At 43.7% G+C, this 72,089-nt stretch overlaps 1 protein-coding gene across 1 annotated transcript; it reads left to right on the top strand.

Annotated features, from left to right (window-relative positions):
- The first annotated feature begins 31,816 nt into the window (after positions 1 to 31,816).
- Positions 31,817 to 58,688, top strand: LOC142840145 (glycine receptor subunit alpha-4). Its single transcript, XM_075956633.1, has 9 exons — positions 31,817 to 32,405; positions 36,101 to 36,231; positions 36,513 to 36,580; positions 37,294 to 37,517; positions 37,703 to 37,785; positions 39,276 to 39,416; positions 43,016 to 43,230; positions 47,758 to 47,907; positions 54,896 to 58,688. Exons 1-9 carry the CDS (start codon positions 32,338 to 32,340, stop codon positions 55,184 to 55,186), a joined length of 1,371 nt encoding a protein of 456 aa, XP_075812748.1. The 5' UTR covers positions 31,817 to 32,337; the 3' UTR covers positions 55,187 to 58,688.
- Positions 58,689 to 72,089: the final 13,401 nt, after the last annotated feature.

Here is a 72,089-nt window from a genome sequence, read left to right as displayed (position 1 = left end):
TTTCCTTTTCATGCCCACTACACGAGCTGTGAATCTCATGGTAGGAATAGTACAACCCACAGGAATGGTTACTTCTGACCCCTAGTAAAAGTCATAAATAACATTCTACTCTGAAAGCACAGCAAACTATTCTAAATTCAGAATCTATGGTTTGTATGAGCAGTCATATTGTCCTCACTTAACATCTTAACTAGTCAAGGGAATTATATGTCGTAACAAATCATTCTTGCCATTCCTAGATGCTAAGAGATAAACAAAACAATTGAAAGTTTTGAAAACTTACGCAGGGATGAACTAACATATTCTGTCCACTTTCAAATGCTGTTGTATACCCACTGTTTTATGAAGGGGCTCAACACCTCATCGTGCAACATAAGGAACAGAAGAGACTAAGGTCATTCTAACTACAGACTATGTTCTGGAAACAAGATCTCAGTGGTGTTGAGGCTTGTCTATCACTAATTCTGGTCCTGCAGACTGCCTATGTTTACCCTAGGCCATAAGTGAGGAACTAGGACAGAAAAGCAGCAGCCCCTAACGCTAGAACTTCCCTAGCCATACCAGTTAGCCTTCGCTGTCCCCTGCTAAACAGAGTCACAGAATGTCAACATCAAATAAGGCCATTCAGTGTGTATAAAAGATCAAGACTATGGTGTAACTAGTTCTGAACACAGACAAATAGGAGCAACATTTAAAGCACAGACATGACTGAACTAACTGCTAACTTTGCTAATAGGAACGAGTGCTCCTTTATCTTGGCTTTCATATTTCTCCTCATAGCAGAACATTACCAAGATGTCTTATAGTGGAAATGCTTGCTTCCTGAGTAGAGACGGGGGATTCCTTCAGCTCATCAGCCTGCCAGCCTAACCGAATCAATAAGCTCCAGGTTCACTGAGAAACCCTGTCTCAAAAACTAAAGTCTGGGGAGTTGGCTCAGTAGGTAAAGTGCTTCTGTGCAAACGCAAAGAACACTGTTTGGATCCTCAGCACCCAAGGAAAAGTTGGGCATGGTAAGACATGCATGTAACCCCAGCACTAGGGAACAGACAGGCTTACTAACCAGCCACCCTAGACAAAATGGTCAGCTGCAGGTTCAGTGAGAGAACCTGTCCCAAAGATTAAGGTGTGAAAGCAATTGAAGAAGATATCCTGACATCAGCTGCTGGCCTCCATACACACACGAGTGAGCACACCCAATGCACATGCATATACAACATATATGCACATGCATGCATTGTGGAAACATAGACACACATATAGAGGCATACACAAATGCACAGATAAAGTGGGTTGCGATCTGTATACCCGGGTATGCATACACATGTGCATCCATGCATACATAGACAAACATAAAGTGCACACATTCACAGGGGGATGGGAGAAGAAGGGAGGGAGGTGAAAGAGAATAGACATGCTTTGAGACTCTGCTTCCTGAAAGCACTCAACCTAGAGAAAAGTCCTGTTCCTGCCCAGAGGCCCTCCTCACCATTATATTAAGATAAACCCAAATCCTATATGACATCCCTAATGCTATCTCATTAGGGTATAACCTAATTTTCCCTTGCTGCAATGAGTAACACATCTATTACTTCACTTTTACTGCTTCTCATTTTACAGATAATAAACACAAGACCCTAAATTTAAATTTCTTCTTCAAATTATTAAGCAAATAAATAAAGAAACCCATGCAAAAACTCAGGATTTGCTCTTTGCACTAGGTTACATAGCCCTTAGAAGACTGTATAAATAGAAGTTCTATTATGTTCCTGGCAGCTCCTCAAAAGACAGTTTCACCTTCTGACAAGTTACATCGCAAGCTTCTACTATACCTTCAATGAATGGCCTTACCAGGGGCTGGAAAAGATGTCTTTGTGATTAAGAGTGCATACTGCTCTTCCAGAGGACTCAAGCTCAATCCTCAGCACTTACATCAGATGGCTCCCAACTTCCTGTAACTCTACTGTAGAGAATCTGCCACATTCTTTTGTCGTCTGTGAGTACCTGCTCTGTTCCCATATGCACCGCCACCTATTTTTTTAATTAAATAAGAAAAAAAATCTTTATAAAAGATTGTCCTCAGCAATTTAAAAGCTCAAATTAGCCTTGATCATAATAGTGGGTCATAGTAGTGAGATATATGTATATAGCCATATGCAGAAAATGTGGTACATAAACACAATGAAATTTTATTCAGCAGTGAATAAAAATGAAATTATGACATAGGAAGGAAAATGTAGGGAACTGGAGAACATAGTAAATGAAACAAACAGGATGTAAAAAGACAAATGCTGCACGTCTTCTCCATATGTAGAATTAAGGTTTAAATCTATATTACGGACACAGTCTGTACTTTTTAAAAAGGCACCTCCTTCCAGCCCCTCCAAACATGTGTGCTTAGGACATGGAAACTGAAAGGGAACTATGAGAGGGGAGAAAGAAAACTAAATGGAGGAAGAGGAAGACAAGAGGAGGCAATGGAATGAATGGAACATTAAAGCGCAAGGGGAGGACCTTGTGAGAGGAAGGGACCAGCAAAGGGGTAGACAGGTAGGAAGGGCAAAGGGGGCAAGTAAGAAAAAACACAGGCCGGGTGGTGGTGGCGCACGCCTTTAATCCCAGCACTGGGGGATGGGGGGGCAGAGGCAGGCGGATCTCTCTGAGTTCAAGGCCAGCCTGGTCTACAGAACTAGTTCCAGGACAGGCTCCAAAGCTACAGAGAAACCCTATCTCAGAAAACCAAAAAGAAAAAGAAAAAAAAAACCACAGTAACATTTATCAGGAAAATGTTACAATAAACCTGGTGTTTTTTGCTAATCAAAAAACTGGAAAGTGGCTTGTGTGTATACATATATGCATGTGTGTGTGCATACACGCATTCATGTTCTGTGTGTTATGGTCTGAGATTCATACTGATGTGTTGCCTGATTTCTTTGGGAATTTCATCTGGCTAACAGAATTACTGTGAGCATGTCTGCACAGTACATAAACAGGAAAAGCTCTTTTCTTCAGGTCTCTTCGGGGCTGGTGCTGAGAGAGGTTAGGAGCTCTGCAGGCCGTGGTAAGGCTGCTGCTAGCTCAGCACAGGACTTTCCAGGGAGAAGGAAGGGAGGGGCCAGAGCTACCACTGCAGAAGGTCTATTTGGTGCTGATGGAGGAGAATTACAGCTAGGCTTGCAACAAGGACTGAGTGAATCCTCTGCTGGCAGGCTGCTGGTCACTTTGTGATAGACACGGGCATGGGGGGGAGGGGGGAGTTAGGAAGAAGTGTAAGACATGACTTCTGCTCTGTGCAGCTTACCTTAGACTCCTGCCTGCCCCAGGGAAAAGACTTTCTCGTCTCTCCTCCCCAACTGGGAAGAGTATTGAAATGCTGAAAGAAGCTCTCCTGGTAAGAGGGAGGGAAGGTGTACGGGCTGACTAGGCATGAAGCCCAGGCATGGGGTTCCTACTTAGGTGTCAGGATTCAGTGACCTAGGGTAACTGACGTGCACAAAAGTTTCCACAGTCAGGGAGGAATCCGGGGAGAGGAACAGTCTATTCAGCAAGCCTCAGGGACAGTAATCTGAAATGTGCATTAGGAGAAGGAGGGCAGGCTGCCTAGAGGCTGCTTTTATCTCCATCTCCCTTATTTGGAAATTTGGTTTGGTTTGGCTTGGTAAGCAGGTGGTCACTTACACTAGGGTAGAACTGATGCCCCCAGCCGCCCATGCTTTCAGGTGTTACGAGGGAGCCATTGGGGACCGAATTATTTCAGATACAGTCTTGAGACTCAGGTGGGAGAGTGGTTGTTGTGGACTCCCTAAGACCATACTCAAGACCTTCCCATAAAGGCACTGTGGTCGCAGGGCCAGGGGCTGGGCTAGGCCAATCGCACATGCAGAGGCTCTAATAGGAGATCCTCTCCTCTTAAGGTCATAGGCTAGTACGTTCCTTGGCATGGCTCTTTTATTAAAGAATCGGAGAGCACCACAGATAATGAGAGGCATGGGATAGCTAGGATGACCCATGTGTTCCAGAGATTTCACCCTCCGGACTTCAGTCACAAAGTTTGGAGGGCTGACTTTGTCCATCTGGACTAGTAGTCTATTGTTTATCTCTGAGCCACCACATGCAGCTACTAATGTGGATTCTGCTCCTACCGGTGGAAAGCTCCAACCTCAACAAAGACACAATTCTTCATTGTCCTTCTCCAGCAGCCCAGCCTATGCAGTTTGCATTTATTTTTCAATGTTTTGATATTCACATATGTATATAATGTGTTTTGATCCATCCATCTCCAATTCCATTCCCTTTAATTCCTATCCTATCCCTTCTACCACTTTTCCCTTCCGACCTCAGATGCTTTTTTTTTAAAATAAAACTTAATACCCATTGAATTCATGTAGTGCTGCCTATATGTCTATGAGTCTGCGGTCATCTACTGGAGAACAGTAACTTCAAGGTTCACATTGCCAAAGAAAGGTGACTCTCCCCTTCAGCAACCATTCATTTATCAATAGCTTCTCAGCTAGGCCTGGGGACTCATGAGACCCTCCCCCATCCATACTGGATTTGGCTGGCTTGCTCTTATGAAGATAGTCTGCATTTTAAAAGGAACCTAGGTAGGGCATATTGGGACAGGCCTTTAATCCCAATCCTGGGGAGGCAAAGAAAGGTGGATCTCTGTAAGTTCAAGGCCAGCTTGGCCCAGTATGACCAGAGTTACACAATGAGACCCTGTTTTAAAAAAATGAAAAAAAAATTGTCAATAAACCCCAGTGAGAATATTCCCAAAACATTGATAAGTTTTATCAGAGCTCCTCACTGGAGGGAGAAGAATTCCCAAAGTCTGTTTCAGAGAACAGACATTTCCACAGAATGGGGAAAAGGTGAGACCCCCTTGTTAAGGAGATGGCTGGCTTATCTTCAGAATCTGAGTAGACTTCTTTCAGTCCTGTCCAGCCCAAGGAAATAAAGAGTGCATGCCTATCTTGGTTACCTTTAACTGTTAACTTGACACAGCCTTGAGTCACACCCTAGAAGATACTCTCAACTGACGTATTTCCCAGATCATCTGACTTGTGGGCCTGGTGTGGGGGGCTGTCTTGATCGGTAATTGCTCTAGGAGGGCCCAGCCCACTGTGGGACAATGGAGCAAGGGCTGCAAGAGAAAGCCAGCTAAGGTGGGTATGTGAACGAGCCATCAAGTGGCAGTCCTCCATGATCTGTGCTGTGCTTCCTTGACTCTGCATTCCCCATTAGAGGTAGGTGGTGATATATGGAATAGCAAGAAGGCCTGCCTTCAGGTTAATGCTGGACTCCTGTTTTGATTTCCCCCAATGACAAGACTGTGACTGAAAACTAAGCCAAAAAAAAATCCTTTCCACTCCTAAGTTGCTTTTTAGTAGTGGTGTTTGTCACAGCCACAGAGTTGAAACTAGAACAGTATGCCTCCTCTGAATTCTTTCTCATCAGCTGTGAGAATTTAGAGTACACAGCAAAGAACCCCAAAGATATAAAATGTAGCCAAGCAATACTATGGGAAGACCTTGGTCCCAGAATTATGTGAAGATTAAGGCCTACCATGTCGCCCATCTCTTCCCTTTCTAGGCAGCACTGGATTGCGACTAGACGATAAAGTCACTACTGATATCTTATTCACCTATGACCAATACAATCAGGACACTATATTTTTTTTCCCTGTGGCTTCCCTAGGAAAAAGCTTTTTGAAGTGTTTATCCTCCCTGAGGAATGGCAGTGTAGTACAATGAGTACCAAATATAAGTCAGACAGAATTGTATTCAAATCCCAATGCACCCAGCTGTGCAGGCAATCGACTGTGTTTGTGTTGTTCGATTTAAGAGTGAAGGTGTTAATGACCAGCTCAGTGAGCTGGTGGAAAGACTGAATGAGACTGTGTGCAGAAAGTGCCTGGCACTCAGCAGCTGCTCACTGGAGAGTAACGATTATCATTTCTAGGAAGCCCTGACATGCTAAGTGATGCCTAATAAAAATAATAGTTCTGTAGTTCCTTCCAAAATCCTGATAACAAAGTGATTAGACTTGGCATGCACTTGCCTCAATTACCGCCTTTCCAGATCCCTCCTGGGGTAGTGTCTTTAAAGCAGCATCTTCCTTTACCTCATCCTTAGGAACTAGTTGATGCTCAATGTTCCATCCTCTTCTTGTTCCAGACCAATACAAAAACCCAAGTGAAGCTACACTCTACTGAGTACCTGCCTCCTCAGAAGGCCTGGCAGGGTTAATTGTGGCTCTTCTAGACACAGGCTGTTGGCTTCCCTGGCATGCTCTCAGCTGACTCCTACGGCTGGAATAGGCCAGGCTCTGTTGCTCCCCTTCCACTCTCAGTGTTCAGTCTCACGTTAGCATCACTGCTCGGGGATCAGCTGTGGACCGAGTGTCAGCCAACACAACGCCACTGAGTGGAGCAGAAAGAGACAACTTACATGACTACTGCAGTCAGAGAGCCCGAAGGAGACTGGTTACTGCAAAACAGTTCTGGTAACGAGGGGAGCACTGATCAGGGGTGACAGCGACATGACAGCTGTGTACAGTGCTTAAGAAAAAAAGGTTGAATTCACACTCATCTACCTTTTCCTAGAGAAAGCACAATGAATGTTTATTTTCTTGTCTTGTAAGGATTTTTCAAGTTTTATGTTTTAAAAGACAAGCTATTAAATTTATTCCTATCCCCCCATTCTCTCCCCCTCCAAATCCTCCTGATCCCCCTACCATTCTTCTCTCTCTTTTTAAAAACCCCACTCCGTTCACTTAGTGTTGCCAGTATGTGGATAACTGGCCATCTACAGGAGCATGACATTTGTTATGGTGACAGAGATCAACTCTAAGGTGCCTTACATATTAGGCAAATGCTGTACCACTGCACTACAGCTACAACCTGAAAAAGTTCTGTCACTGTCTAGCTTTAGTCCCCAATGCTTTCCTCTTCCTAATCTCTCTCTCTCTCTCTCTCTCTCCTTCCCTCCCCCCCCCCTCTCTCTCTCTCTCTCTCTCTCACACACACACACACACACACACACACACACACACACACACACAGAGCTCAGCTATTTTAAATTCTGTTTCTCAAAGTTGGCCTGGATCTCTCATCTTTTCCTCTTCCCTCTATCCTGGAGTTAGCCTTGATTAGAGGCTCTGGCATTCCCTTAGGCCCCAGGCTGTGTAAACCTCCCGAGGTAACCACTTCCTGTGAACTCCATTGGTAGGTGGTGCTGCAGAGCTTGCTCTTACTGGGGAAATAGACAACCTCTCCTCAGCTCCTACAGTCAAGGGCCACCTCCCCACCCTGCCCCCTGCTGCTGCTGACTATAAGGCTTACAGACCCTTCCATAATTGAGACTATTCTGTGCTGTGTGTCCCTCAGACAATGACAGCAGTGGAATCGGCCCAGGAAGTACTTCTTACAGATCCCCAGAGCTTCAATGCTGCTTACACTGGGTTGCAGCTAGCATCTGATCCTTAGACAGAAACCTTTAGAAGTTGTCATGGCTCTTCACCTAGGCAGGAATGTGTCTAATGAGAGCTCCTGGAGCTTGCAAGTTGGGAATATATTCTCCTGAATCTTGCCCCTAGAAGGCAGACCCAACCTATTTAAATTCACTGAAAGCTGTATAAGGAAGATACAGTTTAAAGGCAGAGATAATTGAGGCTGTATAAGGTTACACAGCCAGGAGGACATAAAACATTTTTTCTTAAACAATCTACCTCTAAATCCTACATCCCTACTAGGCACATCACCGGACTAGAATGTCCTTTTCATGCCCTGTACCTCCTGAGTTAGTCTTAGTCTTCTTTACTCAGGATCTTTTCCCATTTCCTGGAAGCATCATCCATTTCAGAGAAAGTCCTAGAGTTTACCCTGGTAAGGTTCTGAGACAGTGTGCCCTTAGGGGTTCAGGGAACCCCTATCAAGAACATGAGGAGGACCAGGAAATGAAAGAATGGAAAGGAGCAAAATCAAATATCTAGAGAAGGAAGCAGCTTGCGAGGTAACTGGAAAGTAGGAAGAAGCCTCACGTCACCGCAGGCAGGCAGCTGCTGAGCCCACTTTGCCCACACACGAGGACATGCACATCGCATGCACAAGCTGCTCTGCTGCACTCCTCCAGCATAAGACCTACCAGAGAAGAGACTTGGCACATGCGCCCTCCAGCCATGTTTTTGAAAAAGGCCTGGGTGTTGGGGGCTGGGTGACCTGCAGAACTCCTGAGGCTGAGAGGACACCTCCTGTGAGGAGATGCTGAGGAAACCATCGGCTGCTCAGCATGACTGGTTCATTTAAGACACTGGGAGCAGAAGTTTGTAGAAAGCCTGGTGCATTCCTATTGTCCCCTAAGTCAGGCTCAATGGATAGTTCCAGAAGTGCCAGTCCTTCTGCACTCTGCTCATCCTGCTCAATCCCCATCAGTTCTCCAAGCTTTCATTCCTTGTGTGTGTGCTCACACACAGTGTGTGAGCGATCCCCCAGTTCCAGAAGAGTAAGATAGCTTAACAGTAAAATGTCACCATGTCTCTCTTTCAGCAGAGCACCATTTTGGGTCTGGAATCTGTGGATCATATACTATTAAACCTCTTTGCAACTGACACTTTTTGAAGCTCCCCTCTTACTTTCATAGGCAAACAGTTCCATGTGGATTATACTTAAGGTTTGGTTTCCTCATCTGAGAAAAGAAGATGACACTCTTCTATTTCCAAAAAAGGTTTTGAGAAGGAGATGAAGAGGAATTCTGAAGGGCCTGGTCGCAGGGTGCTACACTGTGCTAAGAGACTCACTTGTTTCACCCCAGCTAGCAAGCTTCTCATGTTGTAATAGGAGCAGCGGGGCTGCGTCCCGCCACCCGGCTAGCTTTACCCAAAATAATTACACGGAAACTGTATTCTTTTAAACACCGCTTGGCCCATTACATCTAGTCTTTTCTCGGCTAACTCTCACACCTGGACTAGCCCATTTCTTATCATCTGTGTAGCTCACGAGCTGGCTTACCAGGAATGATCTTAACTTGCGTCTGCCTGGAGTGGGAGAATCATGGCGACTCCCTGACTCAGCTTCTTTCTCCCAGCCTTCTGTTCTGTTTTCTCCACCCACCTATGTTTTAACCTATGAGGGCCAAGCAGTTTCTTTATTGCTTAACCAATGAAATCAACAGATTGATATACGACACTCCCACATCACTTCCCCTTTTTCTGTTTAAACAAAAAAAGGAAGGCTTTAACTTTAACATAGCAAAATTACATATAACAAAACAGTTATCAAGCAAGAATTACAGTTACAATATTTATATCTATTTTATCTTTTATCATAACAATGGAAAACTATAACTACCTATCCATTCAAACGAGACTTTAGGTGATTGCCCAGGTAGTCAGTTGTCTCTGTCATTTGTTGCACATTTTGGATATCTCTCATTTGTTAAGTAATATTTATTCCCTTCTCAGATCTTTGATGGCGTTGAAAATTATTTAATTGTAGTTACTCTCTACATTATTTAGACTCCTTGAGATAGAATGTCTAGCAAAACTTTTGTTCTCAATATTGTTTGTTATATTTATCATTTGTTATTATTGTTTATAGTTATATTTGGTTTAGTTCTGTCTTATTTAGACAAAAGGGGGAGATGTAGGGTTAAGCCAGCCCCTTTAGGGGGCGGGTTTGCCTCGGGCGAATGTGTACTGATAAATTGGGCGCACGGGAGGCGGCTCGTCCCTTTTTCCTGCCTCCTGTGAAACGGCTACGTGGGAACCTCGGTTCTGTAAGTTTATTTAAACATTAAAGCTGTATATATTCTTTAATATCTGCCTTGCATTTATTTACGCCGATACATTCTCACCTGTCTGGTGATTCCCTTCTTACTGCCAAATACTGAGTACTCTGTACAGAGTAGATCTGCCACAGAACCATGTTGCATGACATAAAGATTTTACTGGGACTGTACAGGACTGTCAAGCCTCTATTTTACAACCCAAGCCTTGGACTAGGTCTTTCCCATCTCCCTAAGATCACTATCGGATGACACAGAATGAAGACAATGACACTCATTCTAATATAGGGAGTAGAGACAAATGGAATGGTACTAAATTATAAAATTGAGCGAAGGCACAGTTTTTCTCCCTGGTTAATAACAAGGAGGTGAGAGGATGAGTAATTCTAAAGATCAAGACTGATAGGCGAGGGTAATAAGAGGGACAATAGCAAATATAGGGCATGTTTAGTCTTTCCTGTTCATTCTAAACCATTTGAGGCTCGGTCATTACAAGCATACCAAAGAAAGAGGCTGATCAAAATAAGGGAAATGGCCGGGCGGTGGTGGCGCATGCCTTTAATTCCAGCACTAAGGAGGCAGAGGCAGGTGGATCTCTGTGAGTTCGAGGCCAGCCTGGTCTACAAAAGCTAGTTCCAGGACAGGAACCAAAAGCTATAGAGAAACCCTGTCTCGAAAAATCCAAAAAAAAAAAAAATAACACAAAAACCAAACCAAAAAAAAAAATAAGGGAAATGATCAGAAAGCCACAGAACTGGACGGTACATTCAATGTCCCTTTCTTGACTTTATGCTGAGGCCCAGAAACCTGTGGTGACTCATCAAACAACACAGAAACAGTGAAGGGCAATGCCATCACTAAAATTCAGGCAGCTAGATCAGATCTAGGACCAGTGTTCACTTTCCTCCCTCATTCCCACCCTAAGGAATTACTATTATTCCATATTCACTAGCTAAAACTGACCCCAAGTTTGGGAAGGCAAAGGTTGTTTTTCCTACTTTATGCAGAAGAAACTGAGGCCCAGGAAGACTGTTCCATTACTAGCCATTGGGACATGGCCACAAGCATAAGTTAATGCTCCTAATGTGGCAACTCTGTGATTAAAAGCTATGTAGCTAAAGTCAGCTAGGTTTGAATCGCAGCTCCACATGAAACCCGGAGGAGGTAGCTTATTCTCTATGAGGCTTAGCTTTAACAGATATAAAGTTCCTATCATAGTTATAGAAACATTGTAGTTACTCTACACAATAGGCATTTTTCTCTCTGCACTCTCCTATCCTTGGTGCCTCCCTCCAGGAGGAATCCAATGGGAGGAGGAGGACGAGGAGAAGTTGATAACAAAAGCTGAGGAAGAGGAACTTTGCAACTCACAACTGGTAGGTTTCCCTTATCATCTGGTGCTAGCCCCCTTCCCTCCTCCCTTAATCTGCCAAGGACACTGGGCAAGAGTTTACAAAGTGGACAGGTACTCCCTGTGCCATTTGTGTTCCTGGGCAGGCAGCCTACAAAATATTTACAAATTTTTAAAAATCAGCAAATCCCAATTGTTTGACCTTGGAGGCAAAGAGAGACAGAAAGACAACAGATGTAGAGCCAGGAGGACTGAGGGCCCCCAGCTTGGGAGTGGGGGAGGAGCTGGAGAGAAAAGTGACGGCAAGGAGATAGGCGCACACAAATGTGGGGGCTTATCACATGATGGCGTCTGCTTTCCTGCAGAAAGACATATGACTGGCTTTGCGGGCCAGGACTCCCATTTCTCTTAGTACCACTAAAATCAAGGTCAATGTTCAGTCCATGCATTGGTTCAGTGGGAATCCTAACCAGACGACTTGACTCAGAAGAAATGAAAAGAACAGCAATTGCTCTTTCCAGAAGCTTCCCTTTTTATGTCGCTATGTACACTTACCTGCTCCTTTTCTGTCGACACTGTTTTCCTAGTTTGTACAAGACTGGCTTAGTTCTGTTGGACAGATAGCACTATAGGCTAGGCTCCTTGACTCAAGTTCTCAGACTGAAAATGGAGACTGGAACCTGAAAAGCCAAAACTCACTTTCTAATGGGACACAGAGAGGATTTGAAGCATCCTGAAAGGTCTCTAACTGAGGCATCTTCCTTATTTCACTTAGGGACCCTTGAGCAGAGACACTTCCACAGGAAGACCAAATGGATCCAAGGACATGTCCATATACCCAGGTTCTTTAGCCCGACTCTGCCCTCCTCAAACACATGTGTTAGAAACTTAGGTGCCTAAGAAACAATGTTTGGAGGTGGTGTTCATGTGTGGATAAATACCACTATATATACATATAAATATTGCTGGGGCGAATTCATCATTTCTTGCCCTTCTTCTTTCTTCTATATGAGGAAGGAAGTAAAAGTTATCTTTTATGGAGGAAGCAACAGCAAGGAGACACCTGGGGAGCTGAAGACTGAACCATCTGCACCACCGTAACTTGAATTTCCTACTCTTGAAAACAGTGAGAAATTTCTGGGTTTTTGTTTTGTTTTACTTTTCCAGTCTGTGGTATCCTGTTAGAGCAGCAGAAAATATACTAAGCCACCAGGTGTTTGGCATCATGGCCCTTAGAGTTCCCTGTTCACTAACGCTTCCTGCTGTAGGAAGAAAGAAATGCAGGAGAAGAAAGGAAACACTTGTTGAGCAAATGCCTGGAGGCAGATACTGTTTTGAATACTTTTCGAGACTAAAGCTTATCTTTTCCTTCCTTCCTCCTTTCTCTCCTGCCTTTTTTCAGGACTGGGGTTGTTGCTCAGGGGCAAAGGGTTGCAATGTTACTGAAATTCTGGTAGAGTCACTATTACTATTAGCTCACTGATGGTCCATTTCATCGAATTTGATTTCTAGTTAGTTTTCAATTAAGTTTATTTCATTTATTTCTCTCTTTATCATCAGTCCTAGCCACACTGACTTTATGGTAAGTACTCTTATCTATCTGGATTACATACATAGTATTATTCTGTATATCTTTTGCTATTCATGTAATATAATCACTACTGAACTAATTGTACTGTTTGCTAAGGATTTAATGTGTTTGTTTGAATTGCTGCACAGCATACCATGCTTTGTACATGTTTTATACATTTTATTCTCATCCATTCTCATGTGTGGATATTTAGGTGATGTGGGAGGTCCTTCCGTCTATGTGTTGCTTTTATTGGTTAATGAGTAAAGAAACTGCTTTGGGTCTATAGCAGAGCTATAGGGGAACAGAGCTAGGTGGGGGAAAGTAAACTGAATGCTGGGAGAAGGAAGGCAGAGTCAGAGAGAAGCCATGTAGCCCTGCTGGAGACAGATGGAACTTTAGCCAGTAAGCCACAGCTGCATGGCAATACACAGATTAATAGAAATGGGTTAAATTAAGATGCAAGAGTTAGCCAATAAGAGCTAGAGCTAATGGGACAAGCAGTGATTTCAATAATACAGTTTCCGTGTGATTATTTCAGGGCTAAGTAGCCGGGAACAAACAAGCAGCCTCCTCCTACATGTAGGTAGATTCCAAACTACCTCATTACAACACTTTAAGAAATATTTTCATGCAAATCACTTAGTGTAATCTGAGTGTAATTCTTGGTGTGTACAGCTAGAAATAGATTTGGTTTGTCACAGGTTAGATAAAAACTCAAATCCTTCCTCCCAAGTTTCCAAGTTCCACTCCAAAATGGTTGTGCTTCTTTGCATAATCCTTAAGGGAATATGAGTATCCCGATCCCCCTATTTTGTTGCCAACCTTTACTACATTATTCTTTTTAACTATTTCACCAGTCTGATGTGTACAAAATAACACCTTATAGCTATACTGATTTGTCTCTCCCTGATTATGAAACTGACTGACTTCTTACCTGAACTTCCCTTTTCTGTTATCTGTCTGTACATATGTTGTTTTCTCTATCTGGTTTCCTTTATCTTGCCCGTTTATTTCCTCGGTGGAACAAAGATCTTCACTTTTAATGGGCTACAGTCAAAACCCATCTACTTTTCCTTTATGGGTTGTGCTTTCTACACTTTAAGAAAACCTCTGAACTTGAACATAGTAAAGAAATCCCCCTCCATTTTCTACTAATAATTGCACAATTCTACCTTTCATGCTAAAGTCTTCAATATTTTGAGATGATTTTATATCGAGCAAGTAACAAGAATTTAATCTCATTTTATGCATGTAACAAATCAATTTTCCCAGTACCATACATTACATGTAGCACAAACCTTCCCTGTGACTCTCAGATCATAAGCAGAAAGTTAACATCCATTCCATGAGTTCCTACGGCATGTACATCTCTTAAGAGCATTTCTGGTGGATTTTATGGTACAGAACCTGCCTCCAGGAAACAGGCCATCTATTGGGAAAAATAATCACGGATGCGAGAAAAGGATTCGAGAATATATAGTTATCAATTCACAACTATATAAGGATAAAAAAAGAGCTTGGAAACTGAGAATACATATTTGGAGAGACAAAAAGAAACACCATTACTCCTAGGCTGGGATGGTTAAAAGGGCTGGACTAAGGGTATGAGGCTAATGCTTGAAACTTTTACTCTGCTACACGCATCCATTTCAGGTAGCATTATGCAATTAGCAGAAAGTGCAAGAGAGAGCAAACACTGAAACTCCTACATATGCCATGATCTGCCTTTGCTGGTGTGCTCAGGGTTTCCTTCCCTTCAGATTGCTCCTCCTTCAGCCCCAGGGTACCAATTAAATAGGAAGCGAGGTCAGTTTTCACTGCAGTCCAGTTCACAAAATCTTCCTGAGTCAGCTGTCTCCCTTTTTTTCAGATGCATGGATGGAACTGAAGGGAATTATTTATAAAATAATAATAATAGGGATAACAATAATTATTACATAATATGCACATGGTCCTTGCAGAACCCACACCTTCTCTACAGATATGTTCTACCCAGGTCAGCAGTGGGAGAGAATATAACTAATTGGGGAAAATTGTGAGGACTGGATGCCTGAACCTGTCAAAACCAAACCAAACCCCAAATCCCTCGGGGTATGAAGACACGGGCCAAAAGTTCCAGGACTAAGCTGTCTCCCTTTCTCCATAGGTGTCCTTACTTATCTCAGGATGCTGCACCATGCCACAAAGGTATAACAACTTGTATTCCAAACCTGGCCCTCCCGGGAGTCTGCATTGTCAAACACACCCCAATTATCCTCAGCAGGGCAGCCTGTATTTAGTATAACTTGCATTGGGACCTGCTTTTACTCCTAGTAAGCACCTACTGCTTTAGTGATTTGAGACTCTGGAGGAGTAGGCAGAAGGGGAGCAGAAGAGAAGGAGATGTGTGTGTGGGGGGGGAGACAAAGCAAGCAGAACTCATCAAAATCAACAAACAGGAAAGCTCAAGCTTCCAGCTTCTTAACACTCTCAGGGCCTACTCTTCGCCATGGCAACCAGTATGTTGACTTCAACCCAGCCAATAGTGAAGAAGAGAGGCTGACTGCTTTGCCTTGCCTGGGATGATTTCAATAGCTGGTAAATGAAGCCAGTTCTGGGGCTATATGAAAACTGAAAGGGGAAACCCCAGAGAACAAAGGGAAGAGTGGGGTTAGGAACTGCAGGTTTTTACTAGACAGCACCCCCAAGGAATTCTCTTTGGAGGATGGTGAGGGTCTCCAATGCCAACTTGTGTAAAAATTCAGTACTCTTGGTAAAGGCCAACCCTGACCATTTTCTTCCCTAAGCCACCAAAAATGCTTCTACAGCCTTAGATAAAACAGAGCGTGTGGGAGGACCAATCAGCACATGTTCAATTGCTCTTTCTTTCTCCAAGATCAAGCAGAGGAAATAGAGTAAAAGAAACTAAGAAATGAAGAAGCAGCACAGTCCTTAGGAAATTCATTTCTCTGACCCCCAACTCTCTTCACCAACTTTCCCAAAGGCACCATTGCCACAACCCTTAATGCTTCTGTCTGACCATTACAGGGCCCTGAGCCTCATGGATGGACAGGCATGTGCCATGGTAGGCAGTTTTTAAGGCAGTGATCTCAACTCTCCTAATGCTGTGACCCTTCAATTCACTTCCTCACGTTGTGCTGACCCCAACCATAAAATTATTTCATTGCTACTTCATAACTAATTTTGCTACTGTTATAAATTGTAACGGAAATACCCGACACACAGAATATCTGATATGTGATCTCCATGGTAGTCACAATCCACAGATTAAGAACCACTGCTTTAAGGAGATGTCATAGGCTGTATTATTCTCACTGCTTACCTAACTACTTACCCCAAGAGATTGAGACTGAAGCTAGAAATGGGGTAAGAGGCAGAATCAGCGACCAACACTATGACCTAGGCTTTTACGTACAAATCAGACATGAGGCTAATGCTTGGGTAGCCCCCATTAGTCCTATATTCAAGAGGTATGGTTGAATCCCTAACATTCCCAGACTCAATGATTTAACAAAGAAGGCTGGATGTTGTGGAGGAAAAACTCAGGGCTGGGGGGCTGGGATTTTTGTTCATCTGCACAGACAGTAAAAGCTTACTTACTCATTTTGTTTTCTTAATGGAATTGATGTCCTCATTTGTAAAGGACATAGCTTTCTCCTGAAAAATGCATCTCCCTTCTTCTGTGCCCCACCCTGTGCGTGATAGAATCTGCATACTCTTCTCATATCCTGAGAGAACGGCGGAATCTCACAATCTGAAAAAATAACTATCTTTTCAACCCCTGGTACCTAATATCTTACACATACTATTTTCTGAGTATGTGTGGGATTCTGCTTTTATCTCTCAAACTTGTTGAGAGTCGTTAGACTCTGTGATGGCAAATGATTTTGTTCACCACCACTGTCTCCAGTACTTCTAGGCACACATTTAATATGCAGTGAATTTAAAAAAATTTTAAAGTTAAGCCTATTACACATATAAAGCCTGATCACATTAAATAGAAATAACATCTAGATACTGACTTTTATTTATTGAGCAATTACTATGTGTCAGGGCATATGTACACTCTAATTTAACACTCAGAAAAAAATAATGAGAGGTAGAAAGTGTTATTATTTCCATTCCATCGATGAAAATGAGAGTCAAGGATTTTTTTTTTTTCAAACTCACATGACTAAAAATGGCAGAGTCTGGCACCAAACTCAGGTCCCTTAGACTCTAAAGCTTTCCTCTCCTGTTTCTCTGGTGATGAGGAAGTGCCACTAATAATAAAGTCATTAAGCTGGCACCTTGACATGTGTGTTAGCTTGGCACAGTTATTTAGCCATATCCTTTGCTCTGACCTCGAGCAAACCAGTCTGGCCAAAGGGTCTCAGGTGAGAACTTGGAGGTTTTGCACCTTTATTCCTATAAATATCCCAAACACAAGGGCCAAATCTTAGTTTTATACACATACACACGCATGCATGCACACATGCACGCACGTGCGCGCACACACACACACACACATGCACACCTTCTTTTATCAAATAGTCCAAGGGTGCGACATTGAAGTTTGGGAAGAGTACGCTGATTTCCTAGGTCACTTGGTTAAGGAGTATTAAGAGTCGGAGAGCTGGGGTCAAATCATTCTTTTCTGATTCTAGAACATCAGAACCTATGTGACTAGCACCAAAAGCCCTGGAAAGCCTGCCTTGACTCCTCACTAAGAGACTGCCACTTTTTATCCAAACAGCTGAGGCTTCAGTGCGTTGTCCTAATGGCAAGAAACTCTCCATGCCCCAACAGAATGACAATCACATCACCTTGTAGAAGAATCAATTTATGTCTTACCCTCAACGGTGCTGTTCAAGAATGACCCCAACAGCTGCTGCACAACAGGGGAGGGGCTCATGCTCAGATACAATACGAGCAGCAACGTGCTTCTGTGCTATTTGTTTTTCTGCCCTGGTACTTAAACAAGAAATTGGACCTCAGGGGAGGGGCTGTCATATGAACCTTCATGGAACAGGGAGTGAAAAGACCAAAAGAGGCATTGCCATCAAGGAAGCAGTGCTTTCCAGACATGACAGAGCAGTTATACGAATTCACAGGTATTGTGACCGCATGGACAAGACCCACACAAGCTATAGCCAGAAAGAACTGCAGCATACGAGGGGGGAGGGAGGCATGCGATCTCACCATTAGTTGAGGAGCTACTTGCATTTGATAGCTGCGGGGAGAGGGAGAGTCGATTTTCTTTAACAAGGTGACCCCTGGTAGGTTGGCACAGACCAAGACAGGCACCACTTTAAGAACAGCTGGGCAACGCAAACCAGACTCAATAGAGAAAGAAGGTCAAAACAAAGAAATCACCAAGATGGGTGGGAAGGCATGGGAAGGTGGTACCGGGAGGGGTTCAAAACACATTGTATAAAATTTTCCAGTCATCTTAATCAGTTGGAAAGTCCAACGAATTAAGAAAAGAGGTTAACTCCCACCCAGAGATGACAACACCGCTCTCTGGAGACAATGGCCACTAAGAGACCACTCCTTGACAAAGCAAAAGCCACAGCTTAGTGAGCATTTTATACCAGCCTAAATCAGCTGAATTCCAAATTGACAGATTCTGACAAGGCTCTCCTAGATTTCCGCTAGTGATTCCTGCGTGTCCCTCCTCCTGATCCTTCCCTCGGAGGCTGTCACCCCACCCCCATAAGATGCCGCGGTTCTCTGCTTCTCCCACTGTCAAGGGAATCCGCTCGGAAACACTAACATTCCTGGACTTCCTTTGCTGAATTATTCATTTTTGCTACCAGATACCTCTCATTAAAAGCCCTTGGTGGGGGTGAGCAACTCCATCCGGCCCCCACAGCTAGACAGGGGGAGAGCCTAAGAGGAAGGCCGATAGCAAGGCCAGCAGCCGTCACCTTAGCACAAAAGGAAGGCTGAAAGGAACCTCTGGAAGATGCCATCCACTGAATGACTCTGGGGTAGTCATGGTCGTGCTTGGGGCTGACATCCTTCTCCACTAATTTGGTCCGACCTGAAGGGCCCACTCTCACCATGGACTCATAGTTCCGGAGTCTTCTGAGTACTGAGCACTCACAGGTGATCTAGCACTGGGATTTACAAGACCTCAGTGCCCTGTCTAGATTGGCTGTACCCTATGTGGCTGGAGACACAGGACAAGTTATCACTAATGTAGTTAGAGACACTGGGGTCCTGAGATAGAGAAGAGCTGAAGAGGGGAAGGGGACCTAACTGCTGATTCCAGCGCTAGCATTAACTGGCTGTCTGAATCCAGGACCCTGGCTGGCCTCCCCTAGCCCGAGTCCTCTCCTTACATAGCAGACAGCACACACTCTTGGAAGGGGATTCTGATCATGAGCTCTATGGACAGGACACGAGGATCACAGTATAGTTCTGGCTCCTCTGAGTGCGTGACAGTGACAACCTGTCTTCTCTGCCAAAGCCCCAGTCTCCTCATCCGTAAGGAAGAACAACAGCAGCAGCCATCTCAAAGACTACTGAAGACATGAATACCGCAGTCAGTGCCGGGCCCTGGTGAATACTCGAAATGCTGGGTCCTCATCAGAGGCCGCAGCCCTTGATTCCTAGAGCTTCACCTTGCAAGGTGCTCTCAGCTGTCTCTGCAGAAGGAACATGACATTCACTCGTGAGTTGCCTAAGGCGGCCCTTCAGAATTATATTCAGTTTTGGAAATACTGCATGGGGACCGGTGCTTCCATCTCTCACCAGACTGCAGGCAATAAATGCCGAGGGCTGTTTCGGGGGCTGAGAACGTGGAGCAGGTAGGCCAAGAGATGCAGCAAGAAACAGCTGGTTCCCTTCCCCGGCTCTCGGGTACTGGTCAGCAGGAGCTGAGGGTCTTCCCTTTTCTCTTTCCCAAGATATTAGCTGTGCTGCTTGCTGTGCTTCTGGGATGCAATGTAAGGCTCTTTTGCTTCTGACTGTTTGCTTAGTCACCTTTCAGCCCATTATACTTCGCTGTTTATGTGTGTGATGCATACTTGTCTGTGTATGTGTGTTGGGATGGGTGTGGAAGCGTGGAAGCCAGAGTGTCCTCAATTGCTCTCTGTCTTATTCTCTTGAGAAAAGGTCTCTCACTGAACCTGGAGATTTTATTTGCTATGCTGGTAGCTAGCAAGACCCAGGCATTCTCTTCTCTCTACCCATACCTACTTCAATGTTGGGGTTACAGAAATGTACAGACAGGTTTAGGTAGATCTGAAGTCAGGTTCTCCTGCTTGTGAAGCAAGCACTCTAACCCACTGAGCTATCTGTCCAGACCTATTAATGACTTTAAGGACTGGATGTTCATAAAATTCAGATGCTGAAGCCCTTACCCCCACTCAACATGACAATTATTTAAATCCGACGACTCTGGGAGTTAATGAGGTTCACTGAGATGATGAGTGTGGGGTCCTCCCACTGGGATTAGTGTCATGACTGGAGAAAGAGAACAGAGTTGGGAGTCTCATTCTTTCTCCTGTCTCCTTCTCCCACGTGAGGGCACAGATGGCTTGCAGCCATCCTCCCATCTGGACAAGGGAGTTTTGCTAGAGGCCTTGCAAAGAGACCCTCTAGGACTGGCCCCATGGAAACATGGCCTTTTAGCACTGTTCCACAGGCTAAGATGGGCCCCAGTGCCGCTTTGTCAACTCGGTCATGTGTGTATTGATTCAGCAATACTTAGCTGTCATGTTCACCATGCTAGATGCTGCAAATGCACAGGAGTGGGGGAAACAGGCCTGGTCTCGACCCTGTTGAGAACGAACACTCATGTATACAGTAATGTATGGGATCACAAATTCCAACAAGGACAAAGTAGGGATCAGGAAAGAACTGAGGACAGATGTTTTAGTCTCGTTCCCACGAAAAACAAAGCAACATTGAGGCAAGTGTGAGGGAAGGTGAGTGCAGATGGCAAGAGTAGTAGGGATCCACCCTGGAGCCAAGGTGTTTGCAGGGCTTCTGCACTGGAGGAATCAAGTCCTCTGAAGGTGTTTGCAGGGCTTCTGCACTGGAGGAATCAAGTCCTCTGAAGGTGTTTGCAGGGCTTCTGCACTGGAGGAATCAAGTCCTCTGAAGGTGTTTGCAGGGCTTCTGCACTGGAGGAATCAAGTCCTCTGAAGGTGTTTGCAGGGCTTCTGCACTGGAGGAATCAAGTTCTCTGAAGGCCGCATGCCCTTTGGGTTTCAGGTGTCTAAAAAGCATTCCCCCATTTGAACCCCTATCAGATTTGGGGGAAATCATAAAAACTTGAGGAAGTACAGATGCCTGGGCTGTACTGTGACAGTGACTTTGATTAAGCAGATCACAATGGGGTCTTGAAGTTTCCATTTTTCCACGTCTCAGTTGCTTTCAATATTTGATCTCAGAGAATCGCTTTACACATGATGAGTTAAGGTGAGGATGATCAATTGATAGCAAAAACTAAACTAGTAGTAATTAACTAGTACTAAATCAGTACCCATGTTGCGTACCGCAGGCAAATGGTGAGTTTGTCTCATGAGCCTTCTTTAATCTTTCAGTGTCTATTTGAAACTTACGGTTTTTTTCCATAGGGGAGAGGGGGAAGTGGGGACAACCATCTTGCTTTGCCTAGTATCTGCTCAGTATTATAACAACATCGAAAATTCTGTTTCCATGGAAATCCCTTAGCCTTGAACAACCCAAGATGTTTATTGACCCAAGTTTTCCAGGGAGGTGCTTACTTTATCTTTAAAAGAGAGATGCTACTGCCCCTCACCAGCCGCAGCACAAGGGAGAGTGGACCCTGCATCTCACCTAGGCAGCACACTAGAGTGAGGGAACAGGTGAGCTGGCGATGAGGGTGTGAGAACTGGCCCTGCCCACCTCCGTCTGCCATGTGTTGACATGGGGGAGGGAAAGATGCCCTCCCCCATCCACCCTTGCTACCTGTGGCAGGAGGGAGAGCTACCTAGTCTCATGGCACGAGAGCTGCTCCTGCCCCTCACCTGGGCAAAACAGTAGAGCTGGCCCTGGTAGAGTGGGTATGGCTAAGCCTGCTCTAGGCATGAGAGGAGGAGAACTGACCCCGCTCCTTGCTACCTACTGCACTGGGTGAGCTGGCCAGGGAAGTGCTGGAAAACTTGCCCTGGTGGTGATGATGAGGGAGAGTTCGCAGGCTGATCAACCCAGCTACCACCCAGGCCCAGAACCAGGGCTATGAAGTAGCCCACCCCAGTATCCATCTCATCTGTGATCTGCCGGAGGTTGTGAAGGGGACAGACCTCAGATCCAAAGCTACAGGACCTCCACGACACAGCACAACAACAGGATATCCAAGAGGAGCCCCAGTGAGAGCTCATTATCAGCGGTGTAGCAGAGACCAGAGGCCTCGAACCAGCCCCATGACTCACTGCAATGAACACCCGCAAGATGAATATGACTCACTGGGCCACACGACAACTTCCCTGCTGAGACTATTTGCTCGTTTGTTTCTTTTCTTTTAAATTTTCTTTTGTTTTATTTTGAGGGGAGGTTGTAAGGGTAGAAGGCAGATATGAAGGGATGGGAAGATGAAGGGGATCAGAATGCATGAGGTAAAATCCACCAAAAAAAGCAGTAAAAAGTTTTTTTTTTTTAAAAAAAGGGAGACGTTACAAAATTTTCTCAGTCTCTCCTGACATGAAGTGCTCTTGGCCTGCTAAACCTGCCTTTCCACTCATCTGAAAAGAGGTACCCACAGGCTTCTGCCTCCCATCTTCCTAGTATGAACTTTCTCCATTGTCTTCCTACACTTGCAACTTAGCAAAAAGGAGCTAGACAACAGCCAGTACATCTCACAGTGTAACAAAAGCACTGCAGATGGGAATACCAATGCTTCAATAAGGGCTACGCCCTGGTGTGAGAAACTAAAGCAGAAAAGAACCATCTGCTGACAGAACCACAAGGTAATAGAAAAGAAGACATATAGCATCACCATGGTAACCAACCTCCAAAGGCCCCAGCACCTGCTCCTTTCTATATGAGATTTCCCTAAACAAGAATATTTCCTACTTCCTTGTTTTCCTCTTCAATAAAGATGTTAATTTTATTTTCCCTCATTTGTGCTTAATGTTCCAGGAGCAATTTAGTGTCTCTTTAGTTCTACCCCTTCACTATCTTTTGCAATCCTTTTCTTCCTGTCTCCCCATTTCTCCCTTCCCTACTATGTCTCCTTTGCCCTTTTCCCTCTGATCTCCCAATTTCCAGTCCTCTGTACCCTTAGCAATATTTCTATCTCTCTTCTTTCAGATTCACACCCTCATTCAGGATGCTTTATCGGCCATAGCACCAATGGCCTACTAAGTATTGGCTGTTGCTCTAACTGAGCTCTAAATGGTATTTCTTGGAAGGATCACATTCTCTGTTCTGATATATTCCCACCACTGAGCTAGAAACACAGTATAGCAAAACCATCTCAGACCATAGAGCAAAAGAAAGGAAAGAAGGGCCCCAGGGTTGAAAGTCATAACCATCATTTATGAACTGCTGTGTATCGGACCATGCTCTAGTGCTCACTGTCTCTCAGTCCACCTAATATTCACAACAGCCTGCTGGAGCTGATTTGCTCAGTTAACAAACGGGTAGAGAATGGGGTGTGGTGATGCGTGCATGCAATTCCAGCACTTGGGAGGCCAGGCTATGAGGGTCAGGAGCCCAAGGCAGTCTGGGATACATAGAGTTCCAGGGCAGCATGGACTACATAGCAAGATCCTGTCTAAAAACAAAGCAAAACAAACAAGACAAAAACTGGGGATACAGAAACTTAGGAGAGTTAAAATTCCTATAAAAAGACACATAATAAAGAGCAAAAGAAAGATTTGAACCCAAATAGGCTACCCAAAGACTGCCACATTGTCTACTTTCTGAAGAGAACTAAGGAACATACTGTTCTGACTTATTTAATGAGAATAATGGGGGTCAAAGAAAATGCATTAATTGGCACTATTCGAAGTATGTGTTGGCCAATAAAAAAAAGTATTGTAAAAAAAAAGAATACCCCTCTCAAAACCACAAATACTGCCACCAATGCCACCACTACCATCACCAGCAGCAGCAGCACAAAACAACAGGTCTTTTGCTCAAGTGCATAGGAGAAGCGGAGCGGAAAAGGTGTGGAGGAACCCTAGCTGTGTGCCTCTTCTTTCTTCAGGCAGTGCCTGCAAACACTCATTCCCATTCACCCAACATACTTACAGTTATTGTGCCCTATAAGCCAGGTTTTGGTGGTCGTAGACTTCCACATATACTTGAGAAGTTGGTAGGGGCAAAAGTCCTATCTAGAAGATCTAGATGGTCAGTGGCCATTTCTGAGCTTGTTTCTAGGAATAAGGATATTTATGAGTCAAACAAAATGATTGCTGACTACAAAAGTACCATATAAAGTGTCTAGCACACAGTGGTCAACTTTGTATGGCCAGAATCCCTTCTACATAGAAAAGTTCCTGATGCTACATTCTGCCAGAGACAGAATGGATCTGCTGGTACTGGGCCATCTACCAACTGTTAGGATGGGTTTTGTTTGTTTTGCTTTGTGCATTTAGAGACAAGGTTTCATGTAGCCCAGGCTGGCCTCAAACTTGTTATATAGCTAAGCTGGCTTAGAACTCCTGATCCACCTGATTCTACCCCCCAAATGCTAGGATTACGGGCCTGTACCACCATGCCCAGTAAGGTTGGGCTTCTTAAAGCAGGGAACTCAACAGTTCCCCACATCATGTACCTACTTCTTGTCTCTTGGAGAAGGAAACACGTCACTACAGGTTGCTTACGTCTTGGGGATAAAGAAGAGCCTCTCTGCCCACTATGGGTGGAGTATGGCACCTCATTATGAAACTATGTTGAGGAGCTTTCCTTGGGTCACCCTGAGCCTTTCACCTCAGTGACTCTACTGGTCATACCTGTGGCCTTCACAAAGAAGGACTTGCATTTGAGCTTAAAGATCTGGCCCCATCTTACTTGATTTTTATATAAGATTTTAAAGAGTATAGGAAAGTCTAACTTTTCTTCTTTTGCCACATGAAAAAAAAATCCTCTTCTGTCAAATATTAGTTTTTCTCCCCATTCTTCACTAAAAAAAAATGTTTCAACCATTAAATAGAAGTCAGAAGGCATGTCTACATCACCTAAGAGGACAGTCAATTTTACTGACATTTCTGATCATTGTTAGTGTGCGGCAAGGCAGGACTGAAGGGGACTAGCACTGTGGGGAGGAGACTTCAAAAAGAAGAGAAATAAGCCCCTTTGAAAAACGAGTTATTCTCTTCATGGTTTATCTTGTGGAAGAAAGGATATCTTCACTGGGATTGAGACAACTTCATCTCTAACCACAGCAAAGTTTGGTAAGGAAGCAAACACTGGTTCTGGCTATTGTTCCGTAATTCTTTAAGCAAACGTTAAGAATCCAGTTTAGTCTCACTTGACCTTGAAGAGTTAGTGAAGCCTGGCTGTCTTTACCTCCTGAGGTCACGGCAACTTGTTTGATTTTTGGGAAAAAGGCCTATTCTACAACCACATTCCAGGGGGAACACAGGCTGGAAGGTGTAGTTCCTTTGTACAAAAGCCTCCAAGGTGGCTTTAGACTCCTTCAAAACTTGAATGCTGTTTCTTTTCTACTTCCTATCACCTCCTGAGACCACGGGAAATGTATGGTGGAATCAAACATTCTATACTTCCTACTACCTGATTTTCTTAATGAAAAGATTATCTTTAGCCCTCGCTGGGCATCAGAAGAATTCAGTCCATCTCTGGAAGGTGACACTCTGAAAGAGCTTGCTGGTCCAGAGCAGCGGAGAGACAGAGCACAGAACTAAACGTTAGATAGCTAAATATTTCCTGGCCACAAGCTACAGAAAGAAGCTTTATATATTATCTTCTATTGTCTATCTTGTTTTTTTTTTTGCCAATTTGTAAACATTATATAGCTATGTATGGGGAAATCAAAGTGGGGTATGTATTAGATAATTGTTCTGTACCCCACCAACTTGGCACAATGACTTCCTTACCTCTAACAATTTAAGCCCATTTGAATGCCTGAAACTTCTCATAATAACTTTGCTTACTTTTTCGTCTCTACAGGATAGGGTAATCAATCCACTCAGGACAGTGTCACGGGGAGCATCTTTTGGAGTCATTAGAGGCTACAGTAGACTAAATTCTATAGCATGACTCATGAATGAAGAATCCCTAGACAGCAAACATTTCAGCATTGATTAAAAGCTTCTCTGGGAGACTGGATCCTGGCATTCTGGTGGTGGTGGAGTATTTTTTGTTGTGGGTTTTGTTTTGTTTGTGCACATGTTTATTATCTGTTTTGCTTTGTTAACAGAGTCTTGCTCCCTTGCTGAAACTGGCCTCATCCTCTCTCTGTATCCCAGGTTGACCTCAAACATACTATCTTCCTGCTGCTGCTGTCTCCCAAGTGCTGAGAACGCAGGCATGCATGACAATCCGAGGCTTAGCACTTCTGCTTTCTCCTCTGACTGCTATTTCATCTTGAATGGATTTACAGCAAGCATTTTGTTGGCATCAGAGCCATTAAAACAGAAAAAGAAAAAAAAAAGCAAGGAAAATTCTCTCCTTCTAGCACACCTGCCTAGGCTGAACTCCACCGCTCTCACTCCTGGTTTCCGAATGGGTGATTCTCCGCAGGGCTCAAATGCTCATCCCTGCTCAGTGAGCTTTCTAAACAGTTGTCTTCTATTCCCTTTTACTATTTCATAGGTAGACCTGGCGAAATACATGGAGAACACATGGTCCCCCAAGTCCCTTTGCTTACAGTGAAATGGCTGAGCAGATTTCCTGCCTCTGTGCTACTGCTTGCCTGAAAATCTTAAGACCTCAGCATCCTATTTGTCTCTCCTGAAACTGGACAATAATTGAAGGCAGTTGTACTGGGTGTGCAGTCGTGGAAGAGCACCTGCCTTTGACTCAGCAGTGGGCACACCGCTGTGCAAAGTGAGGGGATTAGAGAACACGTGGGATGTAATACATGGTAGAAAGGCAATGTGAAGGTTACAGAAGGAAACCGACAATGGGGAGAAAAGAGAAGTCAGAGTTTTCAAAGCAACACCCAGTGTCGAAGGATGCTGCTGCTGACACTGCAGGAGTAGGTGGCAGCAAATGCTGATGTGTGTGACCTGCTGAGGTTTGGAGCAGCCTGTTATCTGATTAGCATCTTTGGTAAGTACTTGATATTGATTAGAAATTTTTATTTGGGGCCATATGCAGTCAAACGTCACAAAAATGAGTAATCATCCCTGGTACAAAAATAAGTGGTTCCATTTGCCCCTTACCTAGGGATTCCAATTATCCTGGCTAACAGGGCTTCATTAGCACAGTATATGTAGAAACCACAGCAGGAAATCAAAAAGTTTACTTATCAAAATCCAAATGCTTCAGCTATAGTCAGTCGCTCTTGCATGATAGTGGCTAGCAGCAGGAATATCACCTTCAGGCTATCTGCATGTACACATATGTGCATGCACAGATGTCGAGCCCTATGGGAGTTCAAGGTTAGGCTAATCCAATGTTCATTCAGTCAAATTTCTAACTCTTGGCATTCAACTTTGTAGATAGCTCTATATAGTCACCAAGCAAAGTTGTTGTTGCTTCAGTGTCTGGTGTCTTAACTAACACAGTGGGCATTTAATTAAATCAAAATGAAAAGGGAAAGGAAGGTAGAAAAACTAAACTAAAGATGGAAAAGAACAGGAAAGGAAGGCAACCACAATCCTAAATGATTAGAAACTACTTAGAGAGGTCCCACGGTGAACAGTGCTGCTAATCTCACCTAACTGTCCCAGTGAGGAGAATGTTTATGGCTGGATGACTAGAGGATAAGCACTTTGGCAGGGAGTCTGGAGAGTGATGAGGCGCGTCATCACGAGCAGGTAGATCCTGCAATAGATGGAAATGAAGCTCACTACTGCCTGCTGAAAAGATGCTTGTTTTCTAGGCCCTGCAATATGGAATCTGCTCAGATGCTATGAGAGGCACTCAGGTATGTACCTGATAATCCAATGCAGGAGCCCTCTTGGAAAGGAATTATATTACTAACCCACTAAAATACATGGTACAGAAGAGCACAGACATCACTATCACGTCTCTGGCATCTAGAACATCTGCCATATGACTTGCCCTCAATACACCCTTGTGAAACACATGCCACATGCATGAGCTAGTAGAAACGAAATCCATTTGATACAATAAATACTTACTTTCCTAAATTCTGTTGCTTTTGCTATGTAAGGGCTTCTCACTTTCCACAGCCACGGATTATCAACAACGTCCAAACAAGTGAATAAAAAATATTCACAAGCATGGCCACAAACAAAAGAAGACTTAGCTTCGAGGGGAGTCATGGCATGGTCCTATCAACTCTGAAGAAGAATGTGGAGTAGCTGTAGAAGCCAAGAGTTGAGGAGAATCAAAGCAAACTCTGGGGGAAACCTTAATGAAACTTGTGCACAGCCAGTCAATTGCCCTCAAGTGGATACTGGAGTGGATGATGATTCTGAGAATGTGGTGGGGGAGAGACAGTGCACACCTCTGTGCACGTCAATACATATTCTCTAGCTAAAGCATGAGCACACTGTTCTAGCCTGGCCACTGAGTACAGAAGCCAGCAACAAAGACAGGGTTGCCCAATGATGTTGTTCTGGTGCTGAGATCTGGCTGGTCCTTGAAGACGGAAAGGATCTCGGTTAACCTCTGCCTCTCAGAAGCTTATAATCCCACATTAGTCCTGCAAAGGCCATGCCTGAAATGTTTCATGACAAGCAGGTCAAATCTTTGAAGCATCAAACTTGAACCAATCACTCTCTAAAGCTTGGATGAACACATGCAACATGTACAATTTTGTTCTCCCTTGCCCTACCTGAATCTAGCACGCTGAGAATCCCAGCATCTTTGATGCTGTACTTTGCCATAGTCTTCCAATATGTGGAGGGCTAAATGGCCTCCTGTCTCTGCTGCCAATGCTCCCAAGTACCAAGTGGAACTCCTCCTTTCACGTAAACTATCACATTCCGGAAAGTTAAAAATGATTCTAAAAAGAAAATTTCACATACAGAAAAATAATGTAGCCACGTTCCTTGGAGATCTAACAGAAACACTCTGATGGGCAATATCAAGACCACAACATCCACAGTTATTGGGATAGGTCCAGGAAGTTATGTCAAACCATTCTCCATTTTTGCCTCCCCAAATGAAGCCCAGAAGGCACAGAATTTATAAATAATACCCATTCTAATAATGAAATGCTGCTGCTCACATGGAAGTTTCTGGAAGTCTGCTGGTCACCAGGGTACAGCTACAATTTTCACTGGATAGGACCGAAACTGGTGGTTCCCCTTTGTGGAACTAAACATTTGTGAAAATGTGTTTAATGCACTTTAAGCACTTATAAAACTACACTTCAAGAAGTGATTTTTTTTCAATGTGAAAAACACATTGTTTATTGTAACTTCTATACCACCTCAGCAATGCACGGAAGTCAGTTTTCATGTGAAAGTAGCTTCCAGTCGCCAAACTAGAAAAGATAGAGTGCTCTTTGGAATGTGGAGATTGGTATGCATCATAGTGTGGTAGTGAGAAGGCAAAACAGCTACAGGTCAAAGCTGGACACAACTTTATGCCCTTCCCCCACCATCATTTCAGAGAAACCGCTTCCCTTTTAATGCAGTAAATTTCAAAATTAACATCTCAGCTGACTCTTGCCAATACCAAGCAGCAGCTTCCTTCTTTATTCAGAGTCTGCCCCTGGGCACCCTCAGAAGGTTGGACTTCTTCATCAGACCAGCCAGACATTTGCTCATTGCTGCAGCCTCTCATGAGAAAGACCCTGTCCTCCCAGGAAGCTGACCCTGCCACGCTTTTAGCTTGCAGGGATCCCATGAGACACAGAGGAGGTGAGACCTGCAACAATGGATCAGTCCCCAGGGGACTATGCCTTCCATTAGCCAAGAATTCCACATGACTGACTGTGAGGCCAGGGGCCCAAGGGGCAAGGGAATAAAATCTGCTTCCTCATTTCTCCTTCTCACCATTGCCTCATGCTGGTCCTTTCTCTGGATGTTGAACTTATCATTCTAACTTGACAGAGAATGATTCATAGGTGGTAAACTTGAGGATCTGGGTGCCAGGGGGGGCATCTTTTAAAATGTGTTCCCTAATTGCCTCTCCTGTGCTGTGGATTTGGCAGATAACGTGTCTCTGCTCTCGGGGAGCTCTTGACAGAGTGGGGGAGAGAAAAGGGAATCAGCGAGTGTGGTATGCTGAGGAGATGGAGGGAGAGGGACCCTAGAGAATGTGCAAAGGGTCTCCTAACTCAAACCTAGGGGCAATGACGGTGGTTCCATATGTCTTGCTTGACAAAGCAACAAAGAACACCGAAGTCCAGATGGGTAAGACTACAGGGAAGAATACTTGGTAGGCAACCAGTGAAAACACGCCCCCAACTGAGAAGACAGAACAGTGTTAGACAAATCAGTGAAGTGAAAACTATGACTAGATAATTTTATAGGGTCTTGTCTCGCAACCTGAGAGCAGTGGGGTACTGTTGAGGCAAGGGAAGAGACAGGCTCAGGGTTGGCAGAGGCTGGGGAAGTTACACAAAGGAGGACCAGTGCAACCTTGTTCTCAGCTTCCCAGCCTGCTGCTCTGCCCTGAGAGGTTCCAGGTTTTGTTCCTGCCTAAAAGTGGGTTATGTGACGCTTAAGAGAAACAAGGAGGAAGGGTGAGCAGGTGAAAGGGTGGCTAAGGATGCTACCAGGGTGATTAGTATTTTGCTTTTACCTACCATATAAGCACTGAAGCATATAACATTCTCAGTCCCAATTCCAAAAGCTCGGCTCACTCATCAATATTTCAGCATTTATTCTTGAAAATTCTCTTCTTTGGCTTTCATCTGTAATTTGAAAAATCCTTTTCCTTAATAATAACACAGCAAAAAAAAAGGAGCTGTTGCACGCTCTATACACGAATAGGACCCTCTGGCAAGAGCATCCAATCTTCCCAAATCTCCTTCTGGAGAGGCTGGAAAGGCTACAGCCAGGCAGATGACAAATTGATCAGTATAAAGTAGCACTGATCTCTTCACCAGCATGCACCCGAACTCTGCAGAGCTGGGAGGAGAGTTTCCACTAACGAAAAGCAAGTCTTTGGATTTTCACTGCTATAATTTAGGAAGAGAGTGTGAGAGACTTAAGATACAAGGGAGCTAGAGAAAGAAAACAACGAAAGAGAGGGGGAAGGAGGAGGAGAATGACATAGGAGGTGAGATACAGAGAAAGAAGAGAGGAAAACCGAGATGAAACAAAGGTGGATGATGGAAAAGTTCAGGGAGAGGAAGAGAAGGGAGGGAAGCAGGGAGGGAACGGCACTAGAAGTCCCTGCTTTTCTTTAGACACTGCATGGGGAAAACCGGACAAACAGGCAGACAGGAGAAAATGGAGCTCCTTATGTATCTGGATGGCAAGGGCAAATGTGCAGAAAGCCAGGGAAGAAGCTAGGTCACACTCTCTCTTCCTCCACCCAGGGGTGTGGAGCTGCTAGACTTGTCGTTCCCACCTCAGATTTCTCTAAAGCTTACAAACCAATGTCCCAGCCAGGCTGTCCTTTACCTCCACCCAGGACAGTTGTCCTTCCCACAAGCAGGCCTAGATACTGAGGAGGAAGGATTTTGAGAGCTCAAACAGGTGCCAGGCTCCACAAAGATTACCTGAGGGAGGGAAACCAAGCAGGAGAGAGAATACATAGGTACCAGGCTGAAGGGGAAGAAGAAAGAGAGAGGGGGGCAGGCTGTGGGCTGCCATGCTCTGTGCCTCCATCCAGAGGGTACAGAGAAGCAGCCCCTGCAGTCAACCCCTCTACACCTGTTTGACCTGAAGCTGACATTTTTAGGATACCCTGGTGCTCCCCCGTGACCCCTCTAGGGTATTTTTCCCCTTAGAAAAAGCATTGAGACTTTACTCTAGTGCCCCATCTTGGCTCCAGGCTGAAGAGAAAGCTGTTGGGCACAGGGGTAACAAGGGGCCTATGTGTGCATTCCTCCTGGAGAGTTGGAGGCTGGACCTGACACCTCAGACTCTCCCCAGGCGGCAGCTCAGCATCCCAAGCTCCTCCCCAGTATTCAGACAAGCTGGGAACCCCACTCCAGCTGCTGGCGACTGTGCCTTTAAATTGCTGCTTTCGGAGGGTGCATCTAGGGGGATGTGGGAGGGAGGGAAACATCTTTCTACTCGTCTCCTTCCTCCCTCCCCTCCAAGACTCTCCAGGGTTTGCAGGGTGATTGCTACCCAAAGAGGATCTTTTCTGGCTCCCTGACCGGCAGGCTGAGGCCCTCCTCAGTCCAAGACAAGTGCAAGCCGGAGCTGGAGCTGGTAGGGTTTTTCGTGTCAGGTTCAGCTCCAGGGGACTAGTTCTAGACCCTGACTGCTAAGGACAGGGAAGAAAAGAGGCAGGAGAGGAAAGAGGGCTCAACTCCTAACCCAGCCACACAGGCTCCTTATTCTAGCCCAAGTTGGAGACAGGCTCTATACTGTTGCCTTTCCCACAGGAATACTTGCTCTCACCTTGGCAGCCAGGCTGAGAAAGGACTCCAAGGTCCCTGCAGAATGGCAACTCTTGTTCCTGCAACCCTCTTCCTTCTTCTCTGGACCCTGCCAGGGAAGGTCCTCCTCAGGTGAGCTCAGTGGGGGTGAGAAGGAGGTGCATGCAAACACTTACTGGGGGCTGGTGCTAACAGACGGGGTAGCTGGCACACTTTCTTCTAAGTTTGAAAAAAAAAGTCAGGAGGGCATGAGGGGAGGACGTACCCTCATTAGGCAGGACCCAGGAGCTATCCAGTACAGACGTAGGGCCCCAGTGCGGGTGGAGCTTCTTCTGTGTGAATGAATTGCATGAGCATGGATAGGGGCTAGGTAGCTGAGTCCTAAAATCTAAAATGGAGGTCGCTTGTCCTGTAACTGAACCCTATCATCTCCCTGCCAGCTGGATCCCTAAAATGGCAGGAACATTTGTCAGATGCCTGCCAATGAGGCTGCAGGTGGCACAGGTTTGTGACAGGATCCCTGCAGGATGGAGCTGGGTTACCTGAACCTTAGCTTTCCGAGCTCTCCCTGCCCTTGTATACATGGCTGCTCACTGTCCTTTTAGAGGAACCAGGTAGCAGTCATTCCCTGGGTTTGCAAGCAAGGAATTCTTGGGGCTCCTTGTAAACGTCCCCTGAGCATTTGCCCCTTCCCATTATCACAAGAGCTAGTCGAGGCTGACAGGGTACACTGGGTAGAAATGATGCCTATGGCTTGGCTGAACTGCTGCTCTTCAAAGGAATAGCTCACAAAGTGGAAAGAGTGTCGGAGCAGTGTCTTCCTCCCCTTCACCCAAGGGGTGGCCTGGGGCATTTTGCTTTCTGCCCCATTGCTTGTGGACAGTCAATGGCAGGCAGGAAGGGGTGTAAAGGGGGCCAGTATGTGTGGAAGTGAAAGCAGCTCAGAGTGGAATGGCAGCTCCGAGGAGCTGAAAGGATACAGACAGGACAGACATAAAGGGGTCACGGAGTTGACCCTTGTCGAGGGCAGACTGCCTCAAGATCCACGAACAAGTGGTAGAAGCAGCATGTGTACTCAGAAACTGGAGGTCACTGGAGGAAGAGGGGCTCTGAAGAGTCCTAAGTTCAAGCCATTTACTGTATGGATGGAAGCTGATAGAGAAGGGTAGTGACCTGCTCAAGGTTGCTCAGCCACGCAGGAGCTGAGTCAAAGTTCTCTCCTTACACCAACCAAGGGCCTTGTATGAGTTCTTGACCTGTCTAGCTCCTGCCAGTGTTTGCGAACTTTCAGGAGTGAAAAAGTGGATAGAGTGGTTTCACAAAGTAACTCTTGGTCTTGTTTCCTTAAATAAGGTGATCTCAGGAGATGGGGGACCAAAACAGGTTTGGGACAATAGACAGAAGATTCATAGCCTATCCTAGAGTTCTAGGACAGGGCCTAGTGGAGGTGACCTGAGTGAGGCTGAGGACAGTAGAGAGGTCTGGCTACTCTATAGGCAGGGCCATATGCCCTCCCAGCAGGCAGGTGGCAGACGGCCAACAGAAGCAACAACAGCAGCGCGCACCTGGCTAGTGTGGACATCCTGTGGTGAAGGCGCCGACTTCTGCCTGCCCAGCATTACTACCGACCTCCTTGGATTTCCCCAGCCTGCCTAAGCCACCTGCTCTGGCTACTCCTGCAGGGGCCAGGGTGGCCTCTGTCTCCAGGGCAAGGGATTCTTGCCTGCTTTGGGGATTCAAAGCAGAAGTCTAGGAAGTCATGGTGGGACAGGTCTTGACTGTTCCTCACTCTGGTTCTTTGATAGATCATTCTCGGCTACTTGCCTTGTAATAGTTCTATGACCGACATGTTGCGGCTTGAGGTTACTGGCTCTGGCTCTGAATTTTGGCTTTACAATTCACTAGCTGTAGGCTCCTGGAGAAGTCACTTCACCATTCCCTTGTTGGTCCCCTATCTTCCAATCTATGTGCAGTCAGACTTTCATATCCATCAGTTCCAAATCTTAAGATTCAAGTATCACAGATACAAAATATATAATAGTACCTCTGCTGGTCTGATTTGGATTTTCCTTGTCTGTATTCTCTAAACAACTATGTGTATAACATTCATGGTGCATCAGGTGTAAGAACCCAGAAATGATTTACTAGTATACAGGAAGATATTCTCAGGTTATATCCAAAGACTATACCGTTTTAACATCTGAAAATTTGATTACCTACAAAGGGGTTCTAGAACCAATGTCCCTTAGATATAGAGAGCCAGTTGTAAGAGATAATCAGGGAGGACTGGTATGAATTAACCTAGATAAGGCTTATGAGGCATTTAATATGGTGCCTTGGACCCTTTAATGAGTCTATCAATCACTGACTAGAACACAGAACTTATTGGGGAAAGGGAGCCACTGGCTTAAATGAGACTAGGACACAGAAAGGCAGCTGTCACCCTGATGCTCAGTCCCACAGTGCAGCACCCGTGGCAGCTGTGGGGATGGCAGTAAGATGCATCAATAAAGTACCTGCTCTAGCCAGGAGTCTGGCCTGAGTTCAGTCATGACATCTACCCCTGCTCGGCTTTTGCTGAGTCCCTGGTCCTTAGTCTACGTGTTGGCTAGTACACAAGTAAACGGTTATACGGAAGGGCTTTTCTGCTCCTAGAAGAAAACTTGTGTTTATGTGTATAAGTGTTTGCACATGTGTGGGCACAAATATGTGTGGGTATACATGCATGTGTGCATACATGTGCAGCCTGAGGCTGATGTCATATGTTTTCTTTGATCATTCTTTATCTTATATATTGAGGCAGGGTCATTTGCTGAACCCATATCTAGCCAGTTTCAGCTTGTCTACCTATCCAGCTTGCCACGGGAGAGCTAGACTCCCCAGGGAAAGGATTCCAAGGGTGCTTCCATGCCCACCAGATCGTTTCCTGGGTGTTGGGGGTCTCCGTGCTGTTCCCTGTGCCTGTGCAACAAGCACTGTATCCATCGATCTAGCTCCTCGGCTCTCTTAGGAGGAAAACTGACCAAAGAAAGAGGCTAGATTCTATGTCAGGCCACAACATAGTGACATTTTCCCCCAAAGCAAGCTGTGAGGTAGAGAAAGATGGGAGTTTACCTCAGTATGATCACTCTGTTTGGAAACTCTCCCATGGTGACAGATTACTGTTTATTTATTGTATTCACCTGCCTGTAGTAGCCACGACCCTATACTTAAACATAGCTTCTTGCTAGGCACAAAAGAAGAAAATGGCACAAACCAAGCCTCCCCCAACCCCCAACAGAAGCTGGGTCCTAAGTCCTGCAAATCTCACAGCAAGCCCAAGCAACTGACACCAGCTCTCAGGGAAGCTGTTTGTCCTAAAGCCCCTCCAATCCTTGGCTAGGCTACATTAGCAACACATTGGTGAGATGCTATTCTTCTTTGACTGCTTTCAAAGCTCCTTCAGGAAAAGATCACTAAGTAGGTTCTTAGTCCAGTATTTGAGTCCTAACTACGTCACTCAGAAGTTCTGAGACTTTGGGCAAGTAACTACCTTTCAAGCCTGTTTTCTCACCTGTAAATTGGAAATAACAGGCCTAATGCCATGTTATTGAGAATTAAGTGCGAAAACATACCATCTGTGGGAAAGCATTTCCCAGGACTATTGCTGGGCAGCCACGTTAGCTCATAACTGGTTGTCTACTCATTCAGTACACCAGAGACCCATTCTCTTCTGTTCCTGACTGAGGGGCAGATTCATCAAAGGGGGATGGAGATGGGAAAGCAAATTCTGTGATAAATGTAGAAAACAACTATCCTCAAACTTCTTTCCTTCTCCTGTTCCCCAGTGTGGCTTTGGCAAAAGAGGATGTCAAATCTGGGCCCAAAGGGTCCCAGCTCATGTCCCCTTCTGATTTCTTGGATAAGCTGATGGGACGAACATCTGGATATGATGCCAGGATTAGGCCCAATTTCAAAGGTAAGAAACATCCATCTACTAAAATCTCCTCCATGCTTACTACTTCGGGTGCCACACTGCTTAGCCAGTACTTGGTGGCCAGCCTTAAGGAAGAAGACTGGAAGTCTGAGGCTAGATCTCAGAGCTCAGAAAGAGCCTCTGTTCCCAATTGCCTCTGGGTCCAGGTAGCTGTCAGTCTTTTCCCAGCAGTGAGCTCATCTGCAGCTCGGAGTGGGAGTTTTGGAACCTGGGCTCAGCTTTCTGGAATGCCCTGCCAATGGGCTGTGCTTTGCTACCCTTAGGCCCACCTGTGAATGTGACCTGCAACATCTTCATCAACAGTTTTGGCTCCGTCACTGAGACCACCATGGTAAGGGGTCTTCCCATTCCCCACTTCCATTCCCATGTGAATGGGAGAAGCTCACCAGATAGCAGGCATTTCCTTTCTATTGCCCTCTTCCTGCTTTGTGATCACAGCTTAAGCCACAGGAGATTGGAATTGATGACCGAGAGGTTACTCTTAGTTGTCCCTAACTAAATGCAAACTCGTCCAAGAACAGTTCATCAGATATGTGAAGTAACCCAATGCAGAGTGCAGGCTTTTGAATCGGGAAAACCTGAGTTCAAATTCTAATTCTGCCACCGACATGTTAAGCAAGTTGACTTCAATCTTTCCTGGTCTTTGTTATCCATATGCAAAGTGCAGATCATGAAACCATTCTCTATGCAAGAAAGATGAGAGGCTTAACTAACACGATGCTTATGAGGAAAGCACTTAGAGCTGAGAAGTGGCTGGGTGATACAGTATTTGCCTAGCAAGCTCACAAACCTGGGTTCAACCTCCAGTCCTACAAAAAAAAGCACTTAGCTGAGTCTGGTATATAATAGACATTTAAATGAATGTATTTCCCTTCCCCTCTTTGCCATACTTGGCCAAAGTGGGCTTTTTCCACTGGAAAATATCTACTCGCCCCAAGCTGCATTTCCAGCATTTCCTCCTCATGGCCCTTCTGCTCATGCTGGTCTTACTGGCCCCCTGGGAAAAGCACCGCTTGTGATAGGCCCTCCTTGCCACCCTTCCAGGACTACCGGGTAAATGTCTTCTTACGGCAGCAGTGGAATGACCCACGTCTGGCCTACCGAGAATATCCTGATGACTCTCTGGACTTAGACCCCTCCATGCTCGACTCTATCTGGAAGCCAGACCTCTTCTTTGCCAATGAGAAAGGGGCCAACTTCCATGAGGTGACCACAGACAACAAGTTACTCCGCATCTTCAAGAATGGAAATGTGCTCTACAGCATCAGGTGAACCTAGTATATATATATATATATATATATATATATATATATATATATATATATATATATAGCAAGGGGACTTTGTAGTAAGAAGCAGCAGCCAGATGGAGATACAAGAGTAGGAAGATGGTTCATGCTATACAATGTGCCAGCCCAGTAAACTGACGTACTTTTTTTTCTGTTCCCACCAGACTGACCCTCATTTTGTCCTGCCCAATGGACCTCAAGAACTTCCCAATGGACATCCAGACCTGCACGATGCAGCTGGAAAGCTGTAAGTGTCTCTAGTGAACAGCAAGGCAAGGCCTAGATTAACAGCTAGTCAATATCCTCCAATGATATTTCAGACAGGAAGGGGCTTACCCAAGCACACGTCATCAATTCTTGTCATGAATGAGACTAGAAGCCAAGGTTCCTTGCCACCTAGCCCAGTGTGGTTTCTGTGTTCCCACATTACTTTCTGGGCGGACTATTGCATAGAGCTGGGCAACATAATGACTCCCAGCCTTCTGAAGAAACGTGCTTCAACTGGCCATGGACACTCTCTGAAGAGTGTTTCCTCTGTTCCCATTTCCTCCTGCAGTCCCTCCCAGGATTAAGACACTGAAGATGCCCATATATGCCAGCTTGGGGCAAGATGGAGATACACTAGGAGCTCTGATTCTCCATGAATACAGAGAGTGATTAGAAAGAATGAGGCGGCAGCTTCAGGCACACAGGACAGTGTCTAGAGTGGCCAAGTCAGCCACGGTCCTCTATGCAAAGGTGTCAACCTATATGGGCAGGCAAATGTGCAGAAAGCCAAAGGATGGCAAGGATAGGTTATCATTTACTTTCACTCTGTCACCTGGGTGAGACAAACCTGCGATCAGGAGACATCCCTCAGAGAAGAAAACATGTTGCACTGTTTGTTGCACTGTTTGTAGCACATGGGAACAGTGATGGAAAGAAAGTACACCATGGTCCACCCTCTAGAATTCATACGCCATCTTTCCAGGCAGGTTCATCATCCCTCACAATTTTAAAACCTGGTGGAGGAGCCTTCACTAGCGTCATTTGACAGAAGAGTAGATGTTGTGGGAATCTGGTCTAAGATGACCCATCTGAAGCCACAGAGCTACAGCACACCTCTCTAGATACTGTAACCCTCAGTCGGCCCTTACATGTGAGAACACAGTCATGTCTGTGACAGGAGCCTTCATGTACTGCCGGTAATCTGTGAGCTATTTGGCATCCTCAGCTATTAAGTCTCAATTTTTTCCAATTCAAGTCCCTGGCTAGGAATCTGTGACCACATTCTCCCATGCATGACTGGAGGGACAGAAATAGCTCTCTCTTCCCTGAGGTGAAGCAGCAGAAGCCCTGGCTCCGAGGCTCAGCTCAGGACATGTGCTTGGTACACATGCTTACTCCTCTGGGTTTAAGAAGTGCCAGGAGGTTCCCAGCTGGGGTCCCTGACATCTTTCCAAACTTCTTGGCCTATATCCTAAGTCTAACAGAGTAATTTCTCTCTAGGCATTTACCAAGCTTGAGACGTACATAGTAGGGTAATCTAGGATCTTTCTGACTTGCTCATTTAGTTCAAGCCCGTAAGACAATTGAGGAAATGCCCTCTTCAGAAACATTCCCTTTTCCAAGATTTAGAGTGCCATTTCTAAACCCCAAACCTTGTTTCCCAGCTATGCACCCTTGCTAACTAACTCCACCTCTGTCCTCACCTAAAACATGCACTCTGAAGTTCTTTGATGCCTTTGCCACTTGCAGTTGGCTACACGATGAATGACCTCGTATTTGAGTGGCTAGAAGATGCTCCTGCTGTCCAAGTGGCTGACGGATTGACTCTTCCCCAATTTATCTTGCGGGACGAGAAGGATCTAGGTTATTGTACCAAGCATTACAACACAGGTAAGACTCAGGCAGGTGTTTATCGTTTATAAGGCACTAGAGGGTCTCAAAATGACAAGGGGACAAGGCAACCAGGTTCCACTGGAGGCTCAATAGAATAGAAGAGATACGATGCTACACGCTTCTTATACCTTATTTCACTGCGGCAGAGGCCGTCAGCGTCACTTTCATAAAGAGAACACAGAAAGGCTAGAGAGATGGCTCAGCAGGTCAACTGACAACCTGAGTTTCATCCCCAGAACCCACATTGTGGAAAGAGAGAACTGACTCCCACAAGCTGTCCTCTGACCGCCACACACACACACACACACACACACACACACACACACACACACACACACTGAGACATGCTCATACTCGCACACATGCATGTAGAAAAAAATAACTGTAAAATAAATTTTAAAAAAAAGGTATGAAGGAGGGTAGAGTTTGAATCAGTTGTCACACAATTACAAGATGTCAAATTTAAAATTCGAATCCAGATCCAATCCCAAACCCCATGCTTGTATCTCTCTCATATGCTGCAGAGTGAAGAGGCTGTGACAATGAGCAGCCAAAGGGTCTCATTTTTCTAAGGGCCAATTTCTTGTGGAAGCTGGGAAGTCTACATTTAGGAGGTGTCAAGAGCAGTGCACAAACAGAGAGGAACCAGGCCAGAGGGAGCAGGCAGCCGACCAGGCACTTTCTGCAGTCACATCCACTGCCTGGCTCTCTTCACCTAACTTCTTTTCCTGAATGTGGAGCATGGGAAATGGAGAGGAACTGTTTTGGTTTTTGTTATTTTTTTTCCTGACTGGACAGCTCAATCCTTCAGCTTTCTTAATAGTTGCTGGTTCCTCATACCCTTTAGCAACTTAGCTGTGTGGGAGCAGGGGAGGAACAGTTCCTTGAATTTAGAAACTACAGCTAGAAACTGGTAGAAACTTGGGTGGGAGAATGGCAGTTTGTATGTAGGGGTATTGTTTTCAAGCTTCTGTACTCAATATATTCACCTGGGAGTCTTTTAAAAACACTGATTCTTATGAGATTCTGATCACATATACTAGAGGAAATGTCTAGAAATTTGCATGTTAACAAGTATCATTAGGCCTGTAATACAGGTAGTTCAGGAAACACTACATTTTGAGAAATGTTAGTCTAGAAGCTAATTTTTCTCTACTTATTTAATACAAGAATTCTACCCTTAGAATGTATTTTAGGAAAATATTACAAAATATCTCACTGGCTTTAGTCACTAAGGTTTCTCTGCCACTTTTAGTGCTAACAAAAACGTGGAATTACTCTAAATATCCACCCATAGGGTAGAAGTAAATTAAACAGTGTGCCTACTTGGTAAAACAATATGCCGTCATGGTAAAATAGTATGCGTCATACTTTCACAGTTCTTAGATCTTCATGGGAAAACACAAACTACAAAAGGGATACGATATAATGTTGCATAAAAAACATGGCTATACTGTGATAAAAATAAAGCAAAAATATGTATTTAAAAACCCTGAAAGGAAATACTACTACTAAATATTTCTAAAGCAGTATGATACAATGTATAAAGCAAGAACTTTTCAGTAATATAAACCTGAGTTTAGATTCTAGCTTCTTTAAATACTGTTGGGTACCCTTGAGAAATTTAGTTTAATCTCTTTATGCTTTAGTACCCTTATCTGTAATATGAGAGATAACCATTTTACCCACCCCCAAAAAGTGCTACAGGATTTAAAGTATTAAACTCCAGTCACTTAGTAGTGATTTGATAAATATGAGCTTAAGAGTGTTATTCCGTCTCTTATTCTTTTATATTAAACAAATGTTAATCTTATAATTAAAACCCACACTATTATTACAATAGAGAATGAAGGAAAGCACAGGAAGAGAATATGAATATATAATAAAGGCATGTCACAGGAAGAAGCCACGGTGAGCTCAGAAATGAGTAGGAGGTCATAGAATCATACAGCATGTCAAAGCCCGAAGCAGTAACAGTTCAAATCACTGGTCTTGAGTAATCAGATAGGAGTTAAGCCTTAGTCAGAATAACATCAAAGCACAGAGTTGGTTCTCCATGTTCACATGTTCTATATCTAAGGGTCCATCCAACCTCAGAACACAAGCATTAATAATAAATTTCATCTGTGCTGAACAGATATAGACTTTTCCTTATCATTAGTACCTAAAAATCCAGTGTAACAATCATTGACATAGAACTTACATTGTGTTATATCGTAAGTAATCTAGAGCTGGAAAGACGGCTCAGAGGATAAATGAGCTGAGTTCAGTTCCCACCAGTTCCATATGGTGGAAGGAGAGAACTAATTAATAAAAGTTGTCCTCCAACTTCAACACATATGATGCACACACACACACACAAATGTTTAAAATGAATAATACAGATCTAATTTAAAGTATATAGAAGGGTATGCATCATTTAAATACAAATGTGATGTCACTTGCTATAAGAGATTTGGGTATCTACAGATTTTAGTATCTCTGGGGGGGTCTTGAAAGCCATCTCCCAATGAATATGGAGATGGCTGTACAAATCTGCTTTTCCTCTTGTGTTATCCCAAGTCTCTAGTTTTGAGAAAAGCTGCTAATGAATGTTACTTAGCTTCAGAGTCGTGGGAAGCAGGCTAAATTAAAGAGGGCTGGCATGCAAAAAGGAAGAACACTGAGATATGTGCCTAGAACCAATGCATTTTTTGTGGTGAAACAGCATAGTGCTTCCTTATCCTCTATGGGAACCTGCTTTCCAGTATCCAGAGCTAGCCAGGCAGGGCAGGCGGCTGGGGTGTTTGGGGACGCAACCCTGCCGCCGCCCCTATTACTACAGATCTTTGTTGCAAATCCTTTCCCATTGTATACTAGCTTACTCTTCTCACTTGCTTAAGACACAGGGAGTGTTTATTCCAGCTGTTGCTAGAGATTCAGGGATATGAGCAAGTACAAGGAAGGATGGTGAGATATAAATGAAGTCCAAACTAGTTCTTTCATAACGATGATTTAATAGTAGAAACAGCTTCTGTGCTCAGCACCTCGACTACAGTATTTCATGTAACTTTTCTAACAGCCCAATGATGGAGTTGATATTGCTAATTACTCTGCTTTCCAGGCAAGGAAACTAGCTCAAAAAGCTTGGGTAGAACTTGGCATGGTGGTACAGCAGAGAATTCCAAATTTGATGTTGCCCTGGGCTACATAAAAAGACCTTGTCTCAAAAACAAAAGGCGTAACAATCAAAAGGCTTGAGTGAATTATTCAAGATCACATAGCTATTAAGCGAAAACCCGAGATTCAACCCCAGAGAGTCTGAGTCTGGAGCCCTCTTATTCTTTATCCTCTTTCTGGAATTGTTACTTGAAAGATCTTATGCTCTATGCTAAAATTCTGGGAGCGAGAAGGCAATCTTTATGGCTGATTTGAGAGCCTTCATAGTACAGTATCTGGCATTCATTACCTGGGGCCATTTTGAAAGTATCATTTATTGGCCAGCTGAGGATCCCAGAGGTTGGTTCAGCAGAGCTGCCCTATTCCTGACCCACACTCCCTCAGGCTAAGCTGCAGTCTGGGGACTCAGAGCCTAATACTTCATTTCTTTCTTACAGGAAAATTCACCTGCATAGAAGTGAAGTTTCACCTGGAGCGGCAGATGGGCTACTATCTGATTCAGATGTACATTCCCAGCCTACTCATTGTCATCCTGTCCTGGGTCTCCTTCTGGATCAACATGGATGCTGCCCCTGCCCGTGTAGGCCTCGGCATCACCACTGTCCTCACCATGACAACCCAGAGCTCTGGATCAAGGGCCTCTTTGCCCAAGGTGAAGAGATATGCAAGAGAGCCTGCTTGACACCAAGCCCCGATTTCCCATGCATCGCATGCTCCGCACTGAGCTACTCCCTTTCTACCCCGGATTTAAGGTTATAACTGGGGATAAGTAATAGCTGGCATCCAACATCTCCTCTTCTCCATGACGTACTATTAATAACAGCGTTAACAGTGTGAATGTTGCTGGCTTGGGAATGAGCAGAGTCAGTGCCTTACTTAATTTTCTTTGGGAAATACTAGCATCCTCCATATCAAAAGACCCTTCTCACATAGAAAGTTCCATTCTCACAGAGTACAGGTGAGAATGAAGATCAGAGAGGTTAGATGACTTCCTCAAGGTCAATTCTGACCAGAAACAACCAAAGAAATAGCTGCGTTTTGAACCAAATTCTGTCCTCTTTCTTTAATAAGTAAGGTACTATTACAAAGTGTTCTAAATATAGTGTTTATTTTGGGGGTAGGAGAATATTTTGAGGTTGCAAATATAATAGCAATTAAAGACAGTAGACTCTGATCATCTGGGGCCTGTTAATGTTTTGACTATGCAGAAAAATTTGTGCTGATAGGACTAAGAACAGTTCTCCCTGCAATGTGTATTCATGTAGGGAAGTTAAAGGTCACCTCAAAGTCCTTATGGTCAGCAAGGCTCAGAGCAAATCAGGAAGTGAAGTCATTTGTTTCATTCAATAAATAGTTGTTGAGCACATATAACGGACCAGGTCATGGAAGAATAATAACTCTTGCCTTAAATATATTCCCTCTTATTCCGATTTGTTGGGAATCTGGCCCTGAGAAATGCTATCTCTCATTGGTTGCTCCAAATACAACTTCTTTATTGGAGACTTAAGCAATGTGTAATATGGATACTGATGGCATGTTTATGAAATTGCTGTAGGGCATTTAAATGTAGAAGAACAGAGTCAGGCAGATACATTTAGGTTTAAATCCCAGCCTCATTATTTACTAATAGTATGACCTTGGGTAAAGTGTCTCTCAGTTGCCTTGCCTATAATATGAAAGTAAGAATTCTACCTCCTCCATGGGGTTATTATGAAAAATAAAGTATGTATTAACATACAAGGACAGTGTTTGGCACATAATAATTGCTTAACAAATGCTAATTACTTTATTAATTATTAGTTGTCAGTGTTAAAAAAGAATGAGTATTGGATCTAGGAATAAAGCAGATGATATTTCTTCTACTGATTTTCCATTTGCTAGTAAACCTTTGATTTACTCCAAAGCCCCCTACAGAGATAAACAGGGATCAAGTTCAGATTAGGACCAAGCACCTGAGAAGTTGTCAGGAATCCTTTCCTGTGTTTCCTAAATGGACTGGGGTATTAATGAGGCTCTTAGAGGCAGCCTATCTGTATTTTAATAAATAAAGCTTGCCTGAAGATCAGAGAGTAAACAGCCAGCTACTGGCTCTTACCTCTACCTCAGTCTGAAATGGCGATCCTGCCTCCAGGAATCTCAGAATGACACTGTGTCTGTGAGCTGTCTCCTCCAGTCTTATATTCCTCTCTAGGGCTGGGATTAGAGGCATGCACTACCCAGTTTCTATGGCAAACTAGTGTGGCCACTGAGATTAAAGGTGTGTGTTATCACTGCCTGGTCTGTAAAGTTGACCAATGGGGCTGTTTTACTCTCTGATCTTCAGGCAAGTTTTATTTATTAAAACACAAATGAAAAAACACTACATTCATCACTAGAGGAGAGCCATTGGGCCAGTCTGGGCTATGATACTTATTATAATAACCTTATATGGGGATCACTGCATTAAGAGCCCTGCCCCAATTTTTTATCTCTGTCAAGTAAGAAGATTCTTTGTAACCCAGGAAGATACCACAATTTATGCCTTCTTTTGAAAAGAATTTCCTTTCTGGTTCCCCCTTGCAAGTGAGCACTATCCATCCATTCCAAGGTGGCAGAGCTTCCTCATGCAGAGAAATAACTTTGCTAAGAGGTTATTTGTTTACAACCGTGACTACTACTTGTCATATTTTCGTGACTTCTGAATAGCCTCATTAGCCAGTAGGCAAAATATTCAGGCATGGACCCTAAACTGACTAGTCTTGCTAACCAGATCCATGGACCCTAAACTGACTAGTCTTGCTCACCAGATCCATGGACCCTAAACTGACTCGTCTTGCTAACCAGATCCATGGACCCTGAGTCTGTGCAACATTAGACAAAGGAGATGCCATAGGCATCTGATAGCAACAACACTCCCACCCAAAAACATAACTGTACTATCTAGGATGAGAGCAAAGGAGATTTCTTTGAAAGGAAACTCAGCTGGGGTAGTCTTTCTCCATAGTCTCCAGAAACCATCCCTTCATTGCTTTGTGCAACACCCTAAAGGCACTGATTTCCATCTCTTTGCCAGGCTCTTGATTTCCACAGCAGCAAGAGGAAAAGCTAAATGAAAGACATGATATAAAATTGCACTAGGGAGGGAGGATAAAATTCTCTATATCTTGCCTTTAGCTCATGAGACAAAGAAAGGAAAGAAGGAAAGAGACAGCAAGTAGGAGCGGGCAAAGACAATCACATCGCTACATCTTCTATCCATTCATTCAAAAACTACTTCCTGTGTGCCAAGCACTCAGGTACTGGGGATAGAACACCGAACACTGTAAAAATAGTTCCTGACATGGAAAAGCTCAGGCTAGTGAAAGAAATGTTTAGGTACGTGATGAATGCTAAAGAGGTCTAGGTAAGCCAGTCCATATAGGAGGAAAATAAACACTAGGAGATTATGGAAGGCCTCGCAAAAATAGGGCATCTTATGTGGAAGCTAAAGAATAAGCCAAATTTTTGCCAAATCTCAGAGAGGAGAGGAGACTGGCTTCTTTAAAAACACTGAAATATTTCACTCTTGCAGGATCATAGGTTATAAGTGGCACACTGAGGCTGACACATTTATCATTAATAAGCCATAAACACATAAGGTGTACCTTTTATTAACAGGCTAAAGCCCTTCATTACTGTCCCTTATAACTGCCTCATTACTGATCTTCATAGAAGGTCTTTAAAAACCCTGAGATCCCAGTGGGCCTGGGCGGATAGACAGTTAAATGAGATGCTGTCTTCACAGGTGGCAGAGCGAAGACAGCACCAAGGAATTCTTAATCAGAGTTAGCCAGTAACACAATACTACTCGCTCTTTCTGTGGAACTGTCCAGAAATGAAAGCAGGGTTTACCAACTTTAACACCTCAGTTGGAGCAGATAGTTCTGGTGTGTGTATGCTTTAGAGGGAAGAATGGTATACACTTTAGAATGCTTAACAGTATCCTTGTCCTCTACCCATGATGCACCAGTAGCTAGCATCACTCTAAAATCATGTTGCCAAATTTTTTGGTAAACATTGCTAAACGCTCTTGTGGGTGAAGCAGTTGTTTCCAGTTAAGAACCACTAAGATGGGAGGTTAGGGATATAGCTTACTGGTAAAGCACTATGCATATATGAAGTCATGAGGTCAATCTCCACTATCACAGAAAGCTAACAAGTAGAAAACCTACCCCATGGAACCTTTCCTTCCCCAGGATCTGCAGCACCCTCAGTGCCATGTAGTGCAGAAGCTGATAGAAAGAAGTTACTCTTCAGGAATCCTGCTCCTGACAGGAAGCTATATGGAGAGAGCTCAAAACTATACAGGGAATGCCCCTGGTTAAGGAAGTGAAAGGATCTTAATATACTAAAGTTCTGTCCCTCCTCTTAGAACCACCTAGCTGTAACATGTTCCTGGAGAGGTTGGTGGTCAACTACTCTTAAAAGCTGCCGAGGGCAGGTACTAGAGGAGCACAGCTGGAACCAGATGTGTGGATGCCATTACTGAAGGTCACGACAAAGGCTAGGTGGCACTCCTTCAGGATTCTGTCATTCTGTCCAAGGTGAGAGATGGAGGCTTAGCAGGGAGGCCTGAAAAGGCCTGAAAGGGCAGCAGCAAACTTCACAGGATCAACAGAGGATGGGAATGGAGGAGCTCCTATCTGCCAGTAAACCTGTACCTAGGTAACTGTCAAGGTCATTGATTTGAAAGCTCAGAATTGCCCAGTCCTAATACCGCCTTTCTAACTAAGTGATCTCTGCTAGAAGAGCATTTCTCTCTGAGTATTAAATGTCCACATACCTCACATGGGAATTGTGAACTCTCCCTAATTATCACTGCGGCTATGAGAAACTCAGGGGACACCAGAGAGCCAACAAATATGATTTTTGATGATTGCTACTTACTGCAAGGGAAGAATCAGAAGGCAAAAGAGGAATGCAGGAAGAATAAATACAGGAAGTAGTAGACACAAAGGGTGGAGGCTGCTGAGAAAGGATGAGCCCAGGCTCATTGACATGGCCTTCAGATAGGCATCCATATCATGACAGACTTATTTAAATCACAGAAGTTTCAGGATAAAACTGAACAATAACAAGCAATTGATATGGACTGGAAATCCACTGAATAGTCTATGGAAGGACTCCAGAAGGATAACTGCTCTATTGATGGATATTTCAGGTATCCTATGTGAAGGCAATTGACATCTGGATGGCTGTATGCCTACTCTTTGTATTCGCTGCCCTGCTTGAGTATGCTGCCGTCAATTTTGTCTCTCGTCAGCACAAGGAATTTATGAGACTTCGTAGAAGGCAGAGACGGCAACGCATGGTGAGTACCAACAGAGAGGGTTCTACTTCCTTTCTCCTTTGAACTCCTTCCTCCTTATTAACCCTCCCACAAACCAAGTCCCAATCTAGGGCTCTAGTACTGGGCAACCAGGAATCCCAGATTCTAGTCCCAGGCTGGTGACAGTAAAATTAAATACTTGTTTGTTTTATCTATCCAATGGGACATTAACCCCTATAAGGTAGTGGAGGGATTAAGAGTATGGCATATAGTAAGCACTTAAAATATGTTAGCCAAGGTTATGCATAATGGTGCATGCCCTTAATCCCAGCACTTGGGAGGCAGAGGCAAGAGGATCTCTGTGAGTTTGGGATCAGTCTAATCTACAGAGAGAGTTCCAGGGCAGCCAGGACTACATACAAATCCTGTCTCAAAAAATAAATAAATAAATAAACAAAAGCATATTTGCCAGTATTAGATCCTTATTGACTTAGCACAAATGCTACTGCTTTCAGAAGTAACTATAGGGTAAAAAGGGCCAGCCAAAAAACACACCCTGACCCTGAAACCAGAGCCTGAGAAAGAAAGACACCCTGGCCCTGAATCCAGAGCCAAAGGGTTAAAAAGGGTCAGTAAAAAAAAACATACTTTGGTCCTGAAATGGGAGCCAAAGAAACACACTCTGTCCCTGATCAACTCAGCACAAAAACCAACCAATCCCTGAACATGAAATCCAGCCAATATCTGAGATTGTCCAAACTCAGGGATTGAAATCTGACCAATTCCCACCCTGAAAATTTTCACCCTGGAAAAACTTCACCCCTATGAAGCCCTATATAAGCCCTGTGCCTGTTGAGTTTGCTGATGCTCTTTTCCCACCCTGGCAGAGGCAGCCACCCTCCTGGATTCTTCCCTTCCAATAAATCTCTTGAATGAGGTTTGGGTGAGGTCTTCTTTCACCAGAATGGAGTGGCTGGAGCAGAGCGGAGTTGAGCAGAACTGTAACAACTTTGCTGGGGAAACCTTCCCTTGCCAGAGTAGAGTTGTTACATTGGGAAAACCTTTTCCTGGGGCAGGACTATAAGCTGCTACGCTTAAGGTGACTCTGTGGTACTCCTGGGCTCCCAAATGCCAGGATCCCTTTCCATCTGAGCTGCAATACTCAGTTTCTGGTTGTAAGAATAATAGTTGTTTCTAGCTTTCCTTACATCAAGAAGGAAGGTACTCTAAGTTGTCCTACTGGCAAGAACTCAGAGTCAGACACTAGTACCTTTCAAGAGGAGTACTGTAAGATGGTCCCTATATTTGAATTGTAATTGAAAGATCACTACTTGCCTCTTCTGACTGGTGGGATGTGTGCTGATCTTCAACAGACACTTCGGAGTTGTTAGGCTTGAGTGGTGTCCTTCCTCACTCCTGTTTGTTAGCCCCATTCCTTCCATAGCAGAGTGATCACCAAGGCGGGGAGATAGAAGAGGAAGTTGTCATGACAACAGAAGCAGTTTTCCCTCAATTGCCCAGACAATAGGCACTAGGTAAGTTGTCATGACAACAGAGATGTCTGAGCTACCCAGAGAAAAAAAAAGCAAGCTCCAATTACAGCAAAATCAAAAGCCTTGCTCCTGGTTGCTTAATCTTTAGAAGCACAATGTCTCAAGCTTTGACTCCTTGTTTTCTGCCTAATCCAGAAGCTTCAAAACCAAAAGCCAAGCACATGAGTACTTTTGGAGGACAAAAACCAAATTAACCGAACCTACTGTTAAAAATCTTGACTCTAGGAGGCAGCAGATGTAGCTCAGGGGCAAAGTGCTTGCCTAGCATATACATAAATCATGAATTTGATCCACAGTGTCACACAGACACATACACACACAAATTCTGACTCTAGCCTATCAGAGACATAGTAATACTTTGTTCTTCCTAATACCCAACTCCCACCTCGGTTGCTCCTAGAGCACCCCTCCCATATGACTTCTAATGATCACACAAACTGCATGATTTCACATTTCTTTCTGGGGAAAACGGCTCCTGTCTCATGTATATTTTTCTGAATACCAATTCGTTGCTCTTTAGTTTATTCACGGGTCCTAAATAGTGAGCCCTCTAGTGGATGGATCTACAACTGCATTTCTTTGAATACATTTTTCCATAAGACTTCTTGCCTCATTAGCTCAGGTAGACTGCTTCAGTGGGTGACTCCATCATGGTCTTGACCTCTTTGCTCATATTCTCACTCCTTCCATTCTTCAACTGAACCTTGGGGGCTCAGTCCAGTGCTCTACTGCGGGTCTCTGCCTCTGTTTCCATCAGTTGCTGGATGAAGGTTCTATGGTGATATTTAAGATATTCATCAGTTTGACCACAGGGCAAGGCCAGTTTGGGCACCATCTCCTCTACTGCTTAGGGTCTTAGCTGAGGTCATCCTTGTGGATCTCTGGGAATTTCTCTAGAGCCAGGTTTCTTGCTAACCCCATAATGGTTCCCTCCTCAACTCCTCCCTTCTCCCCTCCTCTTCCTTTTTTCCCCTCCCTTCTCCCTCCACTGTTATGTTCTCCATTTTGCCAGGTGATCTTGTCTATTTTGACTTTTCAGGTGGATCTATATATGTTTTTCTTTGGGTTCACCTTGTTACTTAGCTTCTCTAAGATCATGAACTATAGGCTCACTATCCTTTGTTTACAGCTAGTATCTACTTATGAGTACATACCATCTTTATCTTTTTGGGTCTGGGTTACCTCACTCAGGATGGTATTTTCTATTCCATCCATTTGCATGCAAAATTCAAGATGTCATTGTTTTTTACTGCTGAGTAGTACTCTTATAACACCAGCTGGCCTGGGAAGGAACAAGCATGGGATGAAACCAGTCCCTCTGAATGTGGTTGACAGTTGCATGGCTGGGGCAGACTGAGGGGCCACTGGAATTGCCACCAGGATTCGCCTCTGCTGCTTGTGCTGGCTTTTTGGGAGCCTGTTCTCTTTGGATCGACACCTTGCTCAGCCTAGATATAGTGGAGAGGGCCTTAGACCTTCCCCAGGGTCACAGTGTGCCTTGACCTCTCTGGGGAATGGATAGAAGATGGGTGGGTTGGGGTGGAGGGAATGCGAAGAGGGGAGGGAGTGGGAATTTGGATTGGGTATTATGACGAAAAACGTTGGGTTTTTTAAAAGACTTCTTGCCTCATAGTGGGGACAGGAAAACATGTACAGAGTTAGCAGAGGGAAAGAAAACAGATTATCCCTTTTCTAAAATAATATCTTTATTATTTTAGACTATCTTGACCTCTTCTTTAGTTGTGTGAAACTTGTCTGCAGGTACCAAAATCATTCATAGGAGTTTTTGATGCATTTTAACATTGCCTTCCTAGGAATGAACAGCAGGTCATCAAATAGTCTAGAGTCCCTTTTCTACCTAACATGCCCGTGTTGATGTCCCAGTAACAAAGATTGCTAGTTACCACAGAGCTACTCAGCTTGACCTCAGTCCCACCTCCTATCCTGTGCCCATTCAACCAGCTACTGCCCACATTTTGTCTGCTCGTGTTTATATGCAGGTTGGCATGTGCTTATAACAGAGTGTGCCACCGTATAGTTATTACAAAGTTACTTAGTAGTTGCTTGATGCCTAAACAGGACACTGTGGCTTGCCTAAAAGTGGGCTGTGGCTTATTATTAATGTGAATAAAGCCTGAAACCCAAATCTGTGCCATCAATAATACCCCTCTCTTGAGCTTCCTAAAGCTAATGTGACCCCAGTGTACTAAACAGGAATCCTGGATGCCCTAAACTGGCTAAAGAAGTTGACAGAGAGCTCATGTTTGTCTAGACCTTCTTTTGGGGCCTTGATGTTCCAGTAAAAGAACTAGAAACCTTCAGCCTGGGAAAACCCAATGGAAGAGGAGAGAAATATTATAATTCTCAGGAGCCCAGAGTCAAGGTCACGATAGGGTTCTTCAGGAGCCAGTCAACTGTCCGTCTAGCTCTAGGGCTAGTCATTGTCTTTCTAACCTCTCCTCAACCACTTGTCTCCCCTACATAGTGGTCTTCTCCCGCAGTGCTGCCAAAAATAGTGGGTGTTTTGCACATGCTTCTGCTTTGTCTTCCCAGATGGTCTAAATGATTCAGAGGAAAGGGTGGATTCTCACCATCCCTGCAGGGTTAGCCCCTGGCTCTGAACACAGCAGCCAAAGGCAAAGGCTGTCAAACTGCACAGACAAAACTTCTTGATGTTATTAATACAATAACTTGAGTACTAGAAAAATTACAAAATAGCAGCAAATCCTCTCGGGGACTTACTTTCGGAAGCTTGTTCACCTCTCCATCCGCTATTGAGTACTCCACTCCATCTCCAATTTCTTATCCTGCTTGTCTCCCCTGACATTTACCACTCCTTCCCATCGTCATACCCCTTCTCCACTGGGCATTTATTTCCCAGGCTGGCTAGGGTCTAGCTTCCTTCTCTAGCCTCTCAGCACTCTGCTCCTAGATATGCAGAAAAATTCAATTCTATTTCAATAACCATGGAAATCGCAAAGTAATATTGAATGGCACATTGATACTCCCCAACACATAAATACTTACCACTCAGAATCTGTCGTAAATATCTAATATCCAAACCCAGGTCTCTTTATCCTTGGATTTTAGGCTATTCATCTTTCCTGGACCATAAAAGATACATATTAAAATTAAAAAGAGCCAAGAGCAGCTTACTTTACTAGATATATTTTTCCCTTCTCTATGAAATTACATTTTTAAGCCTGGGAAATGTTTCCAAATAATTTCCCTCAGATTTACTGGATAAAAGGAGAAAAATTGGATTTATAAAAACAGAACTAGCAGTTGATCTAACTTTCTCCATTAGAAGTTTTTCTCTCAATACCTATATTCTGTAGTTGTATCTTCTAGTTGGGTTAGTGAAGAGTGGGGTACAAGGTCCTGAACTCGATCACTAGGAAGATTCTTTTAAAAATCTTTACTTACCGCTCTCACTTTTCAATTCCTTCTGAGATACTCTGTTTGCCTCTGGTTCTTTACCTGTATAATGGACCCAGCAAACCTCTCCTGTAGGAAGAGTGTGAAAATTAATTGCAGAACGCATGTGAGATGAATCAAGATCTTTGATAACAGAGGCTAAAATGGCAAGTGAGCAAAGCCTTCAGGCCGCCAAACTGTAACCGGTCCAAGTTGAAGAGCAGGGTAGTGAGCTCACTCTGACATACATACATACATACAACATATATACACACATACAAATCTCCCTGAAGACCCTGATAAATCAAGAGTAGGACAGCAAAGTTCTCTGATGCGCAGACTTTAATTTTTTCCTATGTTCAAAGTGCTACTCCCTTTGGAGAAGCCAAAGGCTATGGAGCCATTGTACAGTGGGGCAAATAGTAATTGCATTTCCTGTCAAGTACTTCATAACTGAGTGAGAATCCTTTCTGAGCGGACTCTTTAGTTTGGGACCCTGGCAAGATATGGGCATCACAAAACAAAAGGTTACTCCATTCCTTATGTCCTGAAGCATGTGGTTCATTAGCCCAGTTGTCCATTCAACACATATCTACTGAGTGTCTATTAGGTTCCAAGCATGGCACCTGTCACTGGGAATACAGTAGTGAACAAGTCTATATATGAGTTAACAGATGGCAGAGGAAGGGATAGGGTTTCTTTGTGAATTTCTGGCCTGAGTTTGTGTACCACTGAAGCCCAGTAGCAGACTTGCCCTCCTAACAGTTCACTTTTGGGTGATGTAATAGTTAGGAGTTACTATGACCAGCTATACCAGTATCTCATCTACAAAACAACTTTTCAGTTGGGTTCTGTAGCCGCAGAGTCCTTGTTATAAAGATCCCTCAATGTCCCTTGAACTGTGCAAAATGTTTAGCACATATATATACACACATGTGGCAAGCCCACACAATATAAATGTATCTTGTGCTTATAATTTATAGAACTACATCAGGTAACTAGGGTGACTTACTCTTCCTGTTCTACCTTGAACTTCTCCAGTGTTAGCGATGAGAGACTACTAGTCTCTGGAGCCTCCGCAGTTCTGGGTAAACTTGAGTTGGTAGGTGAAAACATCCTAAGAAAGGAGATTTCATTTCAGGCAATCTCTTAGCTAAAGCTTTTCCTGCAGAGAATTCAATACTTTCATTTATGTAATCATCTTCTATTTAAAGGACATATTTCTCATATGGGTATTTCTTCCCTCTTCTCCCCAGACCCCATCTATTTCTTTTATCTCTTTCTGTCCCTACTTTTTGCTTCCCAGCTGTGGCACAGCTACTCAATGTTGTAAGTCAGGGGTTGTATTAATAGACTTTCTGCTGTCTACAACATACTGCTCACTACTTGTATAAAACACACCTCCTCTCTGTTAATGTGTCTATCAAAAGACATACATTCTACAGAAATGTAATGCACATTGGGTAATAAGTGTTATTATAGATTTACTGATTACCTTTTCAGATCAGCTAATTTGTTTTTTTAATTAATTTATTTATTTATTTTTAAGATCAGCTAATTTGTAAAGAATCATACAGCTCTTTGAAGAGTGAGCAACTGTAACCTACTTTGTCTAGCTCATTTGGTCACTTAGAACTTTTAGAATTCTTAGCTTTAAGTCAAAATCACTTTTAAAAGTACTATATACCAAACAATCTAATTCTAAAGCTTTTTAAATTCATTGAAGTCAATTTCATCAAGTCAAAATATCTCAGCTTCACGGTGGCTGTTGTTCTGTTTCCCTGTCAGAAATAATCTGACATTGAGATGCTGACACTTTGGTGGTTTTAGATGACTCCAAATGATGTTACACATTTTCAAAAGGCAACTAGGTAAATGAAATCATATCACTTATGCACAACATATAGCTGCTTAGCATATAATTTTGTGGTCAACAAAAAGCATATAGTGGGCCAGTTTAGTGAGCCATTTGTCTGTATGACATTGGATATGAGGCATTTATGGGTGGTCTGGCTTTCACTCTGGCTTCAAATACCACCTTTTATCTCTTGCAATTATAGGAAGAAGACATCATACGAGAAAGTCGCTTCTATTTTCGTGGCTATGGCCTCGGACACTGCCTACAAGCAAGGGATGGAGGTCCAATGGAAGGTTCCAGAATTTATAGTCCCCAACCTCCAGCCCCTCTTCAAAAGGAGGGAGAAACCATGAGGAAACTCTATGTGGACCGAGCCAAGAGAATTGACACCATCTCCAGGGCTGTCTTTCCCTTTACTTTTCTTGTCTTTAATATCTTCTATTGGGTTGTCTATAAAGTTCTAAGGTCGGAAGACATCCACCAGGCACTGTGAACAGGGTGGAGGCTATAGTATACAGCTGCTGGCTTCCTGCTTTCACCCGGGTGGGCTTTTCCCTTCCATCAAACTCTATCAGGAGCTTCAACAGTTTCTTCTTGACTTCCCCCTCATAACTTCAACCACCAGTTCCCAAGTTATACTAGAACTGCCTAGTGCCAACGGTGGCTATACTACAAACACGGCTTATCTACTCAATCCAGATTTCCTGCTTACTCTGCATTTCTCATTGTTTGTCCATGTGCCTGATGCCAGAGTGACTGTCTGTCATTGCTCGGGATCCTCTGTGAAGAATATTTAGACTACTGGACTCTGGGTTTGGTCATCTTCATCTTTCCTACTCCCATCCAGAGCCTGCCCTTTATTTGGCACTTCTCTCCCTCCCACTGCAAGCTCAGATATGGAGTCCTTTTAGTCCACAAGTACTGCTCTGAATGACCTAGTCAGAGGCCCTTACTGAGAGAGAGAGAGACAAAAGCACGCGTTCCCACTACTTAACAAGGATGTGGCAGTCACCGGCTGCTCTGGGCTAGGGGACTGGTCCAGCAGAGAGGTTCACTTCTAGAAAAGATACCATTTTTAGAACTGGGGCAAAAACCTAGGACTCTCAGAAAGTTTGCCCTTCTAGATCTAACTAAACTTCCTTGTCCCAGAAGTATTTTCTCTAGTTCTTAATTAGGGTAGCCACAGGCTTTGTTATGCTGCTGGGTAGGAAAAAGGTGTGTGTGTGTGTGTGGGCGGGGAGCTTATTCTTTAAGAAATGCATTTGATGATCTAGAAGAGGGGAGATGAAAGGTACTAAAACCTAGGAAGAGTTCAGAAGCAATATTTAGAGAGACGCTTACGTTTTCTTCTTTTTCTCTGAAGTCTCTTAATTTCCAGGAATCTCTAACTGCACCTCCTCTTGGCAAGGGAATAATGGCACCATAAAACCTTGTTCTGAATCGCGTAGGCTTCAATGTTCCTGAGGAGAAACCAGGCATGCAGAGGGTGTCCCTATCTAGGCATCTAGAGAACTCAACCTACCTCGGGTTGTAGTTGTACAACTTAGAGAGCCATAGTTTGGGTTGTTTCTTTACCCTTTTTGTGCTTCCCTTTCTTCTTCATAGGATTCAGATAAGGCTACAAGAAAGGTCAGGATAGAGTGGGTTGGTGTGTCGCTCTGTGTCATAGGGATGCACTGGTCTAGTACAATGTATTCGCTGAAGTGATCTGTGAAGAACAGAGAAATGAGATGAGAAAAATACAGATATGATGATAGCAGTTGGAACACACAGACAAATAACCTCTTAAAATACTGTGTCCTTTTCTCTGGGTCCAGAATAACAATTAACTATGTAATATGAGTTCTCTTCCCTCCCTTCCAACTCCCCTCCTTCTTTCTCCCATTTCTCCCTTTCTTCTATCTCAGCTCTTAATTGTTTCTCCATTCCACATACATTCCTAATTCAAGTCAATTAAGTCCAATGGTCAATGTAAATTCTATAGTACACAGACAAGACCAGCCTTCTTTCTCCATTTTCATACTGAATTTATCTTATTCATTGAGATACCCTTTGATCACCCTTGGTTTGGGAGACAGTACTTTGGAATGACCAAGGTAGCTGGCCTAGCTTTCTTTCTTTCTTTCTTTTTCCTTTCCTTTCCTTTCCTTCCATTTCCTTTCTCCCTCTTTCTTTCTTTCTTTCTTTCTTTCTTTTTCTTCTTTCTCTCTCTTTTTTGAGACAAGGTCTTTCTATATATCTTAAGATATCCTGGTACTTATTTGCAGCCCAGGCTAGCCTTGAACTCATATTCCTCCTGTCTCAGCCTTCATGGTGTTAGGATTAACAGTGTGTATTACCATATTCAGATCTAGAAATTACTTTTACCAGACACGTTAGCACTCACATACAAAGAATCAAATTTAAGAATTCATTTATAGGAGGAGATTAAATTGAAAAGGGAAAAGAGAGCCCCTGTGTTCCTATTTCTGCCCAGGTAGTGCCAATCAATGAGAGGCCACAAGCAATACCCCTTTGAAAGAAGCAGAGAGTATCTCTTTGATACTGTCCCTGAAGGGGCTGGGGTGTCAGGCTGCTGCAGCCCGAAGGCGGGGACAGTGGGGGTGGACTATGGAGATGAGCTTACTGCACAGAGCTCTACTTGTTACAGATCTTGTCCAGATGGGCCAACTACACAAATCTGCGCTGTTGGAAGTCTCAAGAACAATGCCCTGGAGACAGCTACAGTACTGAGCAATAAAGGCTGTCCAACTGGGACTCAGATCAGGGCATCAGCTGGTGCTGGGTGCTGAAGAAGCCAAAGTACCAACCAACATAATAGACCAAAGGAATTCACAAAGCCACTCAGAGTCAATGCCAGGTGGAAGGTATTATCCTTCTCACTGGAGGCCCTGCACAGGAAGTATTTGCATAATGCCAAAATCGAATCCAGTGCAAATGGATTTCAATTTTTTTTTATTCTCCCCACATATGTACAGGTCTTACTGAGGGAGTTTGACATTTAGCAATCTGTTCAATCACAAAATGGCTAAATTTTGGGTCCTTCTTACCAATGAATTGATAAAAGGTGACAGAAGAGTCTCACTTGGAGGTCATGCCCACTTAGCAGCTTTCTTGCAGTACTTACCACCCCCCGAGACCAATACTAATTTATGTCTGAATCACATCTGATGTGATTCTGAGATTTAAACAGCATTTTTAAACGGGGGTGGGAGCTTCCTTTGAAGATAAAGTGTTTGGGATATTTTCATTAGTTCTTTGTTAATATTTAATGTTGGATAAGTTTTTCATAAATATATTTTAAGAGGAAAGGCTTTATTTATTCAGTTGTTAAGGCTACTGGTATCCCCACCTCCCTTCCAGCTTGTCCTGCCTTGTAGAATTGCCGGGGGTTTAGCCTCTTCTTTCCCTTTAATCTACTAGTAGGTTCTTTTGCTCTCTCCACATTCAGGGGCCAAGCAAAAAGGAGCTTTCTAAGTGGAAGAAATGTACTGAATAAAATACCCCCCCTTTATCTTTACCATAAACATTTCCCACCTATCGAAAAAGAGCAGGCACCCTTCTGTTTAAAGTGTTAGACTGATTCAAATTTACTTTTTCTTTGTGCTGAGTTGTGAAATGCCTCCCTCAACTTTATCCAGAATATATTACTTTCTTCAAAATTTTTTATCCCACCACTCAATGGTCTGTATCAGTGTTGGTATTATTAGTCTTATCTCATTATTCTAGCTACCAAAATCTCAAAAACTGGACTTGACTACTTTGGGATTCATTTTGTTAGGATGCACTGTTAAGGAACACTTACCAATCTAGTTCAGGAGCCCCCCAGGGATTAGAAAGCAAGGTTCCACTCATCAGTTCAGTGGTTGAGGGCAAGAGATGCATTTTATATAACTTTGTAGCCTGCATAGCTCTTAGTGCCTAGTAATACACAATATATGCAATTAGAATAAAAGCCTATCTTTCCACTTGCTATATCATATGTTTCTGTTCATTCCCTTTCCATTAATTTATCAAGCACAGAAAAAGAGATCTGGAAGAAAGCCTACAAAATCAGAATTCATATAGATATGTACACAATGCAATCTCCAGATATAACAGAAACAAAATTAAGAAGACACTAAAACCTTGGAGGTTCATCACTGAAAAAAAAGAATTATAATGTTCTTATTAAACATTAATACTATACCATATATTAAGACTTGGATCAAGCTATAATTAAAGTCCCAATCACTAGATAAACACTGTCAGTGACATGTGAGTAGAGTAGTGGGAATTTAGACAGCGCTACCATCTGCTTCCGCCTGTTCTCCATGTTGTTTCTGTTTCGGAGACAGTCATCTCGGAAGGGAAAGCAATTAAGATGTTCCTCCCAGCCTCACATTCTGCTCTCCCACAGTCTCCAGCTCGAATGTTTATAGTCTACAAATGCAGGCTGATGGCTTATTAGTCAGATCAGCTTGTTAGTGGGCCTTAAGCTGAGGGAGAAACGGCCTCTGGGCCAATTCTCCCTCACAAACGCTCTTCCCTGTGGAAAGTAAAGAAAGTCTGCTGACATGAAGCCACATGAGAACTCAACTATTACTACTACTGAGTAGCTCCTTTCTGTCCCCTGTTGTCACTGTAAAGCTTTATACAAATGCTCTGCTGTGCTATGTTTTGTGGTGTGTTACTTTTTAAAAAAAAATGATCTCACTATTCATTTCCTAGAATAACGGGAAATTCTTGCCATCACCTGAATCCGGGGACCATTCTTGTCTTACAGAATGGATCTGGAAAAAACACAAGCAAAGTCTCTATTTTACTAGCTTCCTTTCATGACAATTTGATGTTGAAGACAGTGCGATACTTTAGTACCAGACAGAGCCTAGATCTGAACGACAATTCCCTCAGCCTCGGTTTCTTCTACAATGCTTGAAGAAATCCACGACACAGTAACTACATAACCTTGGCCAAATGACTGAACTATTCTGCACTTTGGTCATCACATCTGTTAGTGAAAGATAACAGTAACTACCTCGGAGTGTCACTGTGGGAATTCGACAATGCAAGTATTTAACTCAGAATGTAGCACACGGTAAATTGCTCAATAAAAATTAGCTATTGCCTAAAAGTCTCTCTTCCTCACCTGTCAAGTTTCTAATACTTGGACCTGTTTAGGACTTCACATTTCCAAATTAAGTATGGGCTTCTCTCTAAAGCCGCACTCGCAAGAAAAGCCAGGCTAAAATCACTTCTCTTATATTATCAGTCTTTTCGGTGGCACTAGACACTTACTAAGATACAGCATGCTTTAAAAAACTGTCCATGGGAAATTGCTGAATATCTCTGAGCCTTAGTCAGTTTCTTTATGCTCTGTTTGGTTTCAGGCACGTACAACCTGCAGTCTGTCTATGTTACAGGATAGGTATAAATTTCTACAACACATTTGTAGACCACAACACCATGCTGCCAATGTCAAACAACAGAGAAATGGGGGGAATGAAAATGAATTTCTCTCAAAATGAAGAATAGAAACTACTATCCGCTGGGCGGTGGTGGCGCACACCTTTAATCCCAGCATTTGGGAGGCAGAGGCAGGTGGATCTCTGTGAGTTCGAGACCAGCCTGGTCTACAAGAGCTAGTTCCAGGACAGGCTCCAAAAGCTACAGAGAAACCCTGTCTCGAAAAACCAAAGGGAAAAAAAACCTACTATCCATCTGCCTTTGGATTTCTCTGTAAGTATTATTCTAGTGCCCCACTTCCAGTTACCATCAAGTTCCTTCAAATGAATGCCTTCACTGTGATTCCCACACCCCTCCTCACCAATTACTCCTTATTATGTTGTAATCTCTTGCTTCTTCCTCCTGCCCAGTCTGCAAATGCTCTCTCTGTATTCCTTATACTGCCTTCAGAATTGCTATATTAAGTCAAAGCTTTTCTAATCTATCATGCTTCACTCTCTCACATTTGCCACAGCTGCCACATCTGCTTTGCCACATCTCTTCTGCCGTGGCTTTCAGTCTCCAGTTCTTGCTTCTCTGACCATTTGTTAGTTGTGTGTATGTGAGTGTGTGTGTGAGTGTGTGTGTGTGTAGAGCATATACATGACTATGCAGGTAACGCACCTATATGCACACATGTGAAGGCCAGAAGAGGATGTCAAGTGTCTTCCTCTACCACTCTCTGCCTTACTTCCTTGGCCCCAGGTTTCTCACTAAACTGAGAGCCCACTGTTTTGACTAGACAGGCTGCCCAGCAGCTCCCAAGATCTGCCTGTCTCAGCCCCACAAATGCTGGGCTTACAGGCATTTATAGCCAGACATTATTGAATTTGTTCCGTTCTCTTTAGTTTTTTCGAGACAGGGTTTCTCTGTGTAGCACTGGCTGTCCTGGAACTCCCTCTGTTGACTATGCTGCCAAAACTCACAGAGACCCGTCTGCCTCGGCCTCCCAGGTACTGGGATTAAAGGTATGTGCCACCACCACCCTGTCCATTCTGGGATTTTTAACATGGCTGTTGGAGGTATTTAACTCAGCTCCTCCTATTACGCAGTTAGTGGTATTCCGTATTGAGCCATCTCCCCAGCCCCTTGAGTTCTTATTCTTCAGACATTCTATTCATTGCCGAGTTCACAGATCTTCACTGTACGCTAAAGCTTCAATGTTTGTAACCATTTTCATGGCTAGGACAACCAATATTGGTTCTTATTTACTAACTCCATTCCACAAATATCCCAAATTCAACATTCCCAGAACTGAACAACTTATAATGTCCTTCCAACTTTGCTATTCTTGCCCAGTCCTCTCAATCCTGACAAGGGGGACTTGAATAATCCTAACAAGGAAGGAAGGAGGCTACCTACTCAGTCACCAAAGCCAGACATCTTAGAGTCAAAGAGCTTTAACAACTCCTTCCATAGCCCACAAACACATCAATCACCAACTCCTACTGAATACTCTACTTTTAAAATAGCCCCCTTTCCCCTATCTTCCCTGACTGCATTTTCTTCAAGCACTGAGTCCATGGTTGTCCTACCTTCCACGGTGTTGTCAATTTCACCATAAACAGTCCATTTCTCACACATCTGAGTTTTCAAGCCCTGAGTAGCTTCCTCCACACCCCAGGAAAAAGCCCATGTTCCTCAAATGGCCTACCCTGGATTTTTCCTTCTGGGCCCCACCAGCGCGTCTACTCATTTACCACTCCTGTCTCTAAACTACCTTCTCCATTTAATCATGGTGATCTAGCTCCAGAATCATGAATCCCGCCACAGATACCAAACAGGGCCTGTCTCACACGCCATGCTTTTGTGCATGCTTATCCCCTAGTGTTGAAATACTTGCCTTGACTTCTGCCACCTCAGGGATTTTTTTCATTCTGTCAAAACTTACCCAGAAATCATGTTTTCTGTGAAGTATTCAGATAGATTTAGACTCACCAATAATGTTCTGTATTAGCTCTCTCTATATAAGATTATATATGTTGTTTTGCCTGTGTCTCTCACACAGAAATTTGAGTTTGAAGCTAGGAATCAAAATGTATGTATCACTATCTGACCCATACCAAATCTATTCATAAAAGGAATTAGTGTTTGCTATATAATATTTTATGTAATGGACACTGTAGCTCTTAATTTTTTTTCAACCACTGAATTGCAATGCTAGTTCTTTCCAAATATATTTTCCTTGAAAAGGGTCATATTCTTCGACTGCCATGCATTCTTGCATGCTTTGTTTGGGTGGGGGAGTTGCCAACATTTCAGTAGCATTTCACCATGAAGATAAACCTTTGAGGTATCCAGGTAAGAAGTGAGGGTAGGGAACAAAAAAAAATTGAAGTAACGTACTCTAGTCTCACAACAGAAGCAAAACACTCTTTCTCAGTGCATTGCCTTATCAGCGGGGCAAGAGATTTTCACATCTTCAACAGACTCCAAGGTCTTAAGGGAAGAAAAAGCAGGCACCCTCCCACATCCACACACGCACTCACTGATGCATGAATTCAATCAGAGTAACCCTACTTTTAGCTCATAGAATTGCTTTACTACAGCATTTTGTTTGGTGGAGATGGGGAGATAGTTTACTGCTTTTACTGGTGCTTTGAAATTTGTGACAAATCAAAACTGTATTGCCTATAACTTTCAGATATAAGCCATTTAATGTCAAAGGGTGCTCCAGTTATACATTTGGCTGATATATGAAAGCCTTGTTTGGGGGCATATTAACTGGCTTGTTAGTCCCATGACCAGAATCTCTGACACAAATAAGCTGAGGGAGGAAAGAGTGATATTGGCTCACAACTTCAATGGCTTCCATCCACCATCTCCTGACCCCATGTGCCTGGAGGTAAGAGTGAGAGCACCTACCCACTTCATGGCTGACCAGAATGGGAGCTTTTCACTGCATGGTGCATGGGAAGCAGAGCTCTAGAGCGAACTCTTGATACTAGTTTTCTTCTCTCGCCCCTTTTAGGCAGCCTGAGACCCTGCCTCAGGGGATGCTATCACCTGCATTAAAAGTGGATATTCCCTCCAGTTAATCCTCCCTGGGAATTCCTTCACAGAAGTGCCCTCAGTAATTTCCTAGGTGATCCTAAATCCAGCCAAGTTGACAACAAAGATTAATCATCACAGGAGCAAACAGACGAAAGTGGGGAAAAAAATAGCTGTGACAAAAACTCTACTAATTAGGTATCTTTCTTACTGTAATTCCCTTTTCAAGCGATCAACCTATAGAAGTCTAAAAAGATATACTAATGGACTTCCCTTTACACTTGCGAACAATGTCCACTGGCTGATCTCTGCCATATCAGTCCTCAGTTTCTCACAATCTTGTTGTTGTTGTTCTTTCGAGACAGAGTTTCTCTGTGTAGCCCTGACTGTCCTGGAACTTTTTCTGTAGACCAGGCTGGTCTCGAACTCAGAGATCCATCTGCCTCCGCCTCCTGAGTACTGGGATTACATGTGTGTACCACCACTGTCTGCCCAGTTTTTCACAATTCCTGAACCACTTCAGATAGGAGATTCACTGTCAGATATATGACTTGAACCACTAAGAAGAGCAAGACTGTTTCAGACGCTGCTCACAGCAATACATCGGTTATCTTGAGTGCATTTAATGCTCATCTCATTCTCATACAGATTAACAAGTATTTGACTCTTTTAGAAAACTACTATCTCATAGGCTTTCCCGTAAGACACCCGTCAAGAAACCCCATGTCTTATTATCCTAGCACCTGACACAACAGAAGGGTCTTCTCTCATCATTGAATCTCATCTCTTTAGCAAACATAAGGTTATTGAGGGCTGGACTGAAAGCTCAGGCCCTTGTCTTAACTTCCCTTTGTTCCCTAACAAAGTGTTACTTATTAGCTATACACATTCATTTGGGGACTGCCCTGGCTTAGTCTGTAACAGATTCATGCTAATGGTAATTTGTGGGGATGGATTGTAACCACTTAGTCCTCAGTCCCTGCTTTCCTTATCTTTTGCCACAGTTCTGATCGAAGCTAGCCTGGTTCACAAGTGAGTTGGGATAGGCTCCAGAACTACGCAGAGAAACCCTGCCTCAGAAAACAAAAATAAAAACCAAATAGCCACAGTTCCTGAGAGCACAAATTTCGGGCTGATCTAGGGCAATATTCCGGGAATCATGCTGAGCTCTGCATGTTTCCTTCAGCAGAGGTTCTTCATGAGTTTAGGGATCCATTCGATTTCTATTTCATTTAGCGTTCCCTGTGATAGGAACCAAATCTGTTCTATCACTTCATCTGTTCCTAGGCCACTTGATGGGCCTGCGATTCAGGACCAACTGTCCTGACCCGACAGAGACCTAAGAGAGAAAAGTAATTAATCACAGGTGCGTTTTCACATCGACCTGTGAAACCCACAAACTTTCTTTAAAATATCCTGGTGGTAGAGAAAAGGAAAAGGAGTCAAGTAAAAGGGGGGTCAAAACTAACAAATATGTTTTCAAAAATGTCACTGTCTGATGTTATTCTTCAACTGAGTAATACTAATTTAGCTATAATATTATTGTTTCTTTTTATTCATCTTTGGGGTAAGGGAAATTAAAAGGAGGGCCTGAGCTTTCAGGCAAGCCCTCAATAACCTTATGTCTGATAAAGAGACAAGAGCGAATGATTAGAGAAGACCCTCCTGTTGTGTCGCGTGCTGAATTATAAGTCGTTGTGGCCTGTCGTTGACAGTGATAGGTGGGTATTGCCCCACTGACATTCTCATTGGCTGGCCTTCCAACCGCTTGGGACCCGAATCAAAGATGAAAACAAGCCAATCCCCTGGCATTAAGACCTACCCCAATGTGAGGATGTCTAATGGCCTCAGAAGCTATCTTAAAGCTATTCTTACTTTAGACCCACTCAGAGTATAGGGGAAATCCTCTAGCATATTATTAAACCCAGGCAATTTTCCTGTAAGTTTCTCTACTGTGCTTGATTTAAGAGATAAAACTTGTTGGACCATTGGCCTTAATAAGACCACTTTGAAAAGAATAAGGAATGGCTACCACCTGAATGCCCTTCTAGGCATTCTCTACTATGCTATTTTAGATCTACAGGGGAGAAGGAAAGTTTGGCATAAACTGGCACAAGCATCCAATCTCTGGATCCCCAGGTACACAGAAGGTCTACTTAGAAGACTGAACTACTTTGCAGGCCTTAGTATTATAAAGTCTCCCTCACTGAGCCCAGGTAAGATGAATTCCTTCACCAGGAATTTAAAGCTACCAGTGAGTGACCAGTGTAAAGTATTCATGCAGTTAGGAGCTTCATTAAGACAGACAGAAGCTCTTCATGTGCCGCTCTCAGTAGCAGCCTTGGGACAATGAAGGTGGGCAATAACAGCAACCGAGTGAGCAAGTGCACCTGTCCAGACATGAGTGTCTGTCTGTTTAGGTGGACTGATATCAAAATCTTAGGTTTGTGGAGGTGAGTGAGGGTCACGGGAGTAAGAGAGAGGTAGAAAACATGAAACCACAAGACAATGGGAAAGCAAGAATCAAGGGTAGGCTAAGGTTTGCATTCTCTATGCTATTTTTACAGAGGTCAGTGGTCCTTCAGGAGCTAGAAATGTAGACTAGTGCTTGCCTAACATATATAAGAATTTCATTTCTAGTACCAAAACCAAAGGGTGAGTTTATTTTTCTTGGGGGGCGGGGTTGAGACAGGGTTTCTCTGTGTAGCCCTGGTTGTCCTGGAACTCACTTTGTAGACCAGGCTGCCATCAAACTCAAAAGGATCTGGCTGCCTCCGCCTCCTGAGCACTGGGATTAAAAGTGAAAAAGGTGATTTTAAAATAATTTTTTTCCTCTTATAGTTGAAAACTTCTAAAGATTTCTCTCATGCACAGGAATGTAATCAACCTTTAGGCTGGCTTTCACCTACCAATATTGTGTCATTTCCTTTGGATTCCTTCACAAACGTGCATGGAGCACTTTCCATCACATCCAGGTCCTATCCTAGGTGCATAGACTACAGTGAAGAAAAACGCCCCTGCCCTCAGACATCCTACAGCATGGCAGGAGAGGGAAAATTCAACTAAGTTGTTAGGAAGTAGAAAAATGGAGAAAATATGTAGGTGTTATGGACAAACTGTCTGTGGTGGAAGCTGGGAAAGATGTTCTAGAAGTCTTTCCTAGAACACTGACTTGTGACCTCAAGACAAAGGAACAGAAACATCCAAAGAAACAAAGATGTCAGTAGTACAATGGGGTTTTGCCGCTGCTACTGCTGCTGCTGTTTGTTTGTTTGTTTGTTTGTTTGTTTGTTTGGAGACAGGGTTTTTCTACAAGCCCTGACTGTCCTAGAACTCACTATGTAGACCACTCTGGACTGGGAATCACAGAGATCTGCCTGCCTCTGCTACCATCACTATGTAGACCACTCTGGACTGGGAATCACAGAGATCTGCCTGCCTCTGCTACCATCACTATGTAGACCACTCTGGACTGGGAATCACAGAGATCTGCCTGCCTCTGCTACTATCACTATGTAGACCACTCTGGACTGGGAATCACAGAGATCTGCCTGCCTCTGCTACCATCACTATGTAGACCACTCTGGACTGGGAATCACAGAGATCTGCCTGCCTCTGCTACCATCACTATGTAGACCACTCTGGACTGGGAATCACAGATATCTGCCTGCCTCTGCTACTATCACTATGTAGACCACTCTGGACTGGGAATCACAGAGATCTGCCTGCCTCTGCCACCAGAGCTGAGCAGGAACAAGACAGTTTAAGGGCACGTGAAAGAACAGATTTTAATTTTGCAAAAAGGAGGAGGAAAAACAGTCAAATCTTCCTACTTGCATAATATAAAGAAATATAATTAGTTCATCAAGTGAAAATGGTGGTATCTTGGAAAGGCAAAACCAGCGGGGACTCTAGGAACATAGAATAAGGTACTTATAACTTGCTCCTAGAGATGAGGCAGGAACACGGGGAGGAAGTGACACTAAAGGGAGACTTGAATACTGGATCAGACATGATGAGGAGTGCAAGGAGGTAAGAAATAAATAGAGTCTGTAGCACTCTAATCGACTGTTTCAACCAAAACCAGTCTCAACTTTACTAATAATGTTGTTCTACTGGAAATACCAGATGGCTTTTCTTCATAGCCAGACCATGTCTAACTTACTACAGTGCTCTCAAATCCCACCTTCTGTGACCACAGCCAGACAGGTTGCTCCGATACTTCTATTCCAAGTTAGTCGCTTAGTATTTTAAAAGGTCTATTATTTGCTGAGCATAGCATTATGTGTCTGTAATCTCAGCACTGTGGAGAGAGGAAGCAGGTCACTGAAGAGTTCAAGGCCATCCTTGGCTACATAGAAAGTTCAAAGGTAGCCTGGGCTGCATGAGACCCTGTCTCAAAACAAACTAACAAATAAATAAATAGTCTATTTGGTATTGTTAAGACTCAATGTCACACATGTCCCTAAACTCCTTATAAGACCCTTGAATGTGTAAGCTATCATCGATTCCTTTAGCATCACCCAGAACAGCTAGCATGGTGATGACCATATGTGCTTGCAACTGGAGGAGTGGGTGATACACTAGAGTCTCTGAAGCCCCTCTGTCGTTCACTATTATCTGGGATAGTTACACAAGGAAGGGGGTCTGGAGATATTTCTCTACTACTTTCATCCAAAGACCTAAGGTCTGAAATACACAAATCCCTCCCAATGGTCTCTGCTCCCTTGCATTCCGCCCCTTCCCCCTCTCTACCTTCTATTGTTTCTTCTGTCTCCTGGTTGTCAGCCAGGATGAGAAAATGGTCTAGCTGTCCTCAGAGACTTACGCCAGCCTGGACTGCTCTGCAGTGCCATGAAGGGCCAGGACTTTTGTCTACAGCTGGGAGCCTGGGGAGGCGGTGAGCACAGCTGACAGCCCACTCTGGAGCAAACATCAATTTTCCTCTGTCCTCTTAGCCAGCTTTCACAGACCAGCTTTATTGAAAGCTGGCTGTAGCCTCCTGGGCCCCACTGACGTCCCACCAAGAACGCTAGGCTGGGAGCAGCTGGGTGTACCTCAGCTTTGTACCTTTTAGGAGCTGCTCCTACTCTCTTCTCTGTTCTGTTACCAATCATTTTCCCTCAACCTCAGGGCCTTGAAGGAACATGTCCTCCGAGGGCCCCACACCCTAAGCCCTATCTACTCTGTCACAGTAGTGTATCAACAGTCTCATTTGCTTCCCCATATGGTAAAACACTGCCACAAATAGACCAAAAGCACTGTTTCAATGTATAGTTTGTCGAACCTGTCATTCTAAGCAGGGCGGTAAGACACCTTTTCTTTAAATGCTTACATTTTCACTCACATGTGCATGATCATATATTTTGCTTTCAGATGGTCTCCCTGCTCTTCAAAACCAGAAATAAGGTAGGAAAGGCATCTTCCCCAAAGAGATAAGACGAACTCTGTCACATATTCCACCATCTTGTCTCCCGTTTCCATAGCAGCGCTGCCTTCCGCAGCACTCAATAAGGCCCTCTCTTGCCTCTAGCTTCCATTCCTGTGTTCTTCTGCCTTCTGGCTAATAGTTTCACCAGTAAGTGGATGGTTCATTCTGTGGCTTTCAACCTCTCTCTGGTCCTAATTGCCTGAGGGATTGGAAGTGGCCAATTAGGTAGCTCATTACAGCAAGGCTTCCTATGGCGTCTGGTGGAGGGGAAGAGGTAGGGAGGGACTGTACATTCAGGAGACCTTATCAAGTTCTAGTAAAGAGGTTTTGTTTTAGTTTTTCAATTGGATTCTTTCCCTAAATTTGATATGATCCATCTCTACTACAAAGTATAAATTATACTCAATGTCTTGGCTAAAGAGAAACCCATGTTTGTACTCTAACCCATGACTGATGAAGTAGTTTTCAATTTTTTCTTCTTTAAAGAATTATTAAGGAAACATTCAGTACTACACAAAAGTAGGGAAATAGTACAAGCAACCCTATATCTACCATTAAACAGTTTAGACATGTACTTTTAAATATGGCAGTTAATAGTTTCAAAAGTCATAATTTTTATCACTTCTAGTCAAATGTAGACTCTGAGGAAATTACAAACATAAACTTAGCTAGAGAAAAATGATTCAAAGCAACCACTTGATGCAAAGTTCGAACTACAGACAGAAGCTATCATGGGCGAAAAGCAGTCTTTATCTTTCTGAGTTAATGTATACCATGGGTGGCTTAAAGTGATCCTTCCAAGTAAAGAGTGCTGCTGACAGAACCATGAATTTTGGCACGCTCCAAGCTAAACTATTAACTCAGAAGGAGAAAAACAAGGGATCATGTGCAACTCTGGCATCTCAAGGTCATCTAAGGTCATCGCTGACTAGGTTCAATTCTCAATGGTTTGGTCATTTGAAATAAGCTTTTTTACGTCAAATGGAGCCATGAGGTGGTAGTTTAATTACAGAAGAGAAAACAGATATCACTAAAAGGACAATTTTTCCCCACACTACTCCCATTTGCTCTGTCATGAACTAACAAACTAGACTGATTCAGAGAAATTCGCAGGAATGGCCTTTTGAAATTCCTATGGAACGAAGTGATATAAATAGAAAGACATCTTTATCGTAAAAATGCAATTTTTGCTTTGCCTTGAAATATTAGGATTTGGTTTTAACTTGTATATTAAACAATCATTGTTTTAGGAAATATTAAATAAGATAATCAGAACCAATTTTTAAACACTTTAAGACTTATTTATTTAATTGTATTGCATGAGTGTTTTGTCTGCATATAAGTAAGTACATCACATGTGTGCCTTGTGTTCACAGAGGTTAAAAAAAGTGTCATGCCCCCTGGAATTGGAGTTATAGATGGTTCTGAGCCACCAGATGAGTGCTGGGAACTGAACCCTAGTCTTCTGTAAGAGCAGTGAGTGCTCTTAAATGTTGAGTCATTTCTCCAGCTTCTCCTTGATATTTTTAAAGTTTGGTTCTGATTTAGGGCTGGTGCACCCATATATTGGCTTAAAACTGTATGTACTACCAGTCCCAAGGGATCCAATGCCCTCTTCTGGCCTCCAGAGGTACCAGGCACATATACAGTGCACACACATGCATGTAGATGAAGCGTACATACAAAAAATAAAATTATATATGATATCAAATAAAGCTTAGGATAGAGCAATTTTGTTTACTACGTATGAGACATGGGAGGCCACTGGGGATAGACAAAAGAACAGTCTGACCACTACAGATCACTACTTTCTGAACCAAGGATGGTTTTATTTATTTATTTATTTTTTTGGTTTTTCGAGACAGGGTTTCTCTGTGGTTTTGGAGCCTGTCCTGGAACTAGCTCTTGTAGACCAGGCTGGTCTCGAACTCACAGAGATCCGCCTGCCTCTGCCTCCCAAGTGCTGGGATTAAAGGCGTGCGCCACCACCGCCCGGCTAAGGATGGTTTTATTATTCACAAGGTACTACAAGCAAGGACTACATACAACAGCAGGCAGGTTACATGCTTGCATAATGGTACTCAACTAAGAGGACAAAATTCCTGGCTGGAATGTCTTTTTCAACTAACTACCTTGGTAAGGTTGCAGCGCTCAGCAAGGGCAAGGAAAGGGGCACTTTCTCGTTGTTCCACTGGAGTGCACATATCTCTGCAATTTGCCTGCCCTTAGGTGGCCTATACTTCTGATTACCACAAAGGCATTATATGAGCTAACGTTGATCTTGCAAATTAATACAGGGTTCATGGAGCCAATGAACATTCAGTGAGGGCTGAGACCTTAAATACTTTCTGTCTGGCCTTGGGCCTTGGAACCAAATAAAATTAAGCTATCTTTCTCTTCGAGTTGAAATCATGCAAAGATAATGGTGCAGCTGTAAGTTCTAAAGAAAGGTTCTCATTTTCTGAGAACCGACTCTAGGTGAGGAATCTACTTGAGGCTCTATCCCACTAAAATGTTAAGGGTGCAGGGGAATGGTCACATTGAGGGGGTAACACAGCCTAAGACGAAAAAGCCTGGGCTTTGAAGCCAGGAACAAGTCTGGTCTTGCTCTGCAATTTACTGGTTGAGCAACTTTAGGTGACTGTTTAACTTCTCCAGGCTTCCGTGAGGATTTGCTAAGATAACAGCTGGAAAGAGCTGAGTCCTGTGCTACCTGGAATACAGAAAACATTGTTTCTAGGCCATTTTTTTTGCTACAACTCTGATTCTAAAACTAGTTCACATTATTCATGGTCTTGCTCTTGCAACCCTACCCAGGAAAGCACAAGGACAGACCTATGAGAAAACTGCAACAGCAGCCACAAATACAGGGTCCAGCAGCAGGATATCCCTTGTTAAAGTACCTCAGCTACCTTACTTCCCTCTCCTGACCCTGTCAACATGATGGAACACCCCAGCTCTAATCCTGAGAAGAGCAGGGGAAAAAAATCACCGTTGGAGGACAGCTGTCAAGAGGCATGTACTATAGACACTAGGCCCTTTTCCATCCCTTCTGTCATCTACACCAGCACTGTGCGGCAGAGCATGCTGTGACGGTGGAAAAGGTCTACATTCAGCTAGTAACACTATGTAGCCACCTTTGGAATACAGTCAGAGCAACCAACTGAACCGATCTGTTTTTGTGGTCTAATGAATTGTGACTTTAATAGTCACATACGCTACTTGGATACTGTATTATACAAGGTGGCTCTAAGATCACGAAATCAAAATGTTTGTTTCCATTAATAGGTGGTATGACACTAAAACTTATTAAATCTAGAGCTTGTTTTTTTTTAAATCACTTAAATTTGACTAACTTTGAAGTCTGAAACACTTCAAATTGAATACACTGTTATTCTACAAAGCACCCCAATGTGGAGTGTCAGCCTCACTCAAGGTCAGATTCCTTCAACTGGTTCTAAAAAGTGCTTGGATGAGCCAAAACCCTACC

This window comes from Microtus pennsylvanicus, chromosome X (assembly GCF_037038515.1).
Source record: "Microtus pennsylvanicus isolate mMicPen1 chromosome X, mMicPen1.hap1, whole genome shotgun sequence".
Classification (NCBI taxonomy): domain Eukaryota; kingdom Metazoa; phylum Chordata; class Mammalia; order Rodentia; family Cricetidae; genus Microtus; species Microtus pennsylvanicus.
This window is presented reverse-complemented; position numbering and strand designations above follow the sequence as displayed.

Coding starts and splice junctions, on each gene's coding strand:
- LOC142840145 (XM_075956633.1), top strand. CDS start 32,338: ATGGCAACTCTTGTTCCTGCAACCCTCTTCCTTCTTCTCTGGACCCTG. Junction 37,786..39,275: donor CACGATGCAGCTGGAAAGCT/GTAAGTGTCTCT, acceptor TGCCACTTGCAG/TTGGCTACACGATGAATGAC. Junction 43,231..47,757: donor CAAGGGCCTCTTTGCCCAAG/GTGAAGAGATAT, acceptor TGGATATTTCAG/GTATCCTATGTGAAGGCAAT.